Raw genomic sequence first — 60,948 nt, 5'->3', positions numbered from 1 at the left:
GAAGTCTTGGGCAGCAATAGGGAAACCTGGATTAAGTGATGTACCAAAGGAGGTGCAGGAAGTGCATGGTGAAACCAGCCAGGCAGAGCCAGCTGCATGGCTACTAACACATGGAGTTCACCAGGAGTTCACCTCAGCAGGCAGTGCTCAGTTTATACAGCCCCTTTGGTCCCTCCCTCTGCCCAGCAAATCCACACTGGGAGAGCAGGGAAGCTAAAACTTAACTTTTTCTTCAGGACTTTATGCTTGGATTTCTATATGTGAGAGGCTTGTGTGTGAACAGCTCTAGAATTGTTGCATTCATACTGAAATGGGTAATGGGTAAATGAATAGTGAACCTGTGCATGAACAAAAGTGATACCTTTGTGACAGAAAATAGTGATATGAAAAATAGTGGTTTTCACTTACTGTCAGATTTGTAGAACTGTCAAATGAAAATTAAAGTATTGATACTAAAGAATGCACATCTGTTATTTCCAAAATTACTGAAAAGGATGAGTTTGAATCCTTCTTTGGGGAAAATTGAGAAATGCTCACTGGAAAGCTGTGAAATTCTTTAAAACATTAAACAATTTTCCAAGTCTGGCATCCTTAGGTCAATCATACCGAATTCATACACAGCTATCTAAATAAGATTTTTCAGAAAGAATGTAATCTGCACATTGGAATAATGCTGAGACACAACAAGTTCTAAGCACTCAGATTCTCAAGAGCAGTATTTCTCAAATGGTGACAAAACCATCAGTGATACACCCACATAAAATACAGGGCAGTAAAAGCCAGAAGGATTGCTCTGAGAATCAGTGCTCTGAGCTTGCAGGTGCAGCAGAAGGGATAAATTGTGCTGCAAGGCAGATTATGTCCTGTGCCTCCTCACACCATCTGTAGGCCTGCAGGTTCATCTCTTGGTGAGGAGAAGGTGCCAAAATACAGCAGGGAGATGACAGCTCTGGGTCTGGGGAGAAAGGGAGGGGGAAATCAGTACAGGCAGATTCATTGTTCTCCAGGCTTCCTGTTACTCCCAAATATCAGACCCACCACTTGGCTAAGCTGGGGCAGAGAAGTGACAGTCCTGTGATGAGGAGGCAAAGCTCTGTCTGGCAGAGGGATCTGGGGAGACAACAGTGATGGGATATACTTAAACACAAGGAAGCAGAGCTTTAGGGGTAAAGTGAGGTTGATCTTTTACTGATCTCTTCTCAGGTTAATCCTGCTTATGATTTAAACAGTCATTTAAATGGCTAAAGTTACCTGATTTAGAGAAGCAAAATAATGTTTTGGCTGTTATACAAATGCATTTCAAACAGCATCTAAGTAACACAAGGTCACGTAGTCCAAAACAATCCTCTATAAATTTAGAGTATTATATGAATTTAAAGGATAAGATCAATTCCAACAGAAGCTGGACTTAACCACTAAACCATTTATTTTTTTTAAAAAGTGCATAAACAAACCTTTCACCAGGAATGCTACAATGTGATCCTGAACTTCTCTTTGGCCTTGAACCACTTCAAATTAATTGGTTTGCAGCCAAAGGAGGTGCAGAATATTACATCACAATTTATATTTAGGAAATCTCATTAGAAATGAAAAAGTTATATAACTCCTCAGAGAAAGCAAAAGAAATATAGGACAAATTATACTCAAACACTGCAGTTAAATTATTTTAACAGCAGGGTAGCTTTTAAAATAAAACCTGTTAGGACAAAATCCTACATAGCATGAGGAAAAAAAGCTCTTATATCTTACTGTAATTAGAAACTCATCAGGTTAATGGGACAATTTTTCAAAAGCTGTCATTTAAGTTTTTGCACATGGCACTGTTCTTGCTTTATTTCAGCTTGCAAATAGAACTTGGCCAGAGGGGGGCGGGGGGGGGGGAAGATCAGGCATTTTCTAATGTACATGTAAGTTCAAAGCTCTATATCTTTTGTGCCTGTGCTCTTTCATTCAGTTTATACTTGTGATGAAGTTCTAGTATCTCACTTTCACTTCAGTGTTCACTGACTGAAATTGCTCAAAGCACCAAGGGATTTTGTGGTATCTCAGTTTTTAGCAGGGAATCTCTGAGGCTTCAAGGGAAAAAAAGCCAGCTTCTCAAGATTCACTCTTTATTTGGGTACTTAAAATCTGAGGCATAGGAAATTAAAGATCACTTTTGATAATTAAGCTCAGCATTTTAAAAAGACGTGTGATATTTAAAGATATGATAAGAAGAAATGCTGAAAAGAACAGAAAAAGGTGTAGCATTATGGGAAAAGTTGTTCAAAACAGTCAAATGACAGAGGAGCCTAAATCTGTAGGCAATTATGTTACTGACTATGGCAGGTTTTGGGGATTCCTAAATACTATACAGATATCTAAATATCAAAAGACAAAAGAGGGGGATGTACAAAGCATCTGCTCAGTCCAGATGACTAACAAGTGAAAAATAAGAAGGAGCCTGCAGAGCAACTCATGAATGAGTCAGCCACCTTTACTGAAAGGATGAATTACTCCTTTTAGAATGTAATGAATTATTAGAATTAGGTGCCTAGAATGCAGCAGCTGTCCACTGAAGTATATTTTTTTAGAAAGCTTTCAATATGGTACATTAAAAAACAAAACTGCAGAGATGTTACAAAAAAAACAAGGTACTGTGCTTACTATTATATTTATATTTTTCAGGGTCGGTGGAGCAAGATAATTATGGGAATGGAATAATGGAAGAGGACAGTATAGAATAGAGTATTTCAGCTGGAAGGGACCTAAATTGGTCTTCTAATTTAACTGACTGACCTATTCAGGGCTGACCAAAAGTTAAAGCAAGTTATCAAGGGAAGTGTCCAAATGCCTCTTAAACACTGACTGGTTTGGGGCATCAACCATCTCCCTGGGAAGCCTCTTCTGGTGTTTGACCACAGTCTTGGCAGAGAAATGCCTCCTAAAGTCCAGCTGGAACCTCTCCTGGTGCACCTTTGAACTACTCCCATGTAAAATAAAGTAACTGAATGAATGAACTGTGTAGCTAATTAACTAAACTGTGTAGCTAATTAACTAATATCGGAAGGGTGCTCTTGGATTAAAAATGTACTGCTATTTACATATAATTAGTTTTATATTCTGGATGGAAAAGGTTTTACTTAATAACAATAGGCAATAACTTGCCTGCTATGAAGAATTGTAAAAGCGAAAAGTTGTGATGTGCAGTGCAGCTTATTTGCACTGCATATCACACTCATCTGTAAGATTAGAGCTTTAAAACAGCAGAGTTTTTCCTATCCTGGTAACCCATTTTGCATTCCTTTAAACTGACAATCCATGCAACAGGAGTTACTTTAAAAAACAACGACAAAAGGATGTAGCAAGCAATTTCAGTAGTAACTTCAAAGAAATAGTATTAACCCTGCAGGATCTGGTTGCCACAGGAATAATTCTTTCCCTGCTAGCTGAAAAAATTAAACCCAAGACCAGCTACATATGGACAGCACAGATATTGACTACCACAGGATTACTGGTACTTCACAGCAAGAGATCTAAGAACTTAAACCCCCCAATTTGTATTCTGTAAAATGCACAATATTGTCACTGCTGTTTTTGAATTACTTATGTTACTTTAAGAAACTGCAGCTGAGGGCATTAAGCACCCTACATGCTAAGGAATCTAAATCCAGTACTTAGGAATTTTAAATGAATCAAATCTCTAAACATGGTGCATATTTGAAAAATAACTAGTAAAAATGAAAACACTGTAAAAAATAGAAAATAAGAATGACAAATGAGGAATAATTCTAGAAAGATGGGATTCCCACTAAGTGTTAAAGTACATCAGCTGAAGAAATCTACCAAACACATTCAATACTCCCCATAAATTGGGTTCTTGAATCAGCGTCTTCAATTACACCTGGCAGTAAAGGCATCCAATTGCCTTCTGTGGACACAAGGGAAGAGAAATCTCCTTGAATGCTCTACTAAGGGCTGTGGAGAGTAAATGTTGTATTAGTTTCCCTGAGGAGAATATGGGCAATTGTACCAAGCAGCTTCCAAAAATATTTTACATCTTCAAAGCACTGGACAAAGATGAATTAACAATTCCCTGTTCCATTTCCCATTACAGACACAGATGAATTCCAAAAGAAAATCAAATCAGGCCTCAGGCTTGAGAGATGGAAAAGGACAATTCTTCAAGAGTGTTGAGATGGCCAAGCTAGTTAATAGTGGTAGTTCAGTGAGAATCTCCAGGTCATAATTCCTATAGAAAAGTCCAAAGTTGTCGGAGTCCAGAGTATCCCTCTGGCTGCTCTGGATGCCTCGAGACCCTGGCAGGGGCTCAGGTACCTTGGCAAGAAGTCAAAAACACCTGTGGCTTTGATTTTAGCCCATGGGAGAGGCTGCCAACTCTATATGAGGAACTACAAGCCAAAAGTGTTCAAGTAGTGTAATAGCTGAATTGACACAGGGTGGAAAAGTAGAATTTTGGGGTCTTTTAGAATGTAATTCAGAAATACAATATGGAGGAATCTGGGCATGTCCTAGCCTTTTCTTCCTTCTTCTTGTCCTCCATGTCTCGGTGTGATAGTGACACTTTTCTATTGGTCTAGGATAGGGACACTTTGTCCAACATAGATTTTAGGTATTGGTACAGGAACTGTAAACATGGTACACATAATTTTGAGTATATAATGTAGGAGACACCTGGGACTTGGAGCAGACTGCCATGGCTTCTGTACTAGGTGGACCTCGGCAGGTCAGAGAGAAAATATTTTAGATAAGAAGAAATAAACAGCCTTGAAAACTCAGCTTCACACCTTCCAGACCTTTTCTTTGGCTGCTGGGCTAAGGAAAAAGGACTTTCACACTGTTGGGGTCTTGCCAACCCGACCACGACACAAAGTGGTATATTTTCATACACTCCCAGCTTGCCTAACTGCATTTTGCTTGGCTGACCTCAATCCAACTGGCTCATACCAGCAAAAGAATTTGCAGATAGTCAAAGGATCATAAAGCAACAGCTCATGGACATAGAGAGGAGCAGGTGGATATTTTTGTTGTTTCCCAGGAGTCTGTTCTTGTTCTCCTGTGTCTTCAATTATCACATGTAAATGCTGACTCCTAGAAAATCAGAAAGGAGTGTAAGGAAATGTTTGGCAGTGACAAAGAAGAATCTATCACTTCTCCTAAAGGAGGACATCAGCCATTCAAGAGCTATCCTGTCTGTTCTGGTCCTGCTGGGCAGCTTGGGATATTAGACAACGTTCTAGAAGGAGCAGCAGCAAGGACTGGTTGCCTTCTTCCCACTGTAAGGGAAGAGCTTTTAATCCATATAGACATTTTTTTCTTAAACTAGATCACATTGAGCTTCAGTAAGTCTAAGTCTCCACTATTGGCTTTTAATTACTTTCTTGAGACATTTTTCTGTAGGATCAGCATATTAACTCATGGAATTTCAGTGAAATTTAAGCCTGTTCAAAATATGATTTCTGCTAAGGCTATAGCTATATGTGTTTGGGACATGGTTTAGTTTTAAAAAAGTTTTTTAGTTAAAAAAAAAAAACCAAAAAAACCCAGAGAGTGTCATAGAACAAAACACACAATGGCAGTTCCATTTCTGTAGAGGCATTTCATCCTCATCAAGCTCATTCTTCCTCTTTTGGGAAAAATTACATTTATATATGTCAAGCATAAATAATGACTCCAAATAACAGTGACTGCAAATAGACAGCAAACATGGACCCTACATTCATTCAGTAGTGTAACTAACCCAACATGCATTGTATACACAAACTCTAAAGAAAACCAGTGACCAGCTGTGCTGGAAATTCAAGGCCAGCTTTTAGAGACATTTTTACATATTTTCATGGTTATAGGTAGGTCAGGAGGGTGTATTTTTGAGAGACCTCAGTGCCTTCACAAGTCTAACAAAGAGCCTGAATATCCTTTACATCCAATGTACATAACTCATTCAGATTATTTAAAGGAAACCCAGTTAACGAGAAAATACTCTTACCAAAATATTTAAAATATTTGGAAAGTAATTATTTTCTTGAAAATAATTGGTTTGAGTTGTTTTAGAACGGTTTTAGGGAACAGTATTTGAACAGATCTATATTACAAAACTGCCAACTAACAGAGCAATTGACAGTTCTGGTAGAGCTGGATACTTACAGTATGATAAAAAAGTGTAGTAGGTGTGGTTATCAGCTGCTGTGCACTCTGAAAACTTTTGAAAGTTGTTACTCTGAAAGCACAGTGCTTTCAAAGAGTAATAAAGTGCAAACAAACACAGTGACATTTACTCAAGATTCGTTTGGAAAAATACAGCTGAACAGAGCTGAAAATGTTACAGCAGTCAAATCCCTGTTGGAGCAAGAGGCAGGGGCACATCCTGTATCACTTTTGGCAGTCTGCTGTTCTGCCATGGCACAGGTACTGACAACAGGGCAATTCCAGTTACAGCCAGCACTCACCACAAGTGCTACAGCAATGAAATATAGCTGGGCTGCAAAGCTATGGCATTGACAAAGTCATTCTGTTTGACTCACAACACCTTCCAGGTACCTTTTTTCTTCCAGATGTGTAAGTAGATTTAAAACTAATGATAGTGTTTGATCTGTATCTATTACCAAGCAAAAATCACAAAGCCAAAGTCACAGCCAAAATCACAAAGCCAAATATTGAAACTCCGTATCAGGACATCCTTGGAAATTACATGTAGGGAACAAAATCCATACTTTTCACTTTACTATTAGAGTTTTTGTAAATTTTTAAAGAGAATTTCTGCTTACTCTTACAGGCAATAATTTATTATTATTATTATTATTATTATTATTATTATTATTATTATTATTATTATTATTATTATTATTATCCTATTCTCCTCTTGTTTTGGAGAAGACATTGCTGAACAATTTCAGTTTTGCATTTCCCACTCATACTCTAATTACTCTGAACACAGACTTCTCGCTGTTTATGCTTTGTCTGGCTTCTGCGATCCCTGCCCTTTCAGCCTGAGCACATGCAGCTGTGCAATATTTTTATATCCTTGCCAGAAGTAGAAGCTAAAACACTTTTCTATAGGGGGATTTAGTGGGGAGTGACTTCCTGAGTTGGCAAGTGGAAGAATGGCAGAAGGTGGCTACCAGTCAGATCAAAATAGAGCAGTGTTGCTGTGCTGAGCACTTTCACTTCATGTGAAGGAAATGGTTAAGGGTTTGTGTAAAACATAATATCGGGAAATGTAAGAGATCCCGAGAGCCCACAGAGCTCTGCCAGAGGGACAGTGTGTTTCCCAAGGGACCTCTGCAGGAGTGCCAGGGAACTGGTTTACCTTGTGTGGCAACCTGCCGCAAGAGAAACAGCTGGGAAGGGCTCAGGCAGGAGCACACGGTCACAAAGCACAGAGATAAACCCATCACAGAACTGACGGTGTTTAGATAAACCCATCGCAGAACCAACGGTGTTTATGTCACACATCTCAATATCCACGAGACTGAGGCACAGCCGCGCTCTGCCCGTCACCGGCCCTGCAATCTCCAGCTCTGCTCGGCAGGAACGCCCAAGGGCAAGAAATGATGTCCTTGCAGTTTATTAAAGATGCGGATAACAAAGCAGTTAACACATTTTGGCTTCCTAACAAAACGGAAGGAGGTTTATCACTGCTGATAACGCCGCAGCCCGATTGCCGCGGAGGTGCGGGAGGCTGGCACGACCCCGGCGGGGCCGCAGAGGAGCGGAGCCCAGCCCAGCCCAGCCCAACCCAGCTCAGACCAGCCCAGCTCAGCTCAGCTCAGCCCAGCCCAGCCCAGCCCAGCCCAGCCCAGCCCAGCTCAGACCAGCCCAGCCCAGCCCAGCCCAGCTCAGACCAGCCCAGCTCAGCCCAGCCCAGCTCAGCTCAGCCCAGCTCAGCCCAGCCCAGCACAGCCCAGCCCCTTTGTAGCTCGGGCTTTCACTGCCACCCGGCGGGCAAACGGGCTGTGGTCCCGCTGCCCGGGAGCGGTGCATCAGGTGCGCTGGCTCTGGGCATTCGCGGGATAAAATCGCGGGCTTACGCTCATGGAGATATTTTGAAATGCTTTTTGTCTTCTGATTTCTAGGCACTTAAAGTGTGTTAGGCTTTTGTTGCAATGACAAGGGCTACCCCCTTTCAAAGGTAGGTTTTATTTAATCCTCTTTTCAAATGGAAGGGTTTTTGTGAACAGCAAGTAGCACAAATCATATAATTAAGCTTCTGAATAGGGGTGGCTGACAAAGGTGGCTGACAAAGCTTGCTTGTTTAAAACAAAGCTTTCCAACGTGATAAAGCTTTGATGATTCCACTACAGCCAGGCTTGTCAGAAAGATGAAATTATATTCCCAGGACAGTCAGAGTGCTCAGTACTCATCCATATCACAGTCCACATATAACAGCACTCCTTATCAGAAGTACATTAGATAGTTTCAAGACTTGGAGTATTATTTAGAGTTTTGTCACAGAAGGGTTCTTCTAAGCACTTAAAAATACAAAGGGATGTGACATCAAAGCAGCAAGAAAGAAAAGCTCCAGATGCAAACATGAAGTGGAAGTACGTGGCTCATAGTTTGTATAACACTTTCATTAGGACTTCAGAGAACAGCATCCTTTAGGGTTATTGCTTCTAGTCTTTGCAAAAGTAAATGCAAATCATAACTTGGTCCTGGGTGTTTAAAAGCCCCATTTTATTTGGAAAAAGAAAGTTCTTTCCAGCTGGGCACAATCAGGATTCCTGTTTTGCCCATGTGCCAATGTAATAATTTGGAGCTGGAGCTCAAAAACTTGTATTCCTGACAAATATTAAAGTTACCGGAAGAGTCACTTACTAGCCAGTGGCAGAGTAACAAGATTTTCTTCCTCTTTGACTTATTACTAGATGGTTCCAAAGGCCTTTCAGGCACTTAGCAAATATCCTTGGTGCCCTAAGGTCCCAGTAGGCATCCTTCTGACAAAGAATAGATGAGAAAAACAGAGAAGCTTTTAAGATCAAAACCTGTTTTGGTCAATGTCATTTTTCTTGGAGCTCTGAAACTCATGATTGCAAGGAAAATAATTTATCAGCTCCATTATTATGTTCTCCATTTCAGGCTGTAAAGTAGCTGCTCTGAAGCAAACATGGCATAATCTAATTACTTTACTGAAACAGCAGCTGAACTAAGCTTTGACAGTGATTTTATTTTTGTCTGCTCAATTCCTAAACTCAGAGTGAAGTTTGAGCTTGAGAGGGTGCAGAATACAATGGGTGAAACCAAAGGCAACATTTATATGAATCTTAATGAAGTTGAATTCTCAAGCTTCAGACGACTTCAAGTCTTCTGCAAGTCAGACAATATCTGCATTACATGAGAACTTGATGTAACATTATGATACTCTCTCAAGTACAAAAGGTTGTATTTTCCAGTACCTGATTCCCCTGTGACCCAGCTTTTAAAGTCATGATTATGAAATGTTTGGACAAGTGAAGGAAGTGTATGGAAAAACAGTGCAAATTGTTTGCTTAAAGCGTTTGCTTTTAGAGCACATCCAGAAGTGTTAAAAATATGCTTCAGATGATGGGAGTGATTCATGACTAGACAGCTGCTGAGAGAGACATCACTGACAGGAGAGAGAGGGGGAGAGCATGTGTGAGAGAGAGGGAGAGAGATTTGACATGCAAATTACTCGGAGAAAAAGAAATTAAATAACATTTCTTCTGAGCTTTAGAAATTAGAAATTATTTTAATGAATTTTGAATTGAAATGAAGTTGCATTTCCTGGAGCTGTCAGAATTTCAGTGCCCCTCAGATCTGCTCCACAGGCTACAGTTTTTATCCAGCTGATGCTATGACTGTCTGCCATCACTTTCTGGGTAGGAAAGGGTAATATCCTTTTGTCCATTTGGCATTTTGCAATATTAAGAGACTGACTGCTGCATTTCCTGGCAAGTCCTAACTTCATAAATAATGCAGTTTGGACAGTGGTGTCAATCTTTAGTCAAAAAATTAAATAGAATTGGCTGGAAGCAAGTCCCTCCTCAACAAGTAGAAGGGATACTTTCCACTATCTGCATCCACAGAACAAATCCAGAAAGTGATTAATTGAAATCCAAATCCAAAATCAGTGACTAAATAATTTAACAATTGAGTTTGAACTTTGATATTCTAGTGATATACAGCACTCCCCATCTAAAAAATATCATGGCAGAAGTTCCCACCTCTGGGTTGTACCTACAGTGCCACTGCTTTTCCCTATCCATTTAACATAGATCTGGTAGCACAGCCCTCAGCCCGTGGGCACAGGACTTTACTGTAGCAGCCAACCAACAAAGAGCAATCTTCATTGATTTTCTGCTTTGATATTGCTAATTTCATATATGTTCACAGTGATATGATGTTCCCTGAAGGCCCAAACTTAAAATTTGGCTATTTGTCAAAACTAGTCAGCCTTAATCTTGGCCTTTCCACATATGCATGCCTTCTGGATGATTTAATGCTTATGATTGTTCTGTTGGCTTTTTTTTTAAATGAAATATTGTGTCTTACTTTTTATACATGGCAAGTGAGTATGTGGAGGGCATTTATTCTGAAGTGGAAGTAAACCACAGTAAAATCAGCTAGAACTCTCTGCACCTAAATTTTACAAATTTTCAATCACTTCTAAAATAAGCATGTTAAACATTCATATATTTGCATTGAAAAAGCTAAGCTGATTTTAGAAAACCAAAATGATTAAATCATAGGCAATTTGTGCTGACCACCTCCTTTTTAGAAAGGGCTTTTTTTCACGTTCTTTGTTTCACCAGAATACAGATTATCTATTTGAAATACATGAACTGAATGGACTTCCCATTGAGGTTAGTGTATTCTAGCATTGTAATAAAGGTTATGAAAAGATGTCCGAGCACCAGCTGGCCTTCCTTTGATCCTCTCCATTCTTGTGATGATACATTTTCACACTTAAGATGATTCCCTTCTACCTCAAAGGCTGAGAGCTGCTTTGGTCCTTACAAATATTAACTGCAATCACAATGACCTATCTTTCTGGTTCCAGTCATCTGTTTAATATAGAGTGGAAGGTCAGAACTACATTAAAAGGGTCTGAAAGGCTTTATTTCAGTATACTGCCCCATGCAGAGCTTCACAAAAAGCTGGCAGACTTGTAGTTCATGCATGCACGCTCCTCAGCACTGCATTGTGTGCTTCTATTAATGGGCTTTTGTAACCTTCCAGGAAAAATTCCCTCACCAAGTGAACAAAACTCTTGTCAGATCTGAACACACATGTGAATATCAACTACAAAAAAGAAAAAAAAATTATATTAAACAGTAGGGGTACTGTCTTCAGAAAAAAAGGATGTCTGAGTCACTAGCTTCTGTCTTCACTAGGCTGTGTTTTAAAGGTAGTTTCTATCTATTTTCTAGGATGGAGATTTAATAGCAGAGGTGGAAACCAACTGTTTAGAGAAGGCAAATTCAATAATAGATGTCAGTAAGGATTAATGAATAAGGCTATGGACCAGAAAGCACAAGCCTGTGTGTACCGATACAAAGAAATCTATTTGCAGCACAGTGGAGCACAGGTCACTTTGAAGTCATTAGCATACTGAATTACCAAATAGCTGCATCTGAGGCACTTCAGTTGTCCTTAGAACACATTTCCCAAGCTATCACATTTTTCCCTTTGAATCTGTCTATAAAGCTCATGTTTATTTGCTTTCTACTAAGTCTTCTTCTCAAGCAGGACCATCTACACGTCTTGCCATGTTTATCTAAGATACTGCTTCTCAAATAAGTTCTTTAGCTAAAGAAAGCTAAATATCCAAAATCCCAGCACACACTCCAAAACAAGGAGCCTGGAGAATTTATAAAGTTTTACAGCTCTGTTCACCTATATGCTCAACACTTTTCCTTACTGAGCTTGAATACGTTAACCTCTGGTCTGGATTATGAGGGTGGGTAAGTGGCATGAAGTGAGCAGCAAGAATTGAATGCAGCTGTCCATGTATGAAAGGAGCTACCCACAGTGGGGAAGACAATGCAAGGAAAGAAAAAAGTGGATTCCAGAAGCAAATGGCCTATGGGGCCAGTTCCACTTGCTTCACACTGATTTTGTTTTAAATTTGGCTTGCTCTTGTATATGCCACTTAGATGTTTTGGGAATACTTCATGTGTAGCAATTACTTCCCTGTAAAATTATCAACAGGAGTTTAAGTGTATTAGAATTTGCTGAAGAAGCCATGGAAACAAAGCACAAGTGCTCTGTTCTAAAGCCCGACCTCTGAATTCGAGAAACATCTAGCAGGCCAGGTTTGAAAAGAGTGTGAGAGGATGCAGATGAAGTGTTAGACCACAAAAACACTCTGTGCTCAATGGTAACAGGTAATAAACAAGCAATAAGTCCTGCCTAGTAAAGTTCTTTTTTCCTTACACAACTTTTTCAGTTCTAACTAGGCTAGAAAATAAGTCTCAAGCAGAGGATTTTTTTTTTTTTTGAAGGGGCGTTATTTGAACTTCGATGTCATTATATGACATCCTTTTCTTATGTACACATAGTAAATACCCTCAATAAAAATGGCAGGTTATGTTTTGTACAGATTTAATGCTCTTTAATCAATATAAATAAAAATGCCAATCAAAATAAATCAATAAAATAAATCAAAATAACCACAGTAATGCCTTCCAAAGTCAAAACATTGTTTTTTTAAAATATTGTTCAGGAGTGAAATGACAAATATGTCTGCCCTGAACAAACCCAAATGAAGCCCTGAGAAGGTCACCTGCACCTTCTGTAAAAAAGAGTTATTCAGGTTTGCCAGATGAAGAGCAGCTCTGAGCTGCAGGATAATTATTGCAAGAAATAACGACTAGCAGTCTTCCAATTTTACTAGGCCAGCTTGGTTAACATTCTCTTCCCAAAATTTTTTTCTTTTAATAGCATGTCATTTACATCAACTATAATGGCACTACTGCACTGTGTGGTACTGGCCACAGTACCCTGGCTCTGGGTATTTGTGAGCAATAGCCATGGGTGGGTGTCTGCTGCTTGTAGAATACCACTGGCTCAGCACTGGTGTCACCGTTTCCACCTGTTCTTCAAAGCCACAGGGGCCGCTGCTCCACTCCAGCTGTGCCAGCAGAATCATGGACTATCTATTTGGATATATTATGGACTACTTATGCAGCATTAGGACTATCAAACTGTATTTCCTATTCCCACTCAAACATCCTCTTCATTAGAGACCTACAGGTTGGCATAGGCAATTACTATGATACAGGAAAGATCCTCTTTCCAGGTCATTTTCTGCTGATGTCTCCCTGACAAAAGCTCAGGCAATACTAAATTGGCATGACAGACTCGTATTTGATTTTGGAAACACAATAGCAAAATCCAGTTTCTTGCAGTCATGGAGTGATATTCTCACTGCAGAGTGGCTGCAGGGATGGGGCTTCTTAATCCAAAACTTTTTACTCCATACATAAAAATTAATTCTCTTCCATCTGACTCCATCCACCTACTAATATTTTGAATTTTCTCTCTTGCTCAGCTTTTCCTTCAAGCCAGCTAGATACAACAGTTCTTAGTGCTCCTTCCCAGTGCTGTAACTCCTCCTTTTTTCTGGTTCCAGCTGCACAAACTCAGATGGAACAGTTTCCTCCTACCACTGTTTGCTCTACTTCCTTCTCAAAGATGCCACATTGCAACATGGTGTTTTAACAAACCCTGAAAACTGCAAACAGCATTCACAGCCTGGTCACAGTTTTGAGAACTGCCATGTTTCTGGTGTGAAACAACTCTCACAGAAATACTGCCAAGCAAGGGGAATAATCCTTAATGCAACAGAGCTGTCCTCTTGGCACAAAGCACCTGATACTAATCCATGATTTGACCTATCTATGTGTTTAAAAATATCTCAAGTTGCCACTTTCCCTTTATGACAGTCTTACACATTCCTCCAGACCTCCAACACACTGTTTAATGAACACAAAGACTGCAACATGGTTTGATTTAAACTTATCCTGTAGTGACTCCTCAAAAATACAACAGAGAGCAGAATCACTGTGGAATCAGAGACAACTGAAAAGTTAGGAGGTTTAAATTGCAGATTTGTCCTTTCCAAGCAACAAAATCCTTGTGGGAACAGAATCAAATTTCTATTTTCTCTTAGGATAAGTAAATTTAAAAATAGTTTCTGACAAGAGGAAACCTACAGAGCCAGTGACTGGCAGATACCCACATTCTGCCTCAGGCACCAGTGCAAGGAAAGCAGTGAGAGTGAGCATGAGCACACGTGTCAGGGACAGAACTGTAATACCTGGACTGCAGAATGGCACATGGGCCATTCCCACAGGGAACTGCAGTGTTCCAAAGCAAACAGTGCAAAAGGCAAAGAATGAGGGGAGAACTCAGGGTTCACATATATAAAGTGTTCTCTGCTTAATCCATGTAGGACTGTGTTCAGCTAGACTATGTGCTGTTTTTAACACACACACACCCTGCAAAAACTTTGCTGTTTCGACTTCACTGACTGGAAAAATAGTGCTTTTAAATTTTCTAGGATATGTGCGCTACAAGAAAAGAAAGGTGAAACTTGCACTCCAGTGCAGGTAATTTTTTTTTAAACTGGTCGGTTAAGGTAGTAAAAAAGTTTTTGTAACATTAAATGACTATTGAGAGAAATGTGGAACTTTTGAGATTCACGCAGACACTGCAACAGGCTGCCCCTTTTGCTTGAAAGTGTGCTGTACTCTGGCCAGAAACACTCTCTCATTTGAACTCAGGTTGAAAGCAGTTCAGGAAGGTGCAGGGATCAGGTAAAGGAAGTAAGGAAATAAAGCCCCAGACTGTAGTGTATAATGGTTAACACAACAAGAGATGAAACAACTAGTTTTGAAAAAACACCTTAAAAAGAAGAAAAAGACTGTATTTTCAAAACTTTAAAATTTCCCCAGAATGTCGTGTATCTGTAGCAAGCAGTTTGAAATGCAGCAACTATTCAAAGCACCAAAGCAGAAAAAGGCCTCCCTAAGCAACGTTTCTATCCTGTCGCAGTCTATTTATTCCATTAATCAGCCAATGTCTTATGCTCATTCAAGTACAAGACAACTTATTGATGTATTGATTGCATTTATTTTATACTGCAGCTCTTCTTGTGATGGCATCCCCTTTAGCATTGTAAAGATACCTGGAATAAATTGAAATGTTACTGAAAATCCTTCATAGAAAGACGAAATACATCAAGCAATGTAAAACAATTTCTCTTTATTCACAACTTGATCTTGGCCTTCATTGTACAAATAATCTGCTGTGCAAAATAGTTTATAAAATACTAAAAAAAAAAGCTTTTATTGTAAAAAAATAAAGTTTCTAGATATACAGTTACTTTGCACTATCACAAATATTGCCCAGTATTTAACATTTAAATTTAATGTCACAATACTCAGGTTCTGTAACCCGATGACCCTACTGGTAAGAAAGCCACAACTGAAACTCAGGTTCACTAGGGATTGGTTAAGCATTTTCCTCCTGTCATATCTACACCATTACACAGCTCTGATGACCCATGCTAGGAGCTGTGTCCATATTATGAACTTAAGACACTGGCCATCCTTTCCTCCATTATCAGGTAAAAAAATTCCAAGTTAAATGGTAAATGTAGTCGGTGGCAAATTTTCGTAAATCATGGCTATAACACAGGAGGTACACAGTGCAGTTACAAAACAACAGAGGTCCCCAACAGTGCATTTAAACTTTGCTGAGAAGCAGTGTAAATAAAGGCAGCCTACATGTGGTTCTGGGAATGAGCACTCTGATTCCTGTCAGTGTCCAAGCTACCTGGCCTAAAAACTCTCCGTGATCTCTCTATGCTGCAGTGCAATTGCAACCACGTTAGCATGAAATGCCTCTAAGAAGTTTTGGTACAGTCAGCTGAGCCCTCATTGCTCCAATTCGCTTTCATTTTGCAAAGTCTTCATGGCCAAGCCCCAGAGGGTCATGCTGGAGAAGAAGGGACCCTCGTTACTCTTGTAGGCGGCAGAGGAGGCCCGGCTGCCCAGGGGCTCGGTGCAGTGGCCGTCCAGGCCGGCCACGGAGGAGCGGATCATGGGAATGCCATCGGCCTGCAAGGGCTCCTCTGCTGCAGACACATCCACATCTGGGTAAGCATATGGTGGGGGTGCTGCTGGAGCCTGCTGGGCCTGGGCTTTCAGCAGTTTAGCAGAATCCATGCCGAGTTTCTCTGGGTTTGCCGAGTCATGGTGTTGGATCATCGACCGCAGCTTACAGTAAGAATCCGCAGAACTGTCAAATTCAGGGGAGTTTCCAGCTGCAGGAATGGGGAATTTAACAGACACTGGTAACAATGTAACAGACATCTCTGGGCCAAAAGAGTCAGAACTCTGGGACTTGTCAAGGTCAGGCGTTTCAATCCCTTGAGTAAATTCCTCGAGGGTGTTGGGCCCCTCCTCAGAGGCTTTGCAGTGCATCTTCTTGTGCCGCCGCAGCACAGCCGAGCGCGTGAAGCACTTGTTACACGTCTCACAGGTGTAGGGCTTCTCCCCAGTGTGAGTCCTCACGTGCCTGCGCAGGTCACCAGAGCCCGCAAAACACTTCCCTACAAGAGACCAGGGATGGATTCAGGTATTGCTCTCAACACAAGTGAATAAACATATTTTAATTACAGAAATTATCAAGCAATAAAGGTATCATATGTCCCATCATTTATCTAGAACAGGTTCAAACAAGTCCCAACTGTTTTTACAATTCCATTAACTTGTTTCTTCTTCTTGATCTGATTTTATAACTTGTGTTTCCCAGTTAATGGGTTTACTTTTTGTCTCCAGAGACAGGAATATCCATTAGTACTTGAAATCTGTGAGTGCTCTCAGTTTGTCCCAGTCTTAACAGAGAAAAAAAAATAACTATCAATTTAATTTGTCTGTCTGGAAAAACAGTATGCTGATAAGCTTCTAAATATATTCTTCCAGTGAGAGCTGCATCATAGAAAGAAATGGTTTGTTCACTACCAAGTCCTTTTTTTTAATATTCTGGCCAAAGAATGTGTGAGGACTATAATTTTTTATTGCTGTAAATATTAGAACACAGAAAAATATTCAACTGTTTATCTATCTTCAAAGCTACAGACTCAAATAAGCTCAATCACCATATTGCTAAGAAAAGAATCTGAGGCTGAATGAAGGCAAAGCGTAGGAGAACAAGCAGAAAAAGAGAGAATTAATTTCCAGAATTGCCACATGACTTAGACACCTCTTTAAAACAGTAGAAGTAAGCTTATGATTTTTATCTGATTTGTTTTTTAAGGACAGATACCAACTAAAATGGACCATATTAAATGACTGCCCAATAAAATTGCAGTCTCAATTTTCAGCAGCATACTTTTTATTTTACTGCACAGGTTTCTCTTCAGAACAGCCATTAAACAGTAATGATAAGATTAAAAATTACTGGAGTAATACATCTGGATGTTTTGCATAGTGTGAATGATTTCTTAATGCTTCATCAGATCCTCTTTGCACAAATCAAAAATATTCAAAAGACCAGTACAAGGCAAAATGAAAACAAGCCTGTTTAACAGCAGCAACCCAACTGATTGTTTTTACTTTTGTATCCTGTGTATCTATTTCCTCATTCTGATGCAAAGCCTCCTGATAACATTGTTTTTTTCTAGTGCCTTAAGATAGTGCAAATAAAACATACTGCAACTGGATTTGAACATATGAAGCTACCCTCCTTCAAAGCTGATTCCTCAGAACATGAATGAAATTCTGTCAAAGTAACACATAATGGCAAAAAAAAAAATACTATGCAGGATGCTAAGTAACCTATGAGATCAAGATGTACCTGATCAAAAGCCATTTTCAGACCTCCTGGCAGTATGGCCTATATAACAGATTTTGAAAATGGGTATTCTGAAATATTGATCAAGTTTTGATTTTATTTCAGAGGCTGAAGCAAAGTAACAAGAAGTTGTTATTATCAAACTCTGTAGGTGAATGGAGTTAAAATCAAATGGTATGCAATTGGAAAAAAAAGAAAAGACCCCCATCAATAGCCAAATGATGTCAAACCTAACTTTCCATCAGAAAGGACTATTCTGAAAAGAAATCTATTTTTGAAGCAGCTACTCTGAGCAGCTCTGTAGCAAACACATACAATGTTGATTCCTCTTACTTCCTTTCTCTAATTTTCAACTGAAATTCTCTTTTAAACTTATGAGAAATAAAGGAGTTTATTACACCAAATGAAAGACTATGAAGCATGCAAGACAGAAAATTTTGTGACTGACTTTCACAACATGGTATTTCAATTTAAAGCAGTTTTGAGTGTTATTCTGCTGACAAAGGAACTTTTACTCATCACTTGAAAAGCAAAGACACAACCAAGCAATGCACAGTGAACCTCACCACAAGCTGAACAGCTGTATGGTCTCTCTCCAGTGTGCCTTATCCTGTGCTTTACCAATTTTCGTTGCATATTAAATGACTTCCCACATTCATCACAGGTGAATACTTTATCTGCTGTATGGGTCTTTTTGTGCTCCTTTAAATTACTGAAGTTACTGAAACCTAGAAAAAGATGACAGGTTCTGAGATTAAAATGACTTCTCACTTTTCAGTCAAAAAACCTGAGGCAGAAACTTTGGTTCTTACACACCTCTGCCACAGATATCACACAGGTGAGGTTTTTCTCCAGAATGAATAATTATATGACGCTGAACATCACCAGAAGCAGCAAATCTGTAACACAACACAGAAACCCAATTAGTGTCTTTATAAGGCCCTTGTTTCCCTGAACTATCATATGGAAATTGGCTTGAATGAATGCCTGATGCTCTGAACAAAGACTAAGACCTAAAACACAAATAAATAGGTGCAATTAAGAAAACATTTTTAAACTGACCAATGTCCAATTAAAATTATGCTAGGAAAAAACCTCCAAAAAACATTTTTACCATTAATGTTACAAATTAATTCTGCATTTTATGCTATTCCTGCATTTTCTGTCACCTGTTAGCTATCAGAATCATTTAATGCTTTGCTTAAATTTGTCAAATTTCCCACACTTCAGAATTCCTTAAAATGTCAAAAAAAAAAAAAAGTGTCACCAAATAATGACAAAAATGTGAGGGAAAGGTACAAACCCACATGATTTACTGTGACTCACACCATTCAAAATACACACAAAAATACACAAGACAACACATGTAACACAACAAAATACACTCCATGCTATTCTTATCCACATACCAATACACAAAAAAATTAGACCACAAGCTCTGGTGACACTGATTATCTTACAACAAGTCAATTGCAAACATTCATGTATTTTAATCCTATCAGCACACATTTAAACCCAGCATCTTCTAAACAAAATTGAGCAGCATGTTGCCTTAGCTCTCGGCTCATAGTTTATCATGAAGAGTAGTAGAAAACATGAACAAATTTTTTCATGTTAGCTTTATTCTACTCACCTTTTCCCACAGATTTCACAAATGTATGGCTTCTCACCAGAATGTCGACGTAAATGTGTCTGGAGATTACCTGCCTGAAGGGAGAGCAATTTAAGCATTTAAATTCAGCTTGCCTCTTGCTGTATATAGACAAAAAAAAACCAGTGATGAACTATGAGACTGGCTTTTTTATTCCTGCTTCTAAGATAGTGAGACTACAAAGCATTCTTATCAAGTAAAGACAGACTACCATGTACTTCAACATCAAATTGTTTACATATGCAATTATCCATTGACAAGAAGAGAAACAGGGAAAAAAATAAAAACAAGAAGCCTGAAATCAAATGCTAAGAGAAAAGAAAGACCTATAATTGAAAGCAGATCCAATTATAAATGAAAATTACACCATCTAGAATGGAGTGAAAAAGAAAACTTACTAACTTACTAGCAATATGGTTCATGTTAGTCTCACTTTCCCTGTCCTACAAATAAAATATTGTTACACAAGGATGTCTGAATTCACCTACCAGGTGGTTAAAAAGAAAAGAATAGGGTGAGCATTTTTCTATCCATAAAGTACTCAGATGCTCCAAACCTGAAATTATTTACTCATAGCAAAATAAAACAGAATAGGAAGTACAGAAAAGAACAAATGGGACCACTGCTAACAATTTTATTACATATCTTTCCTCTCTCAATCCTCTAAAAATCATGCTAGTCTAGCCAGCAAACCAGACAATGACTAGATAAAATCTTCTTACTGAGTCCAACTTTTTTGAAATGCTTTGGAGCCACTAGTCCTTGTGAATGGCTACTCCACTGAGGCCAGTTCTCAAACCACAAGACAAACCTTGTAGAAGAGCTGCAGATGTTCCATACATTGTGCGCACTTCCACGGTCAGTTTTTAAACCTTTTAGATTGATAATTGCCTGGTTTTTATTTATGTAAGGAAACATCAAGTCCTTTACATCGGGAAAGATCGAAAATCTGGGATGCAAAGATGATCATGTCCTCATCAGTCACAGTGAGATAACAAAAATAAGACCCAGACAAATTCCTTCTGACACATTTAGATAATAAATTACCTGTTATGATCTATCACTGTAATCAGACCTTATAATATACCAGTACTAAAGTACTGCAGACACACACACAGAGGACAGTATCGAATGGATCAATGTTGGAACCCTGAAAGAGCCTTCTTTAACCCCTGTACATTTTTTCAGACAAGAGTGTGACTGAACAACTGTTTTCTAAGGCCAAACTTTCTAATACTGAAATCAACTCAAAGAGAGGCATTAGGTACTTATTTCTAGACAAGAAGATGAACCATGGAATAATTTTTGCTTTTCAAAGACAAGGGATTTTATGTCACTTTTTATGTCACAATTTTATGTGCATTTTAGAAAAACATACAGAAAAAAAGAACCTTTACTTCTATCCATGTCACAAACAAACGCTATCATGGGCATTTGTTAAAGTTATTCCAGATAAAGACAAAGGGTGAATTTGAAGTGCAACAACTATTTCCCATAAAGACATATAAAGTAAGAATGAAAACATTTTACAGAAAGCAGCAAGTAGATCCATTTCTTTATTACAAGCCTATGTCCTTTCCTCCTAATGAGGGCAAAGCTTGTTAGTACCTGTGCTAAGACAAAAAACAGTAAAAACATCAATAGTGTGTATTCTTCCTTAAGCTTTAAAGCTGGCACACAACCTTGGTTAAAGCATCATATGCCATCTCAGTGGAAAAAAAACCTAAGGGGAGTTCTGCTTGCAGTTCAGTGCAAGAAAAAAAGGGCTCAGAAGAATCCTCTAAATGGTTGCATAGACCTCCTCACAAATTTGGAGACCAGAGAGATACACCAGACTTTTGTAAATGGCAAGCTTTCAAAGCGAAGCACCTTGTGCACATGGGCCCCCAAAAGAATCTCTGCAGGAGGAGGTAAAACACAGCTCTGGCTGGATCACCAGCCAGAGAGGGTTCACATCACATCAAGCTGTGTACAAGCAATAAGGGAAGATGAAGGCTTGGAAGTAAAAAAGGAATGTTTTCCTCAAAAAATCAGATTTTTATGGCTGTTTGTTCCCAAATCTAAGTTCCCACATCAATTTTGTCTACTTCTTTCATTTTCTGCTCCACATTCCAACACACAGCACATCAGCTACATTCAGCAGGAGCAGACATCCCACCAGGCCCAACAGCTGCACTGTCTCAAAAGCACAGAACATGAAGGCTTAAATAAGAAAAGTGTTGCTATTTCTGTGCCTGCAGACAGAGAAGATAAAGGACAAGATCGGAGATGGTATTTTAAGCAAAAAGTAGGTAATAATTATCCTTGCATCTTACTTTCTGGTGAATGGAATCTTACTTATTTGCAGGACTCAAAAGCGAGTACCTCAGCAATATGCTTTATGAGCAGAGAAAGGTCTGCAGCACAGAGGCTGAATGCTCTGGCTCGTGTGCTGGATGTGTAGGGATTGTCTATGGACAGGTATCTGCCTGGCCCTTCAGGCAAGTCAGGTCACCAGGGAGGGAAGGGAAGCTGTTTGGGAGGATTTAATTAAAAGGCAGAAATTTCCAGCTTTGTCAGGGGTTTTGTTTGTTTCTGTAATTAAAGAGGAGCAAAGCATATGGCATGAGGAGTCTGTCATGCCTGTCAAACAGTGTGTGACACTTACCCCCTCTTCCCCCACTGCAATAGTACAGAATACCACTCTATTTACCAAAAGTACTTTTATTGGCATTTGAAATATCCCTGTTTTTCTTTTTCTTTTAATAACTGGAAGTTCAGCCATCAAAATGAATGAAAATGCTTTTCTTTGCCTGAAAAACATGCCCAGTTTTGCTGAAAATTGCCCAATAAGCATAATGAAACAGTATTGTTGACTGGATGCAGTCTTATATTCATATTTAGCAACAAGGTGGAGGACACAAAGGCATCAGATTCATGGGTCAAACAAGGCCCACTGGTGGGCTGTGAAACTGAAGCAACAGCAGCACAACCAGTGGTGGGTGGGTAGGCAAAAAGCAAATAGCTCTAATTCTTAAACCAGCAGCCATAAGAAATGCCAAAGCTATTAAAAAATAATTAAGTAATCTTAGTATAAAAATATGCACCTGTTTATTGTTCGCTGTTCATACATGTGCACCTCTCAACCACGAAATCAGAAAGGCAACAGACATTTTGGAAATGTGAGACAGCTAGGCACCAAATTTGTAGAAATACAAATTAATTGTTGTACCCAGAAAAGGAAGTAAACACTGGAGGGCAAATAAAGTAGCTAAAGCTTAGGCCCTGTTTGTTAAGTATGGAATTTCACAAGAAGTTTTTTTTTAAGTCATAGCTGAGCTGTGTCACTTCAAACAGGTGGTGTTCTCACTGAAAGAAACTGAGCCCACTTATATGGATACAAATTCTTTTTATCTCACTCAAAGCTACTTAATAATTTATGCTATTTAGGAAGATGAAACTGTATTCTGAATACAATATTACATAAAACTTGAATCTGCACTTTTTTCAGACACTGTAAAAATGCTATTCACAACATACCTTTAAGCATAAAGCAGAACAACTTGGAAATTAATGTTCTTCATATTTCAAATACAGCTGTGGCTCTGTATACTTAAACATTCATTTGAATGGAAAACACATAACACATCTACTGAGAGCAGACAGAATCAAAGACATAGAATGCATCAAAGAAACCTAAAACATTCAACATGCTGTTTTTATATAAGACATTTTAATAATTTATCCCTAGAATGAATTCTGTCTTTGAACAAAAGAAAAACAATGTAATCTTAAACACAAGATTTTTAGAATCAACAGAGATACGTTTCAAGTAAGTACCATAATATATAAAATATTCCCACCTGTGAGAAGTGTTTCCCACAAATGTTACATTCAAAAGGTTTCTCACCTAAAAGAAGAAACAGAACATAGAACTTCTAATAGTTGCAGTAGAACAGAAATGTTTAAAATTGGTACACTTCCTTTTAAAACATGTAATGTAAGAGTAAAAAATATCCCCAAAAGGATACTTACCCATCTATTTAAGGGGAAATTTAAGAGGGAAATACAGTTTTTGCCACTGAGTTTGTAAGGCAGACTTGGTCAGAATTTATCTTTCAAAACAAGTAGAAGAGCTTTGATATGAATGGGTGCAGGTTTTAATCTTTTAAAAATACTTTAGATTTGAAATGAAAGGAGTATCATAACACCAGGAAGAACAGAACAGATGACAAGGCCCAACAACAACAGTGATGGGAAGTGCACCTGTTTTTTCACTTGCACAGAGATACATTCTTAAAAAGAAGGAGGAATGAAGGGAAGCTGCAAGTATTTCACTCCAAAATACTGAATTTATATATGTACAACTGTTATCCTTGAATCTCCAAAAACAGATTAGCAACTTTAATAAAAACTGATGCAGGCCACTTCTTTAATTTCCTGACTTTACACCTCTTGGCTTCTCTTCCACTAAGTATTCTCTATATCAATGTTTTTCCTCCATCCTTGGAAATGTTACAAGCACCATCTACCATATCCAGGTGTGGGAATTTAATTTTCCTTTCCAATGCCAAATACAGATGAGGTTCTTCCAACATATTTTAGGATCAAAGACTAAATGCAATTCTCTTTAGATTTGAAAACACAGAGTGAACATACAGTTTTGTTGCTTCACAGATTGCAACCTTGCAGTTAGTCTGACAGCTTGAGGCTTTACCTATTTTTTCTACTTAATGAAGAATGGATATCTGGGTGTTTTTTAAAAAGCTTTCCTTCAATTAGAGATAAAAATTATGAAACCAGTAAATCAACTATAAAGTCACTAAACTCTAAAGAGCACTGAGGCTTGATTTCATTACAGCTTTAAACTTGCAAAACACTAAAAATTCTGATACTGACAACACAAAAGTAAATTAAACCAACAGGGAGCTAGATCTGTAGCAACTGGGAAGGATTCTAAAAGCCATAAAAGCATCAAGATAATATGAAATGGAGGATAAAAAACCAATAGTACAATAGTAAGCAATTTTTGCAGAAATTACCTATACAAAAAGAAAAATTACTAGAGACCTAAAGAATAGTATCTGAACAGGAATCTACTCTGAAATGACTAGAGGGAGAGGGAAGAAATTGGAACCTCAAATTTCTCCAAACAATTATTGTAGGCTGCATGCAGCCTCATTTTAACTATACTGATGTACAAAGAACTGGAGGATTTTTCCCCCAAGATAAAGATAAAACAACCAAGGTTTTTTTTGGTGTTTTGTTTGTTTGTTTGTTTTTTTAAAGAAACATCAAATTACTTTTTGGAGAACAATTTTGCACTTGCATAGAATTCCAAACCCCTGGGCTTATCAACTAACCTATTGCTCAGAAACAATTAGCCTCACTGAACCTTAGGGTGTAAGAATACAGCTAATAAGCTGAAGATTATTCTTCTCTGCCTATCACTGGTAAGACCCTATCTGGAGCCTTAAGAAAAGAAGGCAAACAGGAAATTTTACTGCTGTCTACACTCTTGGGAGGGCAAATGCAAGCAGGCTGTTCCTGGTACACAGTCTTAAGACAAGAGGCGACAGATGCAAGTTTGCTCATTCCAATTACATAGATGAAAATATTATTTTACCCCACGAGGGTGGTCAGATACTGGGAGCGACTGTCTGGAGAGGTTGTGGAAACTCTGTCTCTGGAGTTGTCCAAAATGTTCACTATACGAGGTCATAAGCAAAACAACCTTTGATGTGCCTTGAGCAGGAAACCAGAGCAGATTACCTCAGGAGATTCATGCCTATCTAAATTAGTCTATGATTCTACAACTGTCAATAAATTCTAAACCAAAAAACCTCATCTGAGAAGACCAGGATTGTACCCTTCTTGTTCAACACCCTGCAAGAAGATAAAGTACACAGTAGTGGGATACATGGCTGGATCAACAGCAAGAGAGAAAAACTGGGGAAAAGTAGTAACTGGATCCAATTTAGACAGTGCTTAATCCAGAGGACTTTACTTTTGAGCTCTTGGGCTGCCTTGTGCTTTCTACCTTCTGTTGCATCCTTTCTTGTTCAACATTCTGTAAGAAGAGGTGAAGATAAAGTACACAACAGTGATCAAAGCAATGTTGTGTCAGCTCCAGAGGAGAAAGGCATGAAGGCAGAAGTGGTGTTCCTGATGAGATCACAGAGGTGAGGAGCTGTATTCACTAAGGCAAGGAATGCTGGAAATTGCTCAAGCAAAGCTCAGAATGAAAATGTTGAGGATCAACAATGTATTGTATTACATGGCAGTGCTACTCTGTTCCTGTTGCATTCCATCCTGCCAAGAGTTCTTTCCATTGGCCCGAGATTGTTTTGGGTTGCTCTTTTGAGATGTTCCCTGAAAATACATAAAATATCCCAACAAAACCACTGGATGTTTCTGGACAGGTATGGACTATATAAAAGAGATACATTTGCTTCCTTTTTTTCAGACAAGTCAATATAATAATAAAGAACAAATTATAACATTTAGTCAAAATCAACCAAAGTCAGTGCAGTAAGCTCTTTTTAGAGATTCCTTTAAATGTCCATGATAATAATATAAATAAAACAGTCAGACATGCCAGCACAATGACTGTTGAACACAGTCTGGCTGCCTTCACATAGAAAGTTCATCAATGCACCCATGCTAACCTGTAAGTTCTTTAGTAGTTCCTAGTGTTCAGGGACAGAGAATTTTACATGTGCTTTTTCTTGACAACCAGATCACCATAGCACTTGTGTTGAAAGAATTGTCATTTTTGGGTTAAAAACAGGTTTGCCAGTGTGACATGTCCATTTCAGCTTCCTCCATCTCTTCAGCAAAGCTGTATTGGGAGGGCGTTCCGTGAGCACTGTAAGACTTAAACGCCTGCTAACCCTTCTGCTTAGCTCTAGAAAATTAATGTTTTTAACTAAAATTGATTAGCTAGCAATCTGCTATGCTTTCTGAAGTGGCAGATGAATAGAAATGGCTTTTAGCATACACTTATATTACTTAACTACCAGTGTACTTAACAGTAGCAATACAGATGTGCCCTGTACCTTCTGCTACAGGTCTTTCCAATATCAATATCCTACTCACCATCCACTGCAATTTTCTAAACACTCTTTTTGTACTAGTTGGGTATTTAAAAACAATTAACATGAATAACAAGGAAATAACAGGGAGTATTTCCCAACAATAACAGGGAACCAACAGGCATTTCTAGTCATATCCTTGCCTCAGTTTTTCCATCTTTTGATGTGCTTATTATTTGTTAAACTTAGGCTCTTACACTTTTGTCATCTTAGCACAGCCACAGAAGAATGTTAATGCTTTATTAACTAGCATTCAAGTCTGGAATTTTTGAAAACTACTGGAAGAAGATGGTGTGTGAAAAGCAGCTGAGAATTTCTGAATCCTAGGTTTTCACCAGCACAAACCGACATGTTACTGCAGTTAGCTGGAACTTTTCTAGATGCTCTTGTCCTCTATCTAATCGTCTTTTTCCTGAAAATCTAGGATATTAAAATATACCTGATGATACCAGCTCAAACCAGATAATAAGATTCAAAAAAATACAAGGCAAAAAGAGGATCTAGGTAAGAGGCATATGCAACTCTTTCACAGGAGAACAAGTTAAAAAAAAGTATTAGCAACATGAACATAAAGAAGCAGTTAAAGCTAACAATTGAAAACTTCAGGAAGCTATTGCAAAATGTTCATATTTTCAGGTTCTGGGAAGATTTTTCCATGAATAAAATAGAAAAATAAACTTTTAATTCTAAGGATCAGTTAACAAAATAAATTAATGTTTGATAAGAGAGTTTCATATTTAGTGTCAAGTACCAATACATGTATAATCATTTCCAAAGTGATGTTTATTTGACAAGATTGAGAGAGATGCATTTGTATATTTAATACAGGGAAAAAGAAAAGTAAAAAATATTCAACAGTTTAACCAGGAGTAATACCATCTCAAAGACTTTGAATCAAGAGTGTTACCTGCCTAGCCAAGGTAATTCTTAAAAACTCTTCTAAAGAAGCGTATCTAATAATGGGACATGCTCATTAAAATGAACAGACAAATTAAATAATTTGAAGTTAAACTAGGTCTTATTCTTCACTAGAATAAAATGATACTTAGAAATAAATCTATGTTAGGTTTAAAAATATTACCTGTGAGTTTTTAAAACAAAGCATATTAACTCAAAACTCCCATTTATTCTGCAGCCTGCAAGAGCCTTACTCTCTAGGTAAACACAATTAAAGTTGTTATAGGGCATATTTCTACAGGTTAAAAAAAATTACTACCAAGACTCAATCACTTGCATCTTACAACAGATATATGACCAGAGAGAACAGATGTATTCTAGTATACTTATAGTACCATTTATTCGTTTACACCTTTTGTTGTCATCTGGCTCAAACATCTGGGCCATCTGACACACAGACTAGAAATGACCCATCTAAATGCAGGACAAAACCAAAATTTTAATTTAAATTTTAATTTCATCAAATTCACATGATGTTCTTCGAAAAAGCACCCAAAACCCCAAATACACAGAAATCTTTTCTACAACTCCCAGTAAAACTTGGTATTACAGTTCTTTATTTCTGTAGGATTATCCATTAAAAAAAAACAACAACAAAACAAACCACAGCCTTTTGAAAGTAGACACTTAACCAGCATCTCTAAATCAAGAGACACTGCAAAATATTCTCTATAACTGAAATATTTGGTCTGCAGACCAAGTAACTGATAACTGTACCTGTATGAGACCTTTTATGTAGCTCCAAATTGCTTGGATGTTTGAAAGCCTTCCCACATAATTCACAAGTATATTGTTTCTGTGATTGAAGAGTCTGTGATTGTCCTTCTTGTTCCAAAGGACCTTGAGATCTTTCCACTTCAACAGTTTGTTCAAAATTCTCTGAACTCACCAAATCTTCAGCTTCTTTTTCATCACTAACTCTACCATCTGTCGTGTCCGTGGTACTTTCATTTACAGGTTCAATTACTTCTGTTATTTTAGTGTCATCTCTTAGGGGCTCAGGGGGCTGCTCTGCTGATTTCTGAGATCTTAGAAAATTTAACTTTTTGAGGTGTACTGCCTTTTTCAGCTGCATCTGTCTGGTGGGCTGCATAACGGTGTTCTCTGCATTTTGGTCTGGAGCAGCTTCACTTGCAGACTGAACCAGAAAGTTTGACGGTAAATGCTCAGAGGTTTCCAGAATACACTCAGAGTGATTAACAGTGCAAGAATTATTCTCCACTGTGTTTATTTCTGTGGATGTGCTGTAAGAAAAGGATGGTTCTGCTCCTCTCTCATGATCAGAGCAAGCGTTTTGTTTATAGAACTGTTTGCTGTAGAAGTTGCGTAGTTTATAGTAGTAATTTGGTTGTTTAAATGGGAGCTCTGGGCAGTTGCCATCTAAGGAATCTTGTGGTGGTTTCTGTCCATCACCTGATGGGGTGTGCAGATTAACAGACTGTGAGTGCTGTTCAGCCAAGACTTTGTTAGTTTGTCTGTCAGCTGAGCACTCAGGCAATAGGTTTGTCCCATAGCTGTCACCAGCACAGCTGGTATCTGTACCCAAAGTGTTCTGCAGTGAAAATACACTATTACACGGCATGCTGGCTGCCTGCTCCACAGCTGTGGAAGACTTTAAAAAGGTGTGGCAAATGTTCAGCACATTTTGCACTTGGAGGCACTGTGCAATGTCCAGCATAGCTTGTACATTGTCCTGACTAAGATCCAGGTGGGAGGTGTACATGAAGTCCAGGATCTGGCCTATGCCACCTACATTTTTGATGTCCAAGTGAAACACATCATTCTTCTGGCCTGAAGAATTCTGGAAAAGGGTCCTGATAAAATAAGGCAAATATTCAAATACAAACACAAATAATTCACAAACACTTCAATAAGAAAAACATACATAAAACCTCAAATAGGCTGCTTGGTATGAAACAAGTTTGTACTCTAAAGATTGCTGTGGTTTTGATGATGAATTTCTCAAAACTGCTCAATTACTTGTCTCATATATTAGTCCTGCATTAGTGCATTTGAAGTATAAATCGAAGTAAATGATCCTTTATCTAACTTTAATTCTGTATTTTTTTATGTTTTCAAATAACACCCTACACTTGTGGTTTCTTATCCACTGTTCTTCACATATTAGGTGCAGGGGTGTATTTATGGACAATTTGCAGAACTGGTTGACTCAGAATGATTTTTTTTTCCTTTCATCATGGCAGATCAAACAGGACATAAATTTTCTAGCAAGAGGGAGAAGATAGACCTCAAAGTCAGCTAAACTCTTCTCCTCTGGCAACTGAACTTGCCCACTGAACTCCATCAGTAAGCCTATCAAAGTTCTTAGCAGTAATTATATCTCCACAAATACACAAGAAGATGGCAATATTAAACAAGAAGATGGTATTTCTTTCAATTTATTTTCTCATATCAAAAAAGGTACTTTTTTTACTGGTACTGGTTAAGAACCAAGTAACAGAATAATGAAGAGTACAGGTACATAATCCTAAAACAGCAGTGCAACCAATACCCACTGAATTGTCACTGAATCCTTATAATTAATGAATTCACAGAAGTTCTTACTATTTGATGTTAAGTATTCTCAGCATCAGAGATGTAGTTCTTTGCATGCACAAGCAGTCCTAGATTAAGTGGGTTCATACTTCTCTCAGTCATAAACCTTATACCCATTAAAATCCTGATACTCCCACAGTAAACAATGACATATAAATGGGGTCAGGTCACTCATATGTGGTTACTTTCCTACACTAAAAAATGCCCCAAACTTAATGATTCCTCTTTGTGGGCTAAATCTCAAATTTGGGTTTGTTTAAAGGAGGGCATGATATCAATGAGCTCTAAATCTTAAGAAAATGTGAGCCTATGCTGAAACTTTAGAAATGCAGGACATATTCTGAAGCCAGTGCCCACATCCAAATTCTTTCATAAATCCTATCTAAATTAAAACTGGAACTATAATGAATAGATCAGGCTGAGAGTCTAAATTAATTAGCCATTTATATCCTATTGAATTTTAATAGGAGTTGAGCTCTTAGTTCTTTTTAACTACTTTTAAAATTTGGTCTTTGAGCATAATTGCACTTCATCAGCAGTACAGCTCTAGAGGAGAAAAAGGAACCTCTTATCTTTTTTCCCTGGTCATAACATGAAAATAGGTTTCTTACAAATGAATTAAGAGTCGAGCTTTAGAGATGTTTCAAAAAACTAGGTCTAAAAACTGCCAGATCTAACAGCTTAGTCATAACTAATATAAAACACTAAGCTGGGAGATCCAGCACCCTCCAAAACTTGGAGGCACAACTGAGGGCAGTACAGAAGGGTAAGAAAGCAGTGATGTGGTGCAATGGGCCACCTGTATACTTTAAAACACAGGTGTTGTCTCTGAGAAAACACCTGTGATTCTGAGAATCTGAATAAGCAGAGATTCACTAATAACCTATATGGTCACATTTTATTTAGCATATGATTGATGAAACAAGTCCCATTATTTGGAAATGGATTTTATCAGTTATACCCGTTATCTGGCTCTGTTCATATACTCAACTAAGTTCCTTGTAAGCAGTTATCTTTTTCTGGTGAAATACTGAATACAGGTCCATGCCAGAATCTATTACATGAAGCACTATAAGCAAGTAATTCAAGAAAATGTCAAAATCAAAGAGCATACTATGAATACTTGACACAGCTTTATCTCTGGACAAACAATATCCCTTTTCTCCTTATACACCCAAGAGTTCCTCAGTCTGTGACCAACAGAAAAAAATACTCTTCTCAGAGAAAACCTCAGCCAACAGCATTTAGTTAAAGAGAAGAATTTTCTTTCACATACCTGAAATATTGACTGAAAGCAGCTAATACATTTTTGTGTGCTTTGAAGCAGACACCCTTCACCACCAGCATGCAGTCACAGAGAAGCCCCTGAATGCGCTGTTCATGTAGCTGCTGGAGAAGATGACAGCTATGGCTAGCAACAGTGTCCATGCTAGAAAATCACTTAAATTACCTATAATGAAATAAAATGCTAAGGTAAATATTAAATTGCAAGATTAATTTAAAGTATTAAGAACATTTTTACAATTTATTTTAGCTTTCAAAAGAAATGAGTCACAGTATTGCTCACCAACAGATACACAGCAATACACATATAAAATAGTGATTTTAACAGATTTGTTTACAAAAAAGAGCATCTGCAAAAATCTAATGGTGCTGCCAATAAACTGAACTCCATAAGCACAAAAAAAATGCACCTCAATTTAGACAACTTCTACAATAATTAGATTCTAATGCAAAAGCACATTGCATGTACAAAATCAGGAGCATTTGTAGAGGAAAACTTCAGTTTCGTCATTCTCTAAACTCAAAAGGGAGAACATAGTACTAGTATTATTTCAGGCATTTGTTGCTGTTCTAGCTACATACATTTCCACCATGGATCTGATTAATTAGACACATTAGCATGGTATTGTTTTTAATACAATGTAATATCTAAATGAAAAAATCCCCTCTTTAGAGGTTGAAAAGACAAGTCACATTCCAACATAACACATTTACATTGAATTCTATACTTCCTTTTTTTTCCCCTAACAAGGACGAAATGCTTCCCCTGAGTGCTTGTGAACGTGACAATTCCAACTATTAGGACAATCCGAATTTCTAGTCTTCTAACTAGGAATGAAGGCGGAAAACCTTCCTGTTCTAAAGAATGAAGCAGGAAAACCACCTTCTATTAAGCATGACCAGATAGTGGTTGCCCCATTCTCAAATCTCATGAACAATAAGGGTTCCACATTAATTTATCCTGGTTTGCTCTGTGATTCCCTGTCTCCTGCTGTATTACATGGAGGGGTTATTACATTGTGCTTTTTCTTTATTAACGCTTATCATACTTCGACCAGGCTTTAAAATAAAGAAAGCACATCAATCTGCTTTCCCTGTGAACGTTTCCCACCACGACATCCTGCAATTTGACAGTGAAGTGCCTCTCATCCATCAGATGCGGGTCTCCCCACGGGGCCGGCGGGCACGGGGAGCCGCTCCCGGACAGGGGGAGCCGCTCCGGCACAGCCGCTATTTAGGGCTAAGCTCCCCTCGGCCTCGCCCAGGTGCGGCCAGGCTCGAGGTGCCGCACGGAGCAGAGGACAGAGGGAGGGTTTGCCTCACTGCGGGCCGGCTCTGCCCGGGGACAGGGCAGGCGAGCGGCCGGTGGCGGGCTCGGGGGACGGGGCTGCGGCGGGAGGAGCACACGGACCCGCAGCCCCGGGCAGGGGAAAACGCGGCGCGGCCTCGTACGGGCGCGACAGCGGCCGAAGGGCAGGAACCGGCCCGGCCCTGCCCAGCGCTTACCGGCTCCGGCCACCGCCCAGCTCCATCCCCGCCAGCGGCCGCTTCCGCCGCCGCTCCCTCCCCTTCCCCTTCCCGTTCCGGCGCGCCGGGCGGGGGCAGCGCAGGCGCGGGCGGCGAGGGGCGGAGGGGTCGGTGCGGCGCGTGCCGCGCGGGCGGCTGAGGGAGGCGGCGGCGGCCGCTGAGGTGCGGGGGAGCGAGAGCGGGGGCGGCACGGCACGGCACGGAACGGAACGGCAGCAGCCGGCTGCCGCCCATGAGCGCGGGTGGCGGCCACGCTGGGCTTCCCACGCCGTGTGGCCCGGTCACCCCTCAGCGCTGCCGCTCGGCGGAGCCTGGCCGAGAGGGGTCTGCAGCTGCGGGGAGCGGGATGGAGCGGCGGGGTCCCGCAGGGGAAAGGAGGGGGACCGGGAACGCCCCTGCGCGACGTGTCCGCCTTGGGGGCCGTACGGGGGTCACCGGTTCCGGGGATGGGTTGGTGGGCACAGGGTTTACAGGTGGTTTCTCCGTTCGGGTGATGGGTATGGGGGTTACCGGTTCCGGGTTTGGGTGATGGGTTCGGGGGTTATTGGTTCCCTGTTGGGGTGGCGGATGCAGGGATTGCTGGTTCTCGGGGTCCTGCTCTCCCCTGCGCTCAGGGAGGAGTCAGGTGGAACGAGCTCTTGCACGTGCAGCAGCGGGCTGCTCAACCTGTGTGTCCGTGGGTGCACGGGTGTGTTTCGCTTCGGCCCTCCGGGTGTTTCTTTCAAGCTGTAAATTAAGATCTTTTTATTCTTTTATTCCTAGAGTTGCGCTTCTGTGGGAAGGAAGACGCTCCTGATCACTCACCAACATGGTGGTTTTCACATGCAATGCATGTGGAGAAGCTGTGAAGAAAGCACAGGTTGAAAAGCACGTGAACATCTGCAGAAAATGTCAGTGCCTGTCGTGCATGGATTGTGGCAAGGATTTCTGGTATGTAGAGAACGGGAAATAGCCTTGTTCACTCTGCAGACTCACTTGCTCACTCTTGTCACAAATACAAGACATGCAAGTCAGAAATTTTCACTGAAAGCTGTAGCATGATGGAAATGCCTGTGGTGCAAGCATGTGCTTTAAGCACGTCACATTTTTATAATTTAAGAGTTGACAGTAATAAGGTTTAAATGATCCATTCATTTAAATTATCTATTACTTCAGCTTGTTGGTTGGCTAAGTGTTGCATAGTTTGAAGAGTGAAGCATTTCAGTGACCTGTGGTTAAAAATCTCTTATATTCAGGGGTGATGACTATAAGGAACACGTGAAGTGCATAAGTGAAGACCAGAAATATGGTGGGAAAGGCTTTGAAGCCAAAACGAACAAAGGAGATGCTAAACAGCAGGAGTGGATTCAGGTATGGTTTGTACTGTGTACACCTACAGTAACTATTGTCTAATTATCAAAGACAGAAAAGAGCCTATACTGGCTCAAGCCAGAGGCCTATTTTTACCAATATCCCCAGCTGTCTTCTGGCATTTCCTTGATAGGTCTGTGTTTATCCCAGTAAGAAATGTGTCTTTTGCTTTGATTCTCTCTCTTACTGATTTGATTTAGTGTAATGTTCCCAACTGCATACAAAGAGACATTGGTAGTTGTCCATCCTTTTCATGTCATTTATGCTTTTGTAGACCTCTGTCAGGCATCCCTCCCCATCTCATATTCTTTGTTCAAGGCTCAAAAATCCTACCCTGCTCAGTTGATCTTTATATGTAAATTATATCTTTGATCATCTAAAATCTTCCCACTCTACTGTATGCTTGTGAAATGCTGTTCAAGATGTAAGAGAACCATGGATTTACCACGTGTCATAATTATGTTTTCTCTGTTCTTTATTCCTTTCTAACTGTTTTTTGTCAGTTAATCTACTTTTGGGTGGTTTTTTTGTTTGGTTTTTTTACACTGCTGCTGATCATTGTGCTGGCATTTTCATGGAATTGGCTGTTTTAACACTGAGATATTGTATCTAAGCTCCAATGGTCAATTAAAGCCTACCATTTTAGATGTGAAATTAGGATTGCTTCTCCTTTTCTTCTTGCTTTACATGAATTTGTGTTGAATGAATTTCACCTTTTTATTACCTAGTCACTAATTTTCTTAAGCTCTTTCTGGAATCGCCATAGTCCTCATCCTGAATAACTTCATATCATTGGGAAAATTTTCTGTCCTCTTGTCAGATATTTTGTAAATATGTTGAACAGGAGAAGCTCCAGCATGGATAGAAATATCTCCTACTCTTTCTGTCTTACACAAGAATCTACCCTCTTATGTCTTTCCTTCAAGGGTTTTTGGAGGGACCTCAAACACATTTAAAACCGCATTAGTAGTAAGTTAGATCAGATTTATGCATGAAATTGTTTTTTTTATCATGTAGAACACATCCTAGGCTGCATGCATACTTGAAGCATATGATGAATACCATTAAAGTCAGAGATGAGTGCTCTTGTTGAGATTGAACACTCAAATGTTTGCGGACATTTGTAAAGGGAGTATGTAGAAGGATGAGGGATTATTACCAGACACCTTTTTCTGATAGTCTTAACATATTCACAGAGCCTTTCAGTCACCAGATCTTCAGAAGTATAGGGAGGCTCTACAATGTCCAGTGGCTGCACTCTCTAAGTACTGGGAAGCAGTGCTGTTCAAGGGGCTGCCATGAGGGCCTGGTCTAATCTCTCTTCTCTCATGCTGACACCCGTAGCACAGGAATATCCAGAGCTGTCATATCCCTATATAAATGCTTGTTTAAGCTGGCACTGCTGCCAGAAGAAATGCATGTCAGCTGTGGCAATCAAAAGTAAGCCTGATTTTTTCATAATTAACTCCAAAACCAAAAAGTTGCTTTTCTTAATGCAGGTCTTCTTCATGCTGCAGGAATCCCTTCTGTGATACAGTTACTTTAGTTTGAAATGTTTTTATTACAGTTTGTAACGTATTCATCAGAAAGCACTGGTGAGCAGTCCTGCTTAGCTCTGCTTATTACATAGGTATAAATGTTTATATAGATAATTTTGACACATTTAATGAGCTATGATAGAGCCAAAGGTCAGTGTTTTTCTCATGTTTTTTGAACATTTCCTATGAGCAGACTATACCAGCTGCGGGTGCTGGGTGATTTCTGCCCACTGTATTTCAGACTTGCACACCTGATATGTACTGTTTGATCCTTATGGTGCTTTGCTGATTTAATTCTGTTTTTCTTCATTCAGAAAATTCATGAAGTAATGAAGAAGCCCAACATAAGCCCTAAAGTGCGGAAAATCCTGGAGCAAATGCGTGCCTTTGATAACATTCCAAGAAAAAAAGTAAAGTTTCAGGTATGTTTTAATAGAGATTTGCAGTGATCTGTGCAGTGAGCATAAAAACAGACTTCTTTAGGGAATTCCACTCTCTTTTAACAAAGGTGGGACAAATTGCATGTTTGGGCATTCATATAGATTGTGCAATAACTGAATTTCAAATAGACAGTGGTTGTAAAATACATTTATTTGCTTAAAAGGACTCTTGGTCTACCAGTTGAATTAGGTATTAAGCCAGAGACCTATCTTTTAAGCTTAATCTCCATATGTAGGTTTGTTCTGTTTTCAATACTTTTCTTTTTTGACTATTTGCTATTTCTATTGAATATCCAAATTCTGAAGGCAAGGTCCTGTTTTGAGAGTTTTCCTGTTACTCAGTATTCTGACAGACTCTCCTGCTCTGCATGCTTCACTAAAGTATTACAGATGTGGAGAATTTACTGTGTGTAAAGAATTTCATTAAAAATGAAGAATTACCCACAAACGGGCCTTTCCCCCGTCCACACCCCATTCTGTGCCTCAGATTGCGAGGCTGAGAGAAGATCAGGCTTGCTTCCAAAGCACTCAAATAGAACTTAATAGAGCTGTGGTGAAATTGCTGCTTATAAGCTGAAGGTTAGACTATTTCCTGTCAGGATTAATGTTCTGAGCAACAAAAATGGTATTTTCCAGAAGCCTCTCTTTTTGATAAGATACATTGCAGTGGAAGATCAAAAGTTTTTGCAGTTAATTGTTCCAGTTTACTAATGCACCTTTCCAGGGGTTTTCATTGCAATGCACAAATCTTTACATTACATTTAACATTGAATTCCACATTTCTGAAAGTTTATCTCTTGCATGTAGTGTGAACAGCATAATTTACTGCTATATTTTCATTTTCACCAGGAACAACAGTAAATAACCCAAACAACTTTCAAATGTTTGCATTGAGATATTTGTTTAAATTACACTTATAATAAACTAAGGTATCCATTTAAGAGCGTGACCATATGTCCAGTACACAAATAAATAAGATCAGATCATTAATGTTTTAACTCATGGGAACAGTCAGAAGATTTGGTGGAACCTTAACATAGTCATTAGTATGAAAAAGCTTGAGAATTATCTTCTGTATATATTTAACCACTTGGGGATGGCTGTTGGTGAGATAATTGAGATATATGGTGTAGCCTCCTAACAGTACCTAGACATACGTGAAACAATTTAGCAAGGAGGCTTGAGAGATTAATAGGAGTAACCTCTAACCAGATCTTAGTCAAAAGCAGTGATTAGATTCTTAAATGAAAAATTAAAACCAAGAACCAGTTATATGGTAATGAAGAAATAAAGTCAGAGGTGCATGTTTTCAGTTGTTATTGTTTCTTCTATACACAGAATTGGATCAAGAACAGTTTGAGAGTTAATGACAGCAATTTGCAAGATCAGGTGTGGGATGTTTTCTCAGAAGCAACCAGAAACGTAAGTTTAACTGGAAGTACATTATAAAATGGGAATGCACTCCGAAATGTTTGGAGGAAAACTTTTCAGACTCCCTTTCTAGGTGTTAGTGGAAACATTGTCTCCCATAGTTCCAATAGATTATGTTACAATGTAATATTTCTTGACTAAATTGTTTATTTGTGGAACACAAAACTGTAGCTGAAGTAGTTGTTCATACTGAGTAGGTTGTGATTGAAAATTTGGACATGGTGACACAATTGTGCCATGATAATCGGAAGGCTAATTTATGCTACTAGTATGTAAAAAAAAAAAGGAAAAAGCACTGCCTTTATTTTTGTTCCAGTCTTTTATCACACACTAAGACAGAGCAAGACATCTTTCAGAGTTTATTGGTCTCAAATTTATGTGTATTGGAGTGAGAGATTAACAAGCACATAGTTTACCTATTTCATTAATGGGGAGAGAGAGCCTCCAGTTTGTGGCGCAAGTTCCTCCCATTTCTTTGTCCAAACTGTGGACTCACTCTGACCTTTTGTCAGTGCCTAATTCTTTGGTATTTCATTACTAGCTCAGTGTGTTTTCGTAGGATGTTGTTTGTTTGCATCTATTGCTGCTACTCAAAAGCTGTTGGAGAAGCTAATTTCTCAGCTGATGTAAAGATGCTCTCCCCCCTTTCCCCCAAATTCTTTTGAGGAAGAGTGTAGGCAAAGCTTTGGCATTAATCCCTGTTGATGATGCTTTGTGTTTCTGATTTGATGATTCCAGTTAAGTTTATTTGTAGTTTTTCTGAGGAATCCAAATGTAAGAGCTGGGAAAGAAAGAAACATGTTTACTAAAGGAGAGGAACATAACAGAAATTCTGGACACTGAAGTACACTGTTTTGCTGAAGCATTAATACTGAGTATATACAACTTCACTAAAGTCATAAGCAGTTCTCCCTCGACTTAAACTAATTTTTAAGAAAGTCTTCAATCTGAAAACCTTTTATTTAAACACAAATCTAAACAATTACACTGTCCACAGAGCATAGCATTAAAATAAAATATATAACACAGCATTTCAATTCACCTTTAAGAATCCTTAAAAGATCTTAAGATACGATTTGTAATGCATACCCTGAAATGTATATACTCAATGGAAATTATTAAGTAGAATTCAAATTTAATTAAAGTAACTCTTTATAAAAACATGTTGGTGTTAAGTTGCTTGTATAAAGATCTGTTCTCTTTCTAAATAGCTACACTGACATTTCAGTAATTGTATTCCACTTGTAATTATTAAAATTAAAGTTTAAATTGAACATTAAATTTTTCATTAATGCATTAATTATTCTACAAGAAAATCATTATAAGCCCAGGAGCATTAAAAGAAAACCAAGTATGTTGAGAAAAGTACAATTAAAACAAGCAGGAGTGCCTTTTTTAGCATCATGTCATAACAGTTTGTTGTCCCAGACACATCCAAGACAGGGAAGAGGATGGCAAAAGAGATTATTACTCAAGGGCTGTGCATTTGGGAATCAGTTCTGCATCTTGCTGTAATGTGCTGTAGTTCTGTTTGTGTAAATTAAAGAGCTGTCAGTTCCTTAATTGCATTTAACTAATAATTTAAAACACTATAGACACTTACTTCAACTAGGAATTACATATGTTGTAAGATAACATTTCTTCTGTGATGGTAATTAGCATTTAGTCTTTTAAGTTAAAAGAAGAATCAGGCACATTATTTCAGTAGTGCTGCTTCTCAGATAACTGGTGACATCACGTGTTAGCAATTTAATTGATTTCAGGATATCAGTGTTCTGAACAGTTACCATTGATCTAGTAGAGGAAAGTTGCAATGTCAAAAAACACATGTAAAAACTGTAATTGTCTTTCTTTCAACAAAAGATTTCAAATGAAAAAGAACAAGACAAACCACAACACAAGGAAGAGCAGCGGTCTGCAGAAACTGGGGAAAATACAAACGCAGAAGAAAATGGAATTACAGATGCAAAAACTGAGAGAAAAAAGAGTAAGAGGGAACGAAAAGAAGAGAGACAAAAGAACAAAAAGAAGGAGAAAAAAGTTCTGAAATTGGAAAACCAGGAAGAAGTAAAAAAGAGTAAAAAGTCCAAAAAAGGAAAAGAGAGTGCGGACGATGAATTTGAAATAAATGGAAATGGCAATCACAGTGAAACAGAAGAGGAAACTAACGTAAAGAAACGCAAACATAAACATGTAGAAGGTATCCATCATACAACTTATATTCATGTTTGTTTTGAAGATGCTTTTTCTCAATTCCAAAGCTCAATAAACTACCCAAGTAGAATTTTAAAGTAGTGCATTAGATATACAAATTAGATTATTTTTAACAATGATTGCACATTTCTTTTACAAAATTGGAACCACTTTGCAAATATAAACTCATGTTACAAGAACAAAAACTTAAGTCATGTCAGAATTTCTAGTTTTAAATCTTTATTGTGTATGTTTTGTCCAATTCCATCTCTAGAGGAACCTCATACTAAAACAAAGAGAATGAAAACTGAAAGCATTTCAGAAGACATGGAAACAGAAAACATCAATGACAGTGAAGAAAATGTGGGAACAGAGAAAGGTATTCTTAAAGGAACAGTTTAGACTCTTACAAAACTACTCTGGAAAAGACCTAATGCATGATACAAATACAGCTTCTGTAGCAAGCCATGAAATAAATTGTGCCTCAGTATACATAAATGTGTGTATATGCAGTATACACATCTGTTCCAGAGTAAGTAGCCTGTGCTACTCTTAATACCTGATAACGAATTATTTCTCTAATTTGTTGTTTGTGCTGTGCTGGCAGCCTTTGGCTATGCTTGTTTCCAGTGGACGCTGAGGTTTCAGCACACTGGGTCTCTTCCCTGCTGCCATGCACATGAGACAACACAACAAAAAGGGTAACAACTCTTAGACCTTTTGGTATCTCTCATATCCCCATTTTTGCTCAGTGAATCATAAATTTGACTTCAGATACGTTGGACCTTAGTTTATGCTTAGATAAACCTGCTTCTGCCTATCACCTGTCATGCTCTGACTGTGTTTGAACATACAGATAATTTATTTGGAAACCACCAATTAATGACCTCTGAAGGTGGCATGGGCAAATTTGACTGCCTGTGATTTAAGTGTGAAGAGACAGGATCTTAACGATTCCTGTGTTATTTATTATATTATTATTATATTATTATATTATTATATTATTTACTTATTATTATATTATTATATTATTATATTATATTATTAATATATTATTTATTATATATTATATAATGTTTCTTCTTAATAGCTGAAGTGCAGAAGTTAAGTAAAAACAATTCTGACCCCTGTTGTTCAAGTACTGTGTCGATTCTTCATCTCTGTTCCGTTTTATATTCAGGAACAGCTGATGACTTTATGCTTAAGACACCCTCCTGTTGTAGGGTCAGTAAGGTAACAATTGTGGTAGCCAAACTGATTCCAAAATAAGGAGATTGATGGCTGGCTACTAGTAGAGAAGAAAACCCAGACTACCTCCTTTTACTAACAATCTTGTACACCTAATTATTTTCTAGGTAAATTCAACTGGAAGGGAACCATCAAAGCAGTTCTGAAACAGGCTCCAGACAATGAAATTTCAATTAAGAAACTAAGAAAAAAGGTACTGTACAGCATGTTTTTTTAATCTCCTTTGGTCTTGTGAATTTATTTGTGTAATGCTGAAGCTCAGAAAATTCTGGCTGCCATAAACAAAGTTAGTTCAACATTTTTTAATGGGATATCAATTAACAGAATGTCAGCTGAAGGACAGGTTTTTTGATGCTTACTGAATTACTCAAGAAATTCAGTGCTGATTCTGAAAAGGAATTATAGCACAATAGCTTCCATGCCACTTTCATGCAGTAATGTAAATTTATTATTGCTTACAATGGAATCATCTTCATGGACTAAAAACCATTTCTCTGTCTTTGTGCAGGTGATAGCTCAATATTATGCAGTAGCTGGTGAACATCACAAAACAGAAGAGGAGATCCTAGTCATATTCAATAAGAAAGTGAATAACAATCCCAAATTTAGAGTTCTAAAGGACAAAGTGAAACTTGTGAAATAAACAGTTTGCATACTTTTCATAGCTGTTGCATTTTAATCTTGCAAGCAGAGTCAAACTCTTCTGTCAGCTGTACAAATACTGTGCATTGGTATAAATTTAAATTTTGTATATGAAAGCAGAATTTAACTTTTAATACTGGATCCTTCCCATTTTTCTAGATTTATCACAGAACATTTTCAGATATTTTATTTTTTTATTTTACGGAAAATGTATATTTTTTGGTACAAGTTTTAAGAGGCATTGAAAATAATTGCTGGCCTACTGTATTAAAATTCTTCCAGTAATGTGTATTATTTACAGACATGAATGTTTTTCAGGACCTGGGTTGTGTGGCTTTTTGCAGGAACTATTTTCAGAGCAAATAGGATGTTCATATTCAAAACCCACTGAGGAATAAATGTTTTGTTATGCCAAAATTCAAAATGGTATGGCTGATACCCACTTCACACAGTGTGGATAGTGTATGCAGCCTTTAATAAACTGTTGATTCTATGTTGAAAAATGCATAAATAAAATGTCAGATTTGTGTATGCAATATTGTACATTCAGTGAAAATCTAAAGACTGAGTTACCTATATATGCATTGTTACTGAAAGTCTTGATTCGTAATGCAACTGACTTCAATCGAAGTGGTTACATGGAGTAAAAATTGACTGATGAAATAGATTACTTTAAAATACAAGCTTAAATATAATGAATCTTGTCACTTTATAATTGCATAATAAATCCACAAATTATACATCATATGAAGAGGCTGTTGTATTGTTGTCACCAAAACAATTTAGCTAGGCTAGAGATGTTACAGGTATGTAGGAGGCAGAGCTGCCTGGGGAAAGTTACTGGGAAAGTTCTATAGGTTTTTACTTAATTGCAAAATTACTTCCATGTAGGACATTAAAAACAGCATTATAAAGCACTCAGTCATATGGTGTTTTTAAAAATTGCATAGTGATTTCAAGCAGATACAATTCTATAAAACTCCATAGTAAAATTATCTGAATTTATACAAATACTGAATATATTAAAGGTATAAATACTAAAAATTAACTGTGATGCTCTGGGTTCAGCTTTTCTGAGTACGTATTTGTCTTACTGTAAAAGTTGCAAGAAAGAACCTAATGAATTCAAGAGCTGTTCAGCAAGTGTTAGTTGTTTGTTGAAGCTATGCAACAGTTCTTTTTATTCAGTCTAACAGATAACTAGAATCTTGGTTCCTGTCATTGCAGAGTTCTGGTGTCTGATGCTCAGGGTTTATTTACTGCAGTGATCACTGAATGAAGCAAAGCAGCAGGCTAAGTGTTCAAACACCCTGCATAAGTTGAAAGCTGGGAATAAGGAATATCAAATCAACAGTATGCAGATGACCTATCAGACTAGGATGTGACCTTGTACTTTTCTTTCCTGCTTTAACTGTTATCATTCTTAAAGGTTCAAACAATGTACTCCCCTGTGCATTGCCATGGTTGGGTTAGTGCTGCCTATGTGGAGTAGTAAACATTCTGTAAATTATTCTTCCCCTCTCTGTGTAAAGGGTAAAGCAGCACCAGCTGACGTTCAGTTTTTTCCCTCATGATTCGACAGACATGAATCTAATGCATGCCTCTATTTGACAGTCATTAGTGGGAGTCTGTTGCAAGTAAGCCCTGTTATAATTACAACAGTATAGCCTCAGTGTATGTTGCTGCAGTAGTATTACCTTTTTCTGCTCTGTTGGCAGAAAGAGGGGTCTCGGGGTCTCAATGCTGGGCTGACCCCAAGATTGTAAAACTCCTTGTTCCCTAGCCCGTGCAGCTGAGAAGGAGTCTGAAGGATTTCCTGTAGGATTGAGTTCTCAAGGTTGTTTATTTTTCCTTATCTATAACATTCTTTCTCTGACCTGCTGAGGTCCATCTAGCAAAGGAGCCATGGCAGTCTGCCTGCCCTGTCAGGCGGCATCTACATTTTATATCAGAAATTACGTGTGTTATATTTACAATAATGTGCCAATAACTATCACCTATGTTAGACAGTGTGTCTCTACCTTAAACCAATAGAAAAGTGTCACCATCACACCAAGATGTGGAGGACAAGAAGGAGAAGAAGGCTAGGACACACCCAAATTCCTCCATCTTGTACCCCTGAATCACATTCTAAAAATCCCAAAATTATTCTTTTTCACCCTGTGTCAATTCAGCTATTACACTACTCAAACCCTTGTGGCTTGTAATTCCTCATATAGAGTTGGCAACCTCTCCCACGGGCTAAAATCAAAGTCACAGGTGTTTTTGACTTCTTGCCAAGGTCTCCGAGCCCCCTGCCAGGGTCTCGAGACAGGCAGAGCAGCCAGAGGGATGTCCTGGACCCTGACCGAGGAGGAGGGGGAGCAATATGTTTTGTAGGCATATTTTTCTTTCTGGGTGTTCCAGGGAATACTGTAGTATGGTCGTATATGTAATATGTAATGTAATATGTTAAGTTTGGTAAGTAATATGTAGTATGGTAGATGAGTCTTTGCCTCTAATTGTAGAAGGCTTCAAGTGCTATTCCAGTCCATGCATAGTTGCATTCTTGACGTGAAGCTCTCCAGTGGGAAAAAAAAACAACTTTGATGTTTTTTCATTAGACAATTAATAAAGGACTCAGAGGACTGAATTTGGCTTTTCTCCTTACAACAGATCTGGACTTTAATTTACTCCTTGCAACTAATGATGTCTTGATAAGATTGAATTTACTACAAATTTGGTGGTAATTGTTTCAGAGGGAGGCATAATCCCTCACAGATCATTGAGAAACCTTCAAGAAGACAGAAAAACAGCAGGACCTCTCTAATTTCTATTCAATAATTAAGCAGCATATTTACCAGTATTGTTTTAATCCAGAATATGTTTCAGTGATTTTCTAAACAGCATAACATAGCTCCATAATTATACCTTATTGTTAAAATTTTCCCTTCTAAAATAGTGTATTGAAAATCAAGTGTCTTTGTGGCAGGGTGAGGAAGAAAGAAATTAGAAAATAGTTTAAAACTAGTGGCTTTCATTATAACTATAGCATAAGCACTTAAGCAGGGACTTTAATCACTGGAAGAAAAAAAAGCTTCAAAGGACAGATACTTATTTGTTGTGCTCAGCCCTCCACTGTCCTGGTGCATTAGAGTAGTTCATTCTTTCTCCAGTGAAAACCGATCCTCCCACCTGGTGCTATAATCCAATTGCATCAGGACAATGTAGTCAGAGCCCAGCATGAGTAGTGGCTCATAGCTGATGACCACAGGATACAGAGACCCAATACATGATTTCATTCAGAAACTTTTAAGGCTGTAACACTCACCTTTATTAAGGAAATAAGAGACCAAATATTAAACTTTTTGTGCAAGATAAGTGAAAAAAAGGCATATTGTTCTGTACATTGAGCTGTACTCACAGGTTACAAGATATCTCAGTCAATATATTCAACATTTACCCCTTTCTTCTCCCAGATTAGCCTTTAAGAAAAAAAACAGGAATAAGTCCTCTAAGTTTCTTTTCTGCTCTGTCAGCCAAGAAAAGCTGCATATTATGTTTCCCATTAGTACTTTTACAGGAAGTGTTACTTTATATTGAATTCTAAATTTCACTTGGACTAGAGGAAGTTTTACTAGTAACTTTCCCTTGCACTTTTAAGATACAGTTCCTTTTGCCCCTGGTAATCTACTGCTTCTCTTTACAATTTTTGGATGTAATTCCTTTTGCACCTGAATCCTCATGCTTTTATGCTCTCAGACAGCAAAGGCTGAAAAACCTTCAAGCTTTTTGCTTAGATTGGAATTTTTTCTTCAAGACTGTCGATCATAGATCTTAGTCTTTTCCAAGCACATCTTTTTTACCTTTCCTTTTAAAATTTATTCTAGAAGATTTAGAATTGTCCAGTCTTTTGTGTGTTTTGCCCTTCTCATTAGAATCTTTTAGTAGAAACTGCTTTTGCTACACAACTTCATACCTGAGCTACAGCAGAAGTAAAATACTGACTTCCAACAGAAGCAGTTTTATAGTTCCTAAAATTACTTGAAAGTAACAGAAAACCAGAAATTATGTCCTTATGCCTGCCCACCCATTAATCCCCTCTTCTCAAACTTCTATGTGAAATGCATTAGTACAAAATTAGTATAAAAAGCCTAATTAAGGCCTGATTACAGTCAAGCTCAACTCATATTTGGTTTACCAGAAAAAAAGGTGCTTTTAAACATAATGGGATTTTCCTGTCAGGCAGCATGAAATCCACTTGAAAGTATTCAGATCACTGCATCTCACTTAGGTGACAAAGAACATGAATAAAAAAGAACCAGAATTCAGCCTGCATTGCAGGTGGCTCAAACCACACTGTATTTCCTCTTTCCTTCTGTTCCTTGCAGTAGCCACACAATGGACTTCCACCATCCAGCCATTAATGTATAAACACAAAGTGCACTTTTATACTCTAATTTTTTGCCCTTTTCTCTTGGTGAGAAGGAATTCCTGGAGGAATACACACCTATTGACACTCCATGTATTGTCATGTATCCATACATGACAAAGGCTCATGTTTTCTGTGGATGAGACAGGACCAGGATTTTCTCCTAGACTATTCTTTCTTACTATGTCTTATACCATGAAAATATGTTTCCTCCTGCTTCTTGCTCCTACAGTTCTGGCTGAGGAATTATGCCTTTGAAAGTTTCAGCTTTTTTGGTGAACTTTCAGAACTGAAGTGGTTCCAGAGGGTTAGCATTGAGTAAGTTCTCCATGAGAAGAAAAAATCTGAGCTCAGCTGATGTTCTAAAGGACCTGTTTATGTTATGCAGATTAGCCAAAACAGTAATGGGAATTGTACAACAATCCTCCAGCCAAAACTTCAAATTGCTGAATTCAGTCTTCATGAAGGAAACACCTTCCTGTCTGTCTCAGACAGCTTAGTGCTCAATCAGTGTTCCTTCTAACTCTGTTGTCCAATTAATTACAATACCTATTCAAAATACATTAAAAATTGACCCTACAGAATAGGTAAGTGGTAATGGACTGTGAAGGACAATGGTAAAAAAAACAACTTTGCTGTGAATGAAGCATGTAAGAGCTTTGTTTTGTGTTTATTTTTTTTCAAGACTCCACAGAAACAGCATGAGCTGAACCTCACACTACACAGCAATGAGATGTCGCTATGCTGAACTGTACTTTCTAATCTTGTTAACAGAGAGAGCCACATGCCCAAGAAGCTTTGCCCCTGCTTCAATACATCAGTCAAATCACAGGCAGTGGTGACACTAGATATCTCCAAAACAATAGTTAATACTCTATTACAGCCAAAAATAATGCTAACCTCTACCAATAGAGAAATAAAGTGTCACACCAAAAGAGACCAATACTCCTGTACAGTAAATGTTGCATGATACACTTGAATGCCCATTCCCACAACTGATAGTCTCTCCTGTGTGAATTAGACCTGACATTCATTATTCAAAAACCACACTTAAGGATGTTCCTAAATGCCCTAAGAAATTCTTTTCATATTGTTACAGATGCATGGTTGCACAGATTTTTTCCTAAGTAAAGAAATTAGTTTCAGGAAGTCCCAAGTGTTCTCTTTCCCACTCTCCCACATCTGGCCATTTGTTTTTGCCTCTCTACCAGCCCCTGCATTTTTGCAGGCTTTTAAAACCAGATCAAATCCTCAAACTGAGAGGTATTATATACCACTACTGGGGATTGAGTAGTCAAGAACAATTATAGCTGGAGTATTGCTGCCAAGTGCTTTGTATCATTAAACTGTAGTCTTGGGAAAACATTTTGAGAGCCATTGTACTCCCTCAAGAAAGTAAGCATAGTTAAGTGAAACTAAGCTCAACAAATTATTTCAAAGAGAGAAAGTAAGAAAATTTACTTAGCTACTTCTAGGAGAATGGTTTGTCCATTTTTTTTTTTTTTTTTTTTTTTATAAATAGGATGATTTTTGGATATTTGGATAAATTTGGATAAATAATTTGGGTTTGTTTGCACAGTTAAAGATGGAATGAACAGAACAGTTATTGTATTCATGTTGCTGATTATAAAAAGGCAAGTGTCAAACACTAAAGATATCTAACATCTTTAATCAGGATAATTGAGGGTTAAGATGGTCTTCTATCAAATAAATACTTCAGATCAGCTTTTTTTTTTTTTTTTTTTTTTTTTTTTTTGTAATTTGCTGACAGCTTTCAAGGTGAGGAATAACATACCTAGATAAATTAGTTGTCCTTATGTGGTGCATTTTTTTCTGTTCTCCTAGATGCCCTCTTCACCTTTTAAACTACCTTTATCTTTTCTGCTTTCTTTTTCTTCATGAAGTTCAAATGCTTGCGTGCTTAAATATAGAGCCTTCTTGGTATCAAACACACTATTCTATGTATTGTTTCCTTCCTAAAGGGTCAATCCAAGGCTGCACTGAAATTTAATACTTGCATGAGAATTCAGCTTGAGTTCAGGAGTTTGTATATGGACCACATTCAGAGTCAATTGAGTTTTACCCAGCAGTTGTTTTTCAGATCTGCATTAAGTTATTCACACCAAATGCTTTTAAGTCCTTTTCCATTGTACTGAATTTAAAATAGTTGAAAGAATGTAAGATGAAAGCAGGGGAACTGTTTGTACTATTTGGAGGCTTTTTTGTTACCTAGATGAGTCAGACAATGTATTTACTTTTTCACTCAGTGTAAGAGAGGATGCACAAAACTTTAGTACAAGGACAATGTTGAGAAAGGATTGAGAAGCTCTACCCATCCAGTCTTTTACTCCCGACAGTGGAAGATGAGCAGCAGATTACTGCTGACTTTATTATTACCTAGTTCGTGAACAGAAAGCACACACTATTATAGCACAATCATTCCTCAAAATGAAAAAATACATCTATATTGTGTCCAACCTACTTCAGCTAAGAATTAATATAGGAAAGGGCCAACCCTACTTAGATATGGAAAGAAGAAAATTCCAACCAGGTATTTTGTGAACAGATAACATTTGGGCTAATTTAGCTACTGATTTCTGTAATAGGGAAAAAGCTATGAAAATTGGCTAGAATACTAGAAAACTAATTTAACTTCCTAAAAGTGAGAATTTAACTGGGAATTCCAATTCTAAATTTTATATCTACCCAATTGAGAGAAACAAAAAGCTACCACATTTGTGTACCATTAAATGACTTGTAAATCAACATATAACCAACCAATCACTAATCAGCAAATATTCAGTGAGCAACAAGAAAATAAAATTCAAAATATCCAAATAGATTGTGAAATTCAGCTTATAACTAAAAAACCTGAATATTTAAAGACATTCAACTAACATACGAAGCATTATTTTCTACTTAAAATAAAAGAATGTAAAGGTGTTAAATTCAGTCCCCAAGATGTGGAAACTGATTCATATTATGTGAGAGTCCAGGACTACAGTTCACAAAAAAATTGCTGCAAACTCTGCCCTTTGTACATTTCTTTCACTGAAACTTCAAATTCACAATTTTATTTCACAGACTTTTAACTAAAGTTATCACATCAAGCATCACATTTTAAAATCCTTCCTAACATTTGGGCATGGCTTCTTAAACATTAACTTGGAATAATTAATTACCCATAACAGTCCCGTTGATTAGATGCTTTGTTAATTATGCTGTTCATTTTGTGACAGTCTCGGTTCAGCTCCCGATCACTATCTATTCTTTGGCAGATTAATAATTTCTGAATCAGAGAAGCACTGTGAAAAGATCACAGAAAACATCTCAGCTCTACAAACACAGAACATGAGCGGTCTCAGTTAAGGTCAATAGTGAGCCCAGGAAGGAAGCTCTTATTTCAGCTCTTTGCACAATACCTACTGTGTAGGTAAACAGAAGTGTTCAGTTTAACAACATTGACAGATCTTAACCTTTCCAAGCATACATATTTATTTAATTGCTACATTTAAATCAAAGATATATCCTATGAATAGCTTTTGCAAAGAAAGTGCATGAAGATTTCCTTTGTTTCTTATTTGAATCTCTAAGATCAAAGTGAAGGCTGAGGTAGTCATTTCACTCAAAGGAAATAAAACAAAGACACCTTTATTTCATTGATAAGAAAGCAGAGCTCTGATCTCCCATGAGCTGCTAACTTCAAAATATTCAACTGAACTACATAAAGAATAATCCCTGTAGTCGCTAAGGACTGCAGTGGTGTTGCCCCTTATGTGATACATGTTCTAAGGCTGGGAAAACAATTTCTACTTACTATGACACCTTTCACATGAAATTCAGGTGTAAATTAAGGCCTGTCTTTCTGCAGAGAAAGATTTTTTTTTTTCTGTTCTTGTATCACTTAGGCTGAATTTACTCAAACTCAATGTGCAGTAATAAAGAATAACCAGAACCCTGTTTTCCCTTGTCCCTAGAATTTCACTCATTAATAAATAGACAATAGTATATTTGGAAAAATAGAATTATCCAGCAGGTTTAGAACTGCTTAAAAACAGTGCAAGTCACAGAAAGCTTAGCTTTTACCCTAATTAGTTTCTCCCAGTTAGTTTCTTCCCTTAGGATGGCCTAAAATTTTTTAGGTTTTATTGATAAAATACATAATTATTTAACCACAGCCTACATTCCATTCTTTTTGATTTTCCTGTTTTCTCGACATAAAACTACAGAGGAAGCATCTGCAAGGCACTTCTGTTGATAAATGCTGCACAATACACAAAGAATGCATGTGGTAAGTGAAAATTTAACACATTTCTCATAATCATTGTTTTAATGCAAAATATTTTGCCTTCTGAGAGGAAAAGTACCATCAGGTTATTAAACACTTGGATTTTTGAACTTTAATCTATATACAGCTAGTAAATTTGATTTTGGTAAGTAAAACACACATACTGAAATTAGGTTTTTGTTTCTTCAATCTCCCTTATAATAATCTGAGTTTTTATTGAATATTTCTACATTTAATCCCACTGTAAAGAAAAGCTATACATAACAGCTGTCGAATTGGACAGGTACTTCCACATTGAAGTCAGCAGGATTTTTACCTTAATCAGAATGTTATGCCACACAATTTTTTCTGAAAAAGCACAGGCTTTGTAGCAATCACATGGATCATCTAATTAATCTAATTAGAAAATTGTTTCTAATAGTAATAATATTGAAAAATAGTAATAAAATTGAAAATTGTTTCTAATAGTAAGAATTGATCATCTAATTAATCTAATTCTTACTATTAGAAACAATTTTCAATTTTAAAAGCCATGTAAATGGCTTAATCACTGAACACACCCCAGAAGATACAGTACACATATTCACAGTACTCTTTATATTCGCATAATTCTTACAAGGACCAGACCGAAGGTTAATCTGCCAGCAAAATTGACTAGTTCTGAATTTGTCTGTGTGAATAAACAAGAAAGCCTCGGTAATATAATTGATTTCAAGGTTTTGTGTGCAGAAACATGCTGATGTGACTTTGTATCTAGTTATGCAGAAATCAACTACAGAACTGAAACAATCTATTTTACAATTTTATTAGTTTATTTAACTTTTATCTATTTTGTCTTGCAAATATGTTTATTATTTCCAGTTACCAGCTGCAGTTTCGAGTGCTACAGGATTCCCGTGGCTCTGGAAACCTCCCAGAGCTTTGTAATTCACAGAGTCACAGAATATTCCGAGTTGGGAGGGACCCAGAAAGATCATGGAATCCAACCCTTGAGTGAACGGGGATCGAACTGAGCTTGGTGTTGTTAGCACCATGCTCCAATCATTTTTAACCTACACCACTGGTCTGTGTCACAAAAATTGAGATTTCCCTAATACCTGTCCTCGAGAACACCTGGTTGGCCGATGAGGAAAACATTTCTACGCACGGAGTTTTTGTCTTTTTTTTTTTTTTTTTTTTTTTCTGAATCATTTCGGCACCACAGCCTTCACTGCAGCACTCGACTCTACACGGCAGTGCTCCCTCCCTCCAGGAGGGATGAGTGCGATTCCCGAAGCTGTTTCTGGATTCCGTACCGGCGGGCCCTCGGCCCGGCCGCTCGCCGGGCCCGGGCGCCGCCGCTGCCCCTCACGCCGGGGCGGTCGCGGCCGCCGCGCTCCCGCCCCGCCGCGTCACTGCCGGAGCGGCCCAACATGGAGCCCGGCGGCGGCGGGGACGCGCTCCCGAGGCTGCGGCGCCCGGGGCGGCGCGGGCCGGAGCCCCGGGACCCGCAGCAGCCGCAGCCGTCTGCCCGGGGCGGCGGGACGGCCGGTGGGTGGTGCTGGGGCGCGGGGAGCGGTGCCGGGCCCCGCCGGGCGGGCGCTGGGACGGCAGCGGGGCCGCCTCGGGTAGAGCGGCGCGGAGCGCGGCCCCGCCTGCCCTCAGGTGTCCGCTCCTGGCTGCGAGCTGGGTGTGGGAGATGCCAGGGGCTTGTAGCCGCGGACTGCCTGATGCGGATGAAGTGCTCGAATGCTCCAGGCGCAAGCTCCAGTAGGATGAGGAGGAATCTAGGAAATGAAAAATAAAGCTGCCTGTAAGCTCCAGCAGAGCTGTGGGTACGCTCGGCTGGTGGCGGTGCGCGTGGAGGAATCGGCGCATGTGACACTGCTGCACACAGGCCACCAGGAGCTCCTAGTGATAAACTTCAGAGTGTGAGACATCAAAACCACCTCTGACACCTTTTTTTGACAGTGTGTATAAATACTGTCTCACATGGTTACTGTCGTGCACAAAAATGGCTTTCTCATCTGCTTGCTCTGAGGTCTCGTTCTCTCCAAAACAGTACGGGGTAATGTGGGGAAAAAGAGAAGGTAGTTTCCTGCACAATGTTAGTTGTAGTTTACCTGCTGAAAGTGTGCAGTGTAAGTCAAGCTAGCTCCTTAAACTGCAGTGAATTATCTGCAGTTGAGAACAAGAAAATTATTTATGCCTGCAATCGTTTTGCAAATGCTAAAATTCATAAAGAAGAGTACAAATAAATTATTAATTGGAAGTAACAACCCAACGTTCTATGTACTAGATTAATAAAAATGGTTTAATAACACCAGGGGTTTTTAATTAGTTAAACAACCCTTACAAAATCTAGTCAGCTGTTTCCTAAAAAGATACACGGATATGATGTTGTGCTGATTGTTACTGCTTTATCCTTTTATCAAAGGATACCTTGCTTAGTCTGTTTCCTTTCAGTAAATGTTCAAAGCTTTTTAGAATATTTGTAGCACAAAGTGATGACTAGAACAATCTCCCAAGATAAATTAATTAAAAAGATAAAGCATCATGCTTTATGTAACTATAATCATACTTCATTTAATGGCTGGCTTTAGTGCTATAATTATGTTCTTATTTACAGAAGAGTCTACAGCTGTAGAGAAGACGATGAGGCCTCTTAACAGACTGAATATTCATTCTGCATTCTGGATTTTGGCATCAATAGCTGTGACATACTACTTTGATTTTTTAAAAAATATTAAAGAAACTATGCAAGCAGATAGGTAAGGTATCTTTTCTTATAAAAAGGTGTGTTTTAGTCTTGTAATCATACTCAGTTTGTTACATCTGGTCACTGTATTTTAAACCGTGGATGAACAAGATCTGCCATAGGAATAGAGAAACCTGGGACTGTTCAGCCTGGAGAAGAGAAGGCTCAGAGGCATTTTGTCAATGCATGTAAATACCTGAAGGGAGGGTGCAAAGAAGACAGAGCCAGGCTCTTTCCAGTGGTGTCCAGGACTGGACCAGAGGCGGTGGGCACAAACTGAAATGGAGGAGGTTCCCTCTGAAGATCAGGAAGCACTTTTTTACTGTGAGGGTGACTGAGCACTGAACAGGTTGCCCAGGTAGGTTGTGGAGTCTCCATCCTTGGAGATACTCAAAAGCCATCTGGACATGATTCTGGGCAACTGGCAGTAGCTGAGCTTGCTTGAGCAGGGAGGTTGGACCAGATGACCACCTAAGCTGATATTATTGAACTAATTGTAAAGTAAATACAATGCTTAAAAATTGCTACAATTGTTTTTTCTCTATAAACGCTACTGAGCCATCTTTGTACTTATAAAGTTTGCTCTGATACCAGACCTTTTAATACTGTACCTTCAAGTTTTCATTTAAGTCCAAGAAATAGCTGCCTGTTTTGTTGGAAGTATTTAGGTTTTGATTTTATTTTTTTATAATAAACCCCCTTAGATTAATCCTTAAAGGTCAAAGAGAAGTTAATTTCTCTAGAAGATCTGTAGGTGATTTTGAGTAGGTCAGCAAAAGATTAGTGAAATAATTTCTGTGAAGTAATTTTTATTTCTAGTCTCTTTCTTTTCTGTTAAATTATTTTCAATGGGATTGATGTATGTTAAATGTTTTTAGATAGCTTCAGCTGGAAGTGCTTTTAAAACACATTGCTGTTGTCATTGTTATATCAGTATGTGGAAGCTGCACAGGGCTCTGTGCTAGGAGGTTCTCTGGAGCTGCTCTCCCAGGCTAGTTATACCCTTCATACACCTGACTGTGAAAGCAAAGCCAGTGGCTCCAAGGTGTAATCAAAATTTGGGGTCAGGACCCTGTCTTCCTGCACTGCTTGTCTAGGCCATGGCAACAGTTCTCTTAGTGCAGAATTCTCCGTTGGTAGTAACAAGATTTCAAAGTAGCACATTATGTTTGCTGTGCCATTCCAGAGCACGTCACCTGAGTAGGAAGATCCTTGATTACCATTTATAATTTAGTAATCAAGTCATGGTAAGAATTCATTTTTCAAAATTTTTATTTATTAATACACGTTCAGATAAGATTTTATTAAAGTGCATCTTCCTCAGAAGTTGCCTTATCTGAGCTAGTCTTGGAAGTGTATCCTCAAAGAAATTCAAAAGTGTGTCTCCCTAAATAATCACATACCCTGTGTTTTTATGATTCTGAGTTTAAAATTCTGGATTTCTCCATGGTTTTCTTCAACAGTTATAAAGAAAAATCTTCATGCTTCTTGTCTGTTAAATTTGGGAGTTCCCAAACTGAAACCATATTAAAGCTTTCTGCAGCATTTCTGTTGCACAAAGATCACCAGTCTAATATATAGTGAAAAGTACAGTTGCAGTGGAGCCTATTTTATTTTATTAATGACAAAGTGGTTTTGATATAGTAGATTCCTGACAAGATCTGTCACATTGAATTTCCAAAATATTTGAGGGGACAATATATGAAAGGAATGTTTCACTGCAAAATTAAACTCAGCTGTTTATATTAGACAGCTTTTAAGGGCAAAAAGTGTTTTGTAAAATTAATTTAAGGTAAAACCTACAGGAACTCTAGGCCACAATCTGTGTTTTTAACAGATACTGCCTGTTTGTCAACTCAGGTGAAGATTACTGTGCAAACTGCAGTGTGACTGTGCTAAACATGGTTTAATGTGCTTTTCTTCCTGCAGCTGGTGGCTTTCCTGTGGCACTTTTTTATTGGCTACATGTTTATCTGTTGCCTTTTACTGCGTACTGTATCTTGAGTGGTACTGTGGAATTCAGGACTATGATGAACAGTACCCTGCACTGATTCCTATCACAACAGCTACCTTTATAGCAGCAGCTATTTGGTGAGTTCAAGCACTGTGTGCAAACTTCTGCTAAACCTGTGCAAGTCTGTGTGTTAATGGGCTCATTTTATAAGAAGTATATTTTTTATAAAGGATAAGAAATTCTGTAATGAAATTCTGTATGTAATTCTGCTATGTGCATTGGTGACAATACCAGTTCTATGTAGCATAATTTCTTGCGCTTTCAACCTTCATCCACAAAGCAAGAGTTGCAACAGTTGAAACTGTATATTGTGTACTTGGAGATGTACTGGATCTTTTCTGTCTTGAAAATTTAGGAGAAAACTGAAGTTATCTTTGCTAGTGTAAATTTCTCACCTCTGGCAACTACTTGTGTGGTTTACAAATTAAGACAAAGGTGCAGTCTGTCTATCTGAGAATTCAGTTCAATCCGTTTCTGTCACAGTTCTTCATTATCAAACAATCTATAAGTAGCAGACATACAGAAAATGTTAGACTTCTGACTATTGCCATATGAACTTTAAGGGTTTATATTTTGTCTGAGAATGGTACTTTTAGCAAGAGTTGCTTTACTTATGAGGTTATATGAGTCAGAACTGAGCAAATGTGAATGAAGAAAATGACATACATTGTGCCAGTTAATTTATTTGCTTTCTGCATGAAAATTGATTTCCTCTTGTTTAGCTGTTGTATCAGTATATCAGTCAGAATTTGTTGCAATGGTGAAAAAAAGAAGATTGAAGAAAATAAAGGTTCCCTGTGGTTTATAATTAGTCAAATCTGTAATTTGTGTAAGTCAGTTGTAAAATAAGTTGGTTTTCCCCTCTCTCTTCAGTTAACTGAAATCTGTCTGGAACAAATTTCAGATTAAGGCTTCTCTCAGCTGCCATGTATGCCCATGGAAAAATCAGAGTAGGTCATTTTCAGGGGCTTCAGATACTGATTTTCTGAAAGTAAAAGGTACCTTTACCTTTACCCTTGATGTGTTTTGTTTTCAGTAACAAAGAAGTATATTTCCCGGTTAAGTAATTTAAATCTTATTTCTTCTTTTGACATGCTTCCTTTGTATGCCTGATGTTTCTGTAATATGACAACTGAACTTACCAAATACTTTCTGCTTTTATTCCCAGTTTCAATGTTGCCTTGTGGCCTATCTGGTCATTTTTGACACCTGTGTTGCTCTTCATTCAGTTCATGGGTATTGTGATGCTTGTGTCACTCCTGGGATAAGCCCTTCAGGTAAATAATTGAATTTTTTAAGCACATAAAAGTATTTATCTTGTTGTGGGAACTGCTTTGTTAGACATTTAAGGTTTGGGAGGCTGTTTAGGGGTTCCTTCTCTATAATTTGTGGACATTCTTCAAATTATGACATTTTGTGGCGTATAGAGGAACCAGAGAACATGCAGTTATCCAAAGGGGAAGAATATCCTTTCCACTTCTCTAAAATTCCATTCTAGGCATTGAAAAGAAACATTAGTGAGAATGGATGGTTTGGGGATGTATAGGCCAAAAACCTGCAGCTTTTACCTAGACTGGGAACTTCTTAGTAAAGCTGTTTGACTTGATAGTAAAGGGGAGAGGATATCAACATCCGTGGACAAAAGCCTTCTCCACTTTTTAAAATTAAAAATCTTTGTCATGTCTTTGTATTCAAGTGTGCTGTTTTCATTTTCTGTGATGCACAGCCCAGATCCACCTGCTGTGTGGAAAATTGCCAGATACGAGAAGTTCTTTGCTCTTTCTAAAAAGAACTTTTCAAAAGCCAACCCATCTGTTTTGTTGACTTGAAAATGCATTCTCAATAACTGCCACATCTTTTGTTAGGATATACTTACCAAATAAATCCAGTGAAATGTAAAAAGCTAAGGAAGACACCAAATACAGCTCAGTAAATAGGATAAAGGATGTGCCCTGTATCACACATGTCTCATATCATCCCGGGAAGCTATTCCTTGAGCAGATCTTTTTTGTTGTACTTCTCAAGGGAATGAGGAGGAAGCCTGTTTGGCTTTGCATGTCACCTCAAATCCTTTATAGTGAGGAGTTCCCTCAGCATTTTTAGGAGTGCAGCATAAAGAAGACTGTGCTGGATTGCTGGATTTAGAGTGTAGCCTCTTGTACTGACAAAGTTGTAGGCAAAAATTGTTTAATGTCTGGGATGGTGAAACTCAGATTTTATTTTTTTTTTAATAACAAATTGAACCACTGTTGCATTTTCCCCTCTATTTTTGAGATATAAAGAAACCTGATTTTAAAGGCGATAATTAACTTCTACTCTGACAAAACTGACTTCTGAAAAATACAGTGCTTAATTCAGAACCTCTTTACTGTGGCAACTTGAGTCACACTTGCTGATACAAACGTATCCATGTTTGGTTTTGTCATTAGCGGTGTTCTGTCTCTGCACTTAATGTGGGGAAATTCTGTATTAGATCAAATAATTATTTGCCTAATAACTAGGGACAAGTTATTACTTGGTGTTCCAAAATCATTAATTAATTTAGTACATGATACAGCTTGTGTGGTATATAGAACATTCAAAGATCTTAGTTAAATTTGTTTTTTTTTCTTTTCTTTCAGCTTCATGTAACTGTAACTTCATGTAACTTTCAGATTCAAGTAACTGTAATCCTGCAAAGTGTATGTCACTTTTGTTACGTTCCAGTACTACTGCTGTTTCTAGTACTGCCTGTTTGCTCTAATACAGTAATTCTTAATCTACTTGATTTATAAATCAATGGACATAACCATTGGAAAAAGCAACTTATTAGTCAATAATTGGAAGATAAGTAAGTTTTGCAACTCTTAGTAACATCAAACGTTTCATTTTGTAAAGCTTTGTAAAGCTTCTATTTATATTTGAGTATTAAGCACATGGGTAGTAAGTAATAGCACCATAGAATAGTTAGTGTTGAAGAGGACCTTTAAATAATATCTCTGGGGGCCTCAGAGGTCACCTACTCAAACTTCCTGTTCAAATCATGTTGTTTGATTTGGAAGTAAGTGATACTTAAGTGTTGTGGGGTTTTAATACTATATTCTTTCCATTTGAATTGACAGGTAAAATACTGATATCTGGAACCTGTGTTTGTACTTGTAAACTTACTTACAGGAGGCATTTCTTGATCTCTTTAAATTTCTACTGTTACATATATTACCATGTAGAAAATACTTTATTATCTAATACCTTGAATTCAGATCTGCTAGTGTTTAATAAAAGTATGGATAGGGGTAAGGGAAGGCTGGTTGACATTTGGCAGTGCCATCAATTAAATAAATAAATTCTACTTGTGCTCATACAGTTTGTCCACAGCCAAAGGTGGATGATCAAGCTGTGAATAACCAGCGATACAATGAACAATATTAACACTACACAAGAAATTTGGAGCACACATTAAATTCTTTTGATGTATGCAGTTTTTCAGTATTCAGGGGTTTTTTTCTTCTGTACATCAAATTTTCATTCTTAGCAGTGCCTGTTAATGAAGTTGCCATTTTCCTTACTCAGCAATGAAGAGGCTGATATTAACTTAAAAGCTACTAGTTATACTCAGTTGGGAAAATAAAATAACATTTTATTTTTATTAAGTGTCTGTTCGTGTTGACTGAGGTACTTAACTGTCTGAAGACCTGGGCACCATCTGATTGCTAGACCACTTTATGTAAATCCTTGTGTAAATACTTTTCCATGCATGCCTTTTGGAAAATAGAAGAATGTAGAAATTGGGTGTTGAAACCTGTTAATACCTACTCCTTGTGAGTGTTGCTTAAAGTTTGGACTGTCAAACGGTACTGTGTTCTTCATTCTGACTTCCAAATTCACACCATTGCTGAACACATGGAATGTTTAGTAATGACAGAGATACACATTGTCTTTGGTTGTTACTGTTCTATTAATGAAAAAAGTTGTGACCTAATAGTATGTAATACAAAGGATCAGACAAACCAAAATAAAGTGCATTCAGCACTACTTGAAGTAGTTTGTAGGGTAAGCGAACAGCTTGATTTGTTTAAATGTAATATTTAAGTTTGCCAAAACCAGTCATGCTTCACATCTCTAAAGTGCAAGTTGCTTATCTTCAGGTCTTCAATTTTTAAAAGGTTTTAACAATTTTATGTCTGCATACACAAGTACATTTGAGTAACTTTCTTTATTATATTATTTAAAATGCAATATTGCTCAGGGATGGTTATTATAGCTGTATTTTTATTTGTCAGCTATATAAATGCTCTAAGTGTTTTAAGTTGCCTTGTGATCTGAATTAAAATTACTATTTGCTACATGATTTTTAAAATTCATTCTTCTGAACATCTTAATAAACTTTGTACAAAAGTGATCAGTAGTTGTTCAATATTTAATTGTTTAACCATCTAATTACACTTTCTTGAAGACTTCTACCCCATCTCATTGCTTTTTCTGTAAAATAGATGTTCATGTAGATTTTAAATACTATACTTGACTCGGAGTATCTTTGTCTTTCATGCCCCTTCAGCTGGGTTTACTGAAGGTGTAATAACACTCTGTTCACCTCTGGAGAGCTGCTTGCCTTCTTTGATGTCTTTCTGAGAATCCCAGGTAGAAATGCTCATTGTACAAAGTTCAGCAAAGTCTTTCAGTAACAGATCTGAGTATCCAACACAATACTTATTCACTTATGTGCTCAAAAGGAAGTAGTGGCAAATCTGGTAAGAATGTAAAACAATGCTTGTTTTAATTGTTGTAACCTGACACAATGCTGCTGCCACTTCTGTGAACTCCTTGCTTTTGTTATTTTCCTTACCACCAAATAAAGAATTTAGAGCAAGGGAGTAGAAAGAGGTAGTATAATTATTCCCTGAAAAAAATATGAGGCAATTGAAATCCCCACCTCTACTAAAGCTTGAATGTATTCTCTTGGTACAGACCACCATAGGTATCTTCTGTATCCATTTACATTATTTCATTTCAGGATGAGAATGTGTACAGCACCAAAGAGCTTTCCTTTACAGGTGACAAGGGATGCTTTTGGATAATTTGAAGTAAAATAGTCCATGCAATGAAGATTATTTATTGCAGTTACCCATAGAAGCACTCTAAAATGGAAACATCTTTCTTAGTTATTCTTTAAAGGTTACATCTTATGAGATAGAAGTAGGATTTGGCAATTCCACAATGCCATTTCTGATAACAATGGATGTAGCTGTGATCTAGAGGTGATTGAAGCCTGACTGTTTGACTAGTTATGCTTTTGATTTAACAGGCCAGACAGAAACATAGGGCTTGCTTCCTGTTAAGTGCATTCCTCAAAAGGAAAATTTGCAGACAGCTTAAAATACCTGTTTCTTGAGAACAGGACAAAATGAATAAAGGACAGGAACTACTTCTTTATGTTTACCTAAACAGGTGATTGTCCAGAATTCACTCACTCCACCTTTCTGCCACATTGTTTTTCTTCCCTGTTCTTTAAGAGGCTTGTGATTCCCAGATGCTTATACGTAAGTTCAAAAGTGTCCTTTGTTATATGAGAAAAACCCGTCTATTAATTTCTGGCTTCAGGAGAGAAAAAGCTTATAATGACTCCTTTGTGGGAGGAAGTAGAGTAAAATAGATGCTGTATTTTCAATATATCTTTTTTTATAATTGTAGTTGAACTAGTGGCTTAATTTCATACGAGGCGTGGATCACTCACTGTAAAAACCAATGTTTTGGGTAATCAATATGCAACCAACAGGTACAGAGCAAAAATGTAAGACCTGCTCGGCCAGAA

General features: G+C 38.0%; 3 protein-coding genes across 6 annotated transcripts; 2 read left to right on the top strand and 1 right to left on the bottom strand.

The window, feature by feature from the left end:
- Positions 1–15,205: 15,205 nt before the first annotated feature.
- ZBTB49 (zinc finger and BTB domain containing 49) lies at positions 15,206–32,933 on the bottom strand. The gene is made up of 8 exons (XM_053976632.1): positions 32,848–32,933; positions 31,334–31,507; positions 28,219–29,315; positions 23,314–23,360; positions 19,454–19,527; positions 18,637–18,719; positions 18,387–18,548; positions 15,206–16,576 (listed from the first exon to the last, which is right to left on the bottom strand). Exons 2-8 carry the CDS (start codon positions 31,483–31,485, stop codon positions 15,900–15,902), a joined length of 2,292 nt encoding a protein of 763 aa, XP_053832607.1. The 5' UTR covers positions 31,486–31,507; positions 32,848–32,933; the 3' UTR covers positions 15,206–15,899.
- An 8-nt stretch (positions 32,934–32,941) lies between these two features.
- On the top strand, positions 32,942–41,728 carry LYAR (Ly1 antibody reactive). Of its 2 annotated transcripts, none has more exons than XM_053976629.1 (9): positions 32,942–33,030; positions 33,631–33,798; positions 34,104–34,218; positions 36,071–36,178; positions 37,535–37,618; positions 39,491–39,827; positions 40,095–40,199; positions 41,176–41,261; positions 41,577–41,728. In XM_053976629.1, exons 2-9 carry the CDS (start codon positions 33,677–33,679, stop codon positions 41,709–41,711), a joined length of 1,092 nt encoding a protein of 363 aa, XP_053832604.1. In that variant the 5' UTR covers positions 32,942–33,030; positions 33,631–33,676; the 3' UTR covers positions 41,712–41,728. The 2 variants fall into 2 exon arrangements, with proteins under 2 accessions (XP_053832604.1, XP_053832602.1); XM_053976627.1 differs by lacking the exon at positions 32,942–33,030 and adding an exon at positions 33,047–33,192.
- A 10,093-nt stretch (positions 41,729–51,821) lies between these two features.
- On the top strand, positions 51,822–59,538 carry TMEM128 (transmembrane protein 128). 3 transcript variants are annotated; one of them, XR_008436948.1, is made up of 6 exons: positions 51,822–51,939; positions 53,018–53,159; positions 55,076–55,237; positions 56,329–56,437; positions 57,782–57,841; positions 58,504–59,538. XR_008436948.1 is itself a non-coding variant. In XM_053976630.1 (5 exons), exons 1-4 carry the CDS (start codon positions 51,822–51,824, stop codon positions 56,426–56,428), a joined length of 522 nt encoding a protein of 173 aa, XP_053832605.1. In that variant the 3' UTR covers positions 56,429–56,437; positions 57,782–59,538. The 3 variants fall into 3 exon arrangements, 1 of the variants encoding a protein (XP_053832605.1); XR_008436947.1 differs by having other exon boundaries at positions 58,262–59,538; XM_053976630.1 differs by having other exon boundaries at positions 57,782–59,538.
- Positions 59,539–60,948: the final 1,410 nt, after the last annotated feature.

Source organism: Vidua macroura, chromosome 4, assembly GCF_024509145.1.
Source record: "Vidua macroura isolate BioBank_ID:100142 chromosome 4, ASM2450914v1, whole genome shotgun sequence".
NCBI lineage: Eukaryota > Metazoa > Chordata > Aves > Passeriformes > Viduidae > Vidua > Vidua macroura.
This window is presented reverse-complemented; position numbering and strand designations above follow the sequence as displayed.

What these genes read in the sequence shown, in the direction of transcription:
- ZBTB49 (XM_053976632.1), bottom strand. Translation starts at nt 31,485, where the DNA reads ATGGACACTGTTGCTAGCCATAGCTGTCATCTTCTCCAGCAGCTACAT. An exon ending in GTGTGATATCTGTGGCAGAG is followed by an intron (nt 18,549 to 18,636) that starts GTGTGTAAGAAC and finishes ATCTTTTTCTAG; the next exon opens with GTTTCAGTAACTTCAGTAAT. An exon ending in ATACAGCTGTTCAGCTTGTG is followed by an intron (nt 16,577 to 18,386) that starts GTGAGGTTCACT and finishes GGTCTCTTGTAG; the next exon opens with GGAAGTGTTTTGCGGGCTCT.
- LYAR (XM_053976629.1), top strand. Translation starts at nt 33,677, where the DNA reads ATGGTGGTTTTCACATGCAATGCATGTGGAGAAGCTGTGAAGAAAGCA. An exon ending in GAAAAAAAGTAAAGTTTCAG is followed by an intron (nt 36,179 to 37,534) that starts GTATGTTTTAAT and finishes TTCTATACACAG; the next exon opens with AATTGGATCAAGAACAGTTT. An exon ending in AAATGTGGGAACAGAGAAAG is followed by an intron (nt 40,200 to 41,175) that starts GTATTCTTAAAG and finishes ATTATTTTCTAG; the next exon opens with GTAAATTCAACTGGAAGGGA.
- TMEM128 (XM_053976630.1), top strand. Translation starts at nt 51,822, where the DNA reads ATGGAGCCCGGCGGCGGCGGGGACGCGCTCCCGAGGCTGCGGCGCCCG. An exon ending in CCGGGGCGGCGGGACGGCCG is followed by an intron (nt 51,940 to 53,017) that starts GTGGGTGGTGCT and finishes TCTTATTTACAG; the next exon opens with AAGAGTCTACAGCTGTAGAG. An exon ending in GAAACTATGCAAGCAGATAG is followed by an intron (nt 53,160 to 55,075) that starts GTAAGGTATCTT and finishes TTCTTCCTGCAG; the next exon opens with CTGGTGGCTTTCCTGTGGCA.